Source organism: Alexandromys fortis, unplaced genomic scaffold (genome assembly GCF_014885135.2).
Source record: "Alexandromys fortis isolate MF-2015 unplaced genomic scaffold, M_Fortis_MF-2015_v1.1 scaffold_53, whole genome shotgun sequence".
NCBI classification, from domain to species: domain Eukaryota; kingdom Metazoa; phylum Chordata; class Mammalia; order Rodentia; family Cricetidae; genus Alexandromys; species Alexandromys fortis.
The window spans coordinates 3,280,005-3,352,093 of record NW_026067939.1 but is presented as its reverse complement, the minus strand read 5'-3'; the positions used below and the strand labels follow the sequence as shown (position 1 = coordinate 3,352,093).

The following is a 72,089-nucleotide window of genomic DNA, read 5'->3' as shown; positions in this document are numbered from 1 at the left end:
CACACACACACACACACACACACACACACATACACACATCTTAAATTTTATTATTTAGAAAAATAAAAAAACATAGTTTTCTGTCACACTTTGCTCTGACAGCCTTCAAGACTCTGACCCAAACGTATGTTGAGTTTTCCTCCGTTTTTATTAACATAGCAAATAATTTTATGGGGGTCATTTGACTTCTGCCTGAAGAACCTAGAAAAAGGTCCACAGTCTCTGCCTACTTATAACACCTCAGAAAATAAATGCCCGCCACAGGTAACGTTGTGTACCTTGTGTATAACTGAAACCCAGCAGCCCCGAATATGATCTACATTTGCTCGGGGATTCTAATCTTGTCAAAGATTAAAATAAGGAGCCAGAGAAAAGGGCTGTTCTCCCAAGCCCCAGGATGTTTCTCTGGCTCCTCTTAGCCCTTGTCTCAGTACAGCCAGTATTGACCCGGCATCAGGTTAATTACACAGCCCTGTGTTTACACATGCGTCCCCCGAAAGGCCAGCCCTGAGGTAGCAGCACCGGGGCGGCCACACAGCTCAGCGCATTTATTTGCCCTTCCGACTGAACAAGACTCTCCAAACACTGGTTCACACACATCCCTGGGAGACAGGCACACAGCGTCAAATTCCTGCTTTGTCAAAGATGAATTGGACACAGAGGGGCAAGGGGTGGGCCAGGGCCACACAGCGAGTGTCTTAGTTGCAGAGTCCGAAAGTACCCGTGGGGCTAGCCTCGGGTTCCTCTGCTCCAAGCCCAGCAGTTTGCTGTACTCTGGTTAGCTTACCCAGTGGACTGTCTTGCAAGCTACATTGGCGCTCACTTATGGTGTGTAGCACTGGCCAAGTGTAGCCCCTTAGCTGGCCAGGGGCTTTGGTTCTGTCTCGGAACTGCTGAGGGAGAACAATGGAATCTTCATGAGGGCAAGGAGTAAGATGTTACCTACAGCCAGCTGGCTGCCCACTGGACCTAGACAGAAAAATTACACGGAGGAATGGAGGAAGCCAGGACCTCATCTGTGCATCTATGGTTCGAGCTGGGCCGAAGCACAGACTCCCGTGAGCCATTCGTCTGAAGGACTGGCATTGTTAATCGTCTAGGTAGGGTTTAGCGAACCCAGCCTTTGGAAGGGCCAGCTCTCGTAGAGAGCATTTGGTCACGGAAATCGCCTTGGTGGATCCCCAGGAACTACTAACAGCGCTCCATCCCACTAGGCAGGCTGTGTTACCATCTGTCTTCCTCCTGACCCTGATTATGTTATTTAGGGGGAAGCTTCTTACTTCCAAGCAGAAGACTGAAAGCAAACAGATACATTATAAAATCTTTTGAACAGCAGTTTTGCTGGGTGGTGGTGGTGTACACCTTTAATCCCAGCACTCAGGGAAGCAGAAGTTGGCGGTTCTCTGTGAGTTCAAGGCCAGCCTGGTCTACAGAGGAAGTTCCAGGACAGCCAGAGGCCAACAGAGAAACCGTGTCTCAAAAAATAAATAAAGGAAACAAACAAAAACCCAGCAGTTTTTTTTTATTTATTTATTATGTATACAATACTCCGTCTGTGTGTATGCCTGCAGACCAGAAGAGGGCACCAGACCTCATTACAGATGGTTGTGAGCCACCATGTGGTTGCTGGGAATTGAACTCAGGACCTTTGGAAAAGCAGTCAATGCTCTTAACCTCTGAGCCATCTCTCCAGCCCCAAACCCAGCAGTTTTATTTTGTTTCGTTTGGGGGATGAGAGTCTCTTACCATAGACCAGCTTGGCCTGAAATTCACATCAAGCCTCCTGTCTCAGCTTCTCAAGCATGCAATGATAGTCAGGGAACACACCCAGCCACATGTTTGAAATTCTATAAGGAGATGTGTCGGGAAATCTCAGGTGGGACAGATTTCCAGCATGACCTCTTTTCAAAATCTAGTACATTTTATAACCACAAAGCACATACGCCATGCTTCTTTGAAATGTATTTCATAAAAGGCCTGAAAACTGTGTTATGAAAGAAAGAAGGATCTAGAACTCTCCCGATCAATATTGGGTCTCAATAATGGGCATCACACACTGCCTTTAGACTGCACTGGTCCGCCACGTCGCCACGTTGTCTTTTCTTTCTAGGTTTGGAGAAGATGCTGCCCAAGTGCCCAGATCTGGAGGATCCAGAACCTTGCATCATTCTTCTGGAGAAGGCCCGATCGTTTCTCACTGTTAATATTGGGAAGTTTCTAGCCAGAGAGCCTGGGCGCAAAGGAATCACTGACAGACCCAGAGACATCCTTTGGAGTTGGGGACCTCAGCTGTCTCCCACAGCATCACCCAGCCCCACCACATTCTCTCACAGAGGCCCAAGTTCACACAGTCCCTGGGCTACTGAGGTTAAAGCTCAGGTCACTAAGAAGTTCCCAGGATCCTATATGCTCCCGAGTGCATGCCCAACCAGGAAGGAGCAGAGCTGAAAGGTGAGGTTATCCTTAGGCAGATAGTCTTTTGTGGGCTGCTCTCTCTCTCCTTGATTTTCAAATCTAGGTGGCCACGCCCAAGAATGACTTAAGCATTTCTCAGTGGGGGTGCAGGGGAACAGTCACCTAGCTGGCAAGGCTGTTATTCAACCTCCAAAGCTTCTCTTTCACGGCGAGTTATGTAAGCTTGAGAAAACGCTATTATCTCTATTAAAGAACCAGGGAAGGTGGCCCTGATGGGGATAAAGTGTGTTTGAGGTGTGGCACTCGTGCGTGAAAGCCTACACGTAACTCCTACATAAGAAATGAATAAAAACAAACAAACAAAGATACAAAAAAGAGAGAAATGAACAGCAGACTTCAGAGGAACACCCATTTTCTGGCAATAAAGGGGAACTTCCTTCATATAGTTAATTGATTAAGACTGAGGAACATTTTCCAGTGAGAAAATGTAGCTGCTGTCCCGGGTATCTCCCAGGGTAGGTATGTACTGCCCATGGTATCTCCCAGGGTATCTACTGCCTGGAAAGCTCAGATGACACTGTCTTCCTGGTGCCAGGCCAGGGATTGGGTGGTACAAAACAAATACCAAGTCATTACTTAAGTTTCCCACTGGCTGAATCCAATTAATTAGGCCTAGCCAAACCTGCCAGCCACACCCAGCACCCAGCTGAATAACCCTTAGGATTCAGGAACAACCCTTCAACAGCAAGTCACTGCTGATTCTTCCTGACAGAGCTTCCTCAACACGGCACGCCAGAGGCCAAGTCCAAAGCCTCCGCTTTAGAGATCATTTAAAAAAAAAAATGTTCTTTAAACCATTTTACAGACGGTCATTTGTATGTTCCTCTGACCCATGGTACACTCACAGCCAAGGATAACGTAACTTACTTTTTAGGCCTAAATCAAAGGACTGGATAGATTCTTCCAGCCCTATCTGTTTTCCTGAAGTTGATGTCAATCTTTTCTCTCCAAACAAAGCCTGGGGACTGGTAGGGGAAAGTGCCAGAAACTCCTCTGGGCCCTGAGCTTTGAACATGAGTTAGAGAGTTCTGGGGTATCCCGGAGTAAACTCATGTCCTTGCCTACCAAAGGTACCAAAAGTACTCTGGACCCACTGTTTCCACCAAGCCACGTTTATTGAATGCCAATTACTGCCAGGTACTGGATGGAAAATATAGAGTTACCCTTTCTCCCATCCAAGTACTAACCAGGCCCGACCCTGCTTAGCTTCTGAGATCGGATGAGTCGGGCACGTTCAGGGTGGTATGGCCGTAGATGAGGAATCTGCTCTCCTAGGATTCCCTTCTAGCTGGTGGGCAGGTAGGGAAAGAAAATGAACAAAGAAACAAAGGCACTTCTGAGAGCAAGTGATGCTTAAATAACTCAGAGGACGGGGCTGGAGAGATGATGGCTCAGCCGTTGGGAGAACTAGCTGCTCTCCTAGAGGACTGGAGTTCAATTCCCAGCACCCACATGGCAGCTCACAACTGTTTGTAACTCCAAGATCTGACACCCCTCACATAGACATACATCCACACGAATACACATAAAATAAAATTAAATAAATAATTTTAAAGAACTCAGAGGACCCCTGGGGTGGAGCTCAATGGTAGGGCACGTGCTTAGCATAGGCGAGACCCTGGGTTGGATCCCCAGTAGCTCTCCCAAAAGAAGAGAGGGCTAGCATTTGAGTGAGCTGATGATATGCTGTACTCTCTCATTCTGTTATACTTCTCTATTTGATTTATTTTGTCATATATTTTATATATAGCTCTGGCTGGCCTAGTACTCACTCTGTCGACTAGGCTAGGTGCAAACTCCCGGAGATCTGCCTGTCTCTGCCTCCTGTGTGCTGAGATTAATAAGGGGTTTGCCACCATGCCCAGCTTACACATCCCTGTTTTAAAAGCAACTCCGCAAAGGCATTGTCCTCTGGTGCCTTGATTTTGCTGAAGGGGAGGTATTTGGGGAAATGCAGACACATGTTGATTCGATCTCCAAGGTAAGTGACATTATAGTATGTACCCAAACTTAAAATGCTTGAATAGAAATCCTTTGATTTATCAAACTCACTTCTATGAGCTTAGTCCGTCAAAATGGAACATGCTCAAGAGGATAGACGGAACAGTTTGCAGTAACAGTCTGAAAGTTCATCAGCAAGAGGGAAGAAAATCGGTAAATCGCCGGATGGTGGGGGTGCACGCCCTTGATCCCAGCAATTGGAAGGCAGAGGCAGGTGGATCTCTGTAAGTTCAAGGCCAGCCTGGTCTATGGGGCAAGTTCCAGAACAGCCAGAGGTACACAGAGAGCCTTGTCTCAAAACAAAACAAAACAAAACAAAACAAAAAAAAAAACAAAGAAACAAAAGCCAAAAAAAAAAAAAAGTAAATCATGGAACATTCATACAACAGAAGACTTCAGAGCCATTAAGAAGAGCGAAGCTGCATTCCAAGACTGTGAAATGAAAAAAAAAAAAAGGGCAAGGAACACAAACCATGTGTTTAATATTCCATCATCTCTAAAAATAATATGTATTCACCAGGATGGTCCTCGGAAGGATCATGTGGGCTAGAGATGGAGAGTCTGTTACCCACAATAGCTCAAATAGTCTGCTTGCCAACTGATGGCCTTTTCGGGATGCTAAGTGGATCTTGAAGACTTGGACCTAATCATTGTATTAATCCATTGGTGAATTCGTGAGAAGACGTGGTAGAAGGCGGGGCCTGACCTGAGGAAGCAGGCTGCTGGGGACTCATCTCAGAGGAGTATAATTGTCCTGGCCTCTTCCTCTGTCCCCATCTCTGTTGCCCGATCACGAGGCCAGTGAGTCTGGTTTTCTCACGCCTTCCTTCACAATGACTACAGTCCTCTAGCCACAAATCAAGCTGATTGTGAGCTGAAGTCTCTGAAACTGTGATCCCAAACACCCCTTTATTCCTTCCGAGTTGTCTACGTCAGGTTGCTGTTTGCCTGTTTATTTGGGGCACAGTGAGAAAATGCCACCCATCCCAAATACAGAAGAAATTGGTAACCACTTTTGCTTCCTCTGGAAGACTACATGCTTGTTTCTGTTTGCATTTTTGTGCACACATCTGGCTATTCAGAAAAGTTTTGAAAAGGCGTTGCGGTATTGGGAATTACACATATAACTTCCACAGTTTGTTTTGTGTGTGTTTCTACTTGATGTCTCTGTCTGTCTTGAATGTAATCTTATCGGTAGGCAAACACCCCTAATCAGTCAGCGCAGAGGATGGGGAAGATCAAATATAAGGAATGTTTCGGAGAAATGTTTTCACTCGGGGAGAGCTCTCCTCTTTGGAAGAGGGTGCGCTTATCTCAAGCCATTCAAAGATTTGAACAGCTACCCCTGACCGTGGAATGCTCAGATAGAGAACTGAGTCTGGGAGGCAGCGGGGAGGGGGAGTCTTAAAAGATATTTGCAGTGTGCCTTTGCGGTCTAAAATCAAACTTCTTCCAGCAAAAATGCCACCCCAGTTCCCGCTACTACTGAGTTGCGGGGACACTGTGGTGACAGACTGGTAAGAGCGGAATGCTAAGGACTGGGATGCAAAGCGAGGGTTTTTCTCAGATGCCTGTATTTGGAGCTAACTCTGGTTTCCTGCAATGTTGTGCTAGGGAAGGTCAGCCAAGAATCCTCATAATCTGCTCATTATGAGAATAAAATCTGTCTCGCGTTAAATGAAGCCGGTCTGCATATGTAAAAGTCTTATTTGAAAGAAAATTTGCCACCGAGAACCTGAACTAGCGATGGGAACGACTTCCAGTCTCTAATTTTAAGAGGCATTAAATATGTATCTTAGCGGAGACGTGAGGAATTGACTTGCTTTGGGGCAAAATTTCCATTACCTCTGAGGCGGCTGTGGGACTGCGTGCAGGGGCCGAGAGCTTGGGGAGTTGGCAGGGCGAGTGAGGCTGCTGGGGAACAGAACTGCTCATCAGAAAAGGCCACGGGAACACCCCGAGAGCTGCGCGTGTGAGGCTGAGTCAGAGAGCACAACCTGATCACGGAGTGCAGGAACAGAAACTGCTAGTCATGAGCCCAGCGTTACAGGCTCCATTGGAAATCAGTCCTCTTTAGTCTGCCTGCTCGGAAGCTGGGTGGGGGTGAAGCTCAGGGGTTCAACCCTAGCCTCCCCTGCAGCTGGAACCCCAGGGAGAAATCCAGGAGGACCCTCCAGGTGGCAGGTCTGTCCTCTGTGTTGACAGAGCCTGGTCACAGAGGAAGAAGTTATTCAATATGGGTCACTACTGAAGGCTGAGCTAACCTCTCAATCAGAATCCTGGCCCTCATGATGAGGCTTCAGGGAAAGCCTTCATTCTTCCGGTCCTTGATGACAAACCCTCTAATATTCTGGGGGAGAGGGACTGGATGGCATGTGGGTGGGCACTAGGCAGTGGGGGGGGGGGAGGGAGGGAGGGAGGGAGGGAGGGAGGGAGGGAGGGAGGAGGGAGAGAAAGAGAGACTCCAGAACTCAACTCGCATCACCGAAAAGACTCTCGTGGGGAATTCTGAATTTCAATTTTATTTCTCTTCTCTTTTCTGAAGCTCTTTGGGGTCCCTCAGATGACCTTCTTTGTGACAAAGGCCAAGGTTTTAGTACTAACAATGGACTAGTTTTTAAATTGCCATAGGATCATAGAAATGGCCGAGGTCTGAACCAGTCATTTTTCAGGTAAGGAAACTGAAACCTGGAGTGGTTAAGAGACTTGGTCAAAGCTCACAAACTAGCAGGGACTAGAATTATGCTCTCATTCTCCCAGGAGTCCAAAGGACACTAACTTCTCCCCTTGGCGTTTTACACACAGTTCTACGCACTGTTTAGAGCTCTGTGTTCCATTCCCCGGTCTCCAGAAGAACACGTGCTGTTCTCAGGAACGACACAGCAGACAGGAGAGACCAGCAAAGCTTATATATATATATATGGGTCTGTAAAACAGAATTGTATTAAAGAAAACTGGTTGCTGTTCTGAGATGGGGCCTTTTCCTGCAGTACAGACTGGTTGAATTTGAACTCACGGCAACCCTCCTGCTTTAACCTCCTCGGTGTTGGAATGACAAGAACGGAGTGACCATTCTTGGCTTGCAGGAATTTAAGGGCTGAGGCGGAAAACCTGATCCCAGCTCTAGCCAACACAATGAAGGTCAGCTGTCTGGCCTCAGAGACGTCTCGCCTGCCTGCTAAGCTCAATCTAATTATCAGCCAGGACGTGGACTCATCCCTGAGTCACTGCAGGTGATACTCACGCGGCACCTAGCGAAAAGAACCCGGTGTTTCCAAGTTTAGTAAGTCTGAACAAATGGCATAATTTGACAGTAAGTACATTGCATTTTCCCAGAATTTCCTGGCTTGGCAGTTTATCTTGATCGAATCAACTAAATTATTGCCATCCTGGCTGTCTAGGTAAACAGAGAATGAAAAATCTGGTGTTTTTTTCAATCACTTCCTGGAGCACATTTCCCAGCTAGGGCGAGACAGCTGATTTTTGCTGAAAGCGGGGGAGGGTCATATCATACCTCCTTCATTTGGGGGCAGGGCTGCGACACTTGGCAGATAGTTATCACCCTAACTGTTGTAGGTGTCTTATCTTAATCTTCATTAACACTAAATCAACCCTATTCTTTAAGAATGAGCTTCAAGGATCTTTTCAACAATGCTTTTCACGCAAGCCTGAGGGTCTGAGTTCAATTCTTGGAATTCAGGGTAGAAGGAGAGAACTCATCCTTCTCCTTTGACTACCACATGGATGCCATAGTATACTAGGAAAAATAACAAAATAAAATAAAACTAAAAAAGAATATTTTTCAAATATCCTGCACTTGGCTGTGCCCACTTAAGGAACATTATATTGAGTGCTTGTTTGAAGCACCTGGCTTCTAAAAAATGCAAGCAGATGTGGATGTATAGTCCTAGACCTCTACATGCTGAAGTAGGCATATGGCTTTAATAGGGTCTACAGAGGAAGATCCCATTTCTACTATGACCACGCCAAACAGCAACAACCTATCACCAGCGTCAGACCCCATGACTTAGCATTACTAGCTTGACCATGACCACCTCTGACCCCATTGCTACCATCATCAGTCTCCATCAACACAAAGGACCACCACCACAGCCATCACTACTTCCTTACTGGCTTTTCCTGTGGGAACTCTAGAGGCAGAGCTGCCAACACGTAGAACTCTTTATCCAGGATTCTATAGGCATGGCTGTCAGTTCTTTCTTTCCAACATTTTGGCTCACTAGACACTTCTGAAAAGGTCTTACAGTTTGGATATGAAGTGCCCTCCCCGCAAAGGCTCATCTAACACTGTTCTGGGAGGTTCTGGAAACGGTAGGAGGTTGGACCCAGCTGGAGGAAGTAGCTCACAGGGGATGGAATCTTTGGGAGGATCTTGTCCCTGGTCTCCTTTACCCACCTCCCATTTCCTACCACGAGACGTCTCTACTATGTCCCCATTGGCACCCTGTACCTTAGTACAGGTCAAGGGACATGAGACCAAGTGAGCATTGCGACGCCACAGATTCAAACAACCCTTGCATTCTTTGTTGCTTTCATGGCTATTTTGGTGTTAGCTACTCAACAGTAACCAAGACGACTGAATAAAACCCAGGTCCCACACCTACCCGCCTGTCTTGCTTCCAGACAGCCCAATGAAATACAGGCTGATATTGGCTTATTTGGGGCTAATCCTCAGTGTTACTATTTGTGGTCATGGTTCCGGCATTATTCCTTCCCTTTCATCCTGTTTGGCCACTGTTGTTTCTAGAGAAACCTCCTTGGTTTATCTGTTAGATTTGGAAGATTACAGCACTATTTGAATCTTAAAAAGTGGGCTTGGGAATCCTAAGTCTTCTTTTGTTCCCTTTGGCCTTGAGTCATTCTGTGACAGAGAACTTGAAAGCCAGAAATCTTTTACCACTCACCCGGCACCCAGGTACCAACCTGTAGTGACTCCTGGATCCAGTTAGCTGCTCATCCATTCTGTCTCCTGATGGGAGGTGTCTGTTGAGCCAGAACACCAGGAATAGGATTGTCCTCCAACAGGAAGGCGTTCCAGTTCACGGCAGTCTCTTGATCCCCCACTACTGCCCACCCGACGGAAAAATATAAGCACGGTATATCTTCAAAATAAGACCAGCTTTAGAGGTAGCTTTCCTAAGGCCACCACTGTTCATTAGATATGGCCTACTTTAGGATGTACAGGGAAGAAAAGCCACTTTTTTTATTTAAAGAATGTGCTCCTGTATTAGGAACACTACTATCATAAGAGCTAGAGGCGAAAATTGTAAATAGAACTCCCTCGCCTCGTATAAAATAACAAACCAAGCTAGTTGTTCGGCTCAGTTTCCCAGGCAGAATGCAAGTGGTGGGGTAGGGACAACGACAACAGCCAGCAGCGACAGAGTGTGAATTCCACAGCCAGCTGCCACTTGTTACTTAGAATTTCACACAGAATTCTCAGCAGGCATCAGAGAAATTTCAGATTTGGAGAGCGTTTTAATTATCAATTCATATTGGAACGGTTTGCCAATGGAAGACTATCCAAATATTATTAGCTACCCATTCGCTGCTATTCCTAGAACCATCCTACTGACAAAACCCACTCTAACGGGTTATCTTTTGGTTCTGAGGGCTAGTCTTAAAAATCAGGCATTTGTTGACATGGCTGTTTCCTTCAAAGCTCTAAATAGGAATCTATTTCATTTTCTGGCTTCTGGAGGCTGTCTATATTCCTTGACTAACGACTTCAACCTCTATCTTTGAAGCCTATAGCATAGTATCTTCTCAATTTCTTTCTGACCCTTGCCTTTTTAGAAGTATTCTTTTGTGGGGCTGGAGAGATGGCTTAGCAGTTAAGAGCACTTGATGGTCCCGCAGAGGATCCGTGTTCCGTTCCCAGCACTCACATGCTCACGACCTTTTTAAACCAGTTCCAGCAATCTGATAAGTGACTTCTGTAGGTATGACGCATGCGTGTGGTGCAAATACACGCAGACAAAACACTCGTCACAGAAAACATCTTCAAAAGCACTCTTTGAGGACACTGGGCTTAAATGGGTATCATCTGAATGTGGTTTATCTATACTAGAACTTACACAGGCGTTCAGTCCTCGAGGTGATAGGATTAAGAGGTGAGGCTAGAAGGGTGTTTGGGGCCTGGGGCAGGGCCCTCATGAAGGGCTGCTTGAGTCACAAGAATGAAGTTATCAAGGTAGTCTGTGCCTGCTTTCCCTTTACGTGTGACTATTTGCTTTTCTGCTTTGTGACCACACACAAGGCCTTTGCCAGATGAAGCCTCCTGGGTCATGGGCTATGCAAAATTGTTCCTTTAGATATTACCATGTCCCAGGTATTGTTATAATAATAGAGCAAGCCATTACCCCATCTTAAGATCCTTAGTCACCTCTACCACGATACTGACAAGTGATATATTGACAAGTTCCTGGAGTAGGATTTGAACACCTCTAGCTCTGTTCACCACACCACTGCTCCTGCTGTCCCTCTTACTCTACTAACAATGGTTAAAGTTTTATTGCACGCCATAAGCTAGACACTGTTCTGCTTTGCATTCTTCATTTCCCCATGGTTACTAACATTGTGACTTTCTGGAGCAGGCAGGCCTGTGACTAAGCTGCTGCTGACGAATGGCGGCCGTTTATCATAAAATTGGGTAACAGTGATTCATAAAAACCTGCATTCCCACTCATCTAGCGTGATGGGTATACACTAACAAATTAATTATAAGACTACAGAAGCTGTAGCTCTAGAAAAACGCAGGTATGGATCTAGAGCCATGTGGAGAAACTCGCACTTAGAATGAATCCAGCTACATTACACGTACCAGGCTCAGTCCGCTTAAAAACCCGAGAACAATGCTAGTTAAATTTATGATGGCTGTCCTTAAATGCACAGCCACGATGCCAGTTTAGAAAGTACAATTTAAGCCCTTGAACGAAATACTATTGCAATGTGGGGGGTTTGGGGCTATGGCTCAGTAGTACAGCATTTGTCTAGCGTGCACATGGCTCTGGGTTTGTTTGTTCCACAGCACCATAAAAACAAACTCTACAACCTTCAAGTGGGGCTGACTTTTGTCAAAAATCCATCAGTAATGCTCAAAAAATGTGCAAACTAATGATTATACAGAAGTGCGAATTTCACTGTGCGATGTTAGCATGCCATCGAGCATCACCTGCTTGGAGTACGGTACGCCTACCACTCAGCGGTTAAATGCAGTACCCAATGACCTGGGGGGCTGTTCCAAGTGCAGTTCTGCTGTACCTAACCCCAGACCCACCAAACAATTTGGCACCCAAGACATGGAAAGCATTCGAGGGGTTTAGAGGCTTTTGAACACCTTACTTAGTTGAGTCAGTAAGGTAACTAATTCAAGGGATTTTTCAGATTGCACAGAGTTAAGGAACCCCAGAAATCTATAAATAAGTTATTTAAACACGAAGTAGAAGGTCTAGCCCAGTGATTCCCAGCCTAATTTTAACTCTAGTATCTTACAGGAACCCACTAATCCGAGTGAAGTTGAGATGTAACACTGCTCGCTTTTACCCTTTTTAGCTTGCTCTTAGTTAGCCCTCGAGACCCATCACTGACAGGTTTTGTCTGCACTGTTTGTCTGTCTTACTTTATGGCTTAGTCCATTCCTGGAGTATCTTTTGGAAGACTTACTCCTACCCAGAACTGTCAGGTGACAATTCTGAAGTGTTTGTCAGCAATATTTCCCAAATATGTGCTAAACCCAACCATTTTAAATATGACAGAATTTCAGACTTTCCTGACGTCACTTAATTGCACTTATAAACCTAGTAATTAATATGAAGTACAGAAAGGCTAAAAGCTATTGGAACTTCATTCTGCTTCATTAATTTGCCTGCGAGAGAACAGAAATCAGTAAGCAGGCTGGACAAGGCTGTTTTCAAAGACTCAATACTATTCCTAAGAAAAACTTAACTATCCAGTTTTTAAGTTGATAAGGAAATAGTATCAGTTATTTACACAGAAGTTTACAAAAATTCTAAGGCTATTTCTATTATTTAATCTTTTGAAAACGCCTTCCAGACAAAATTTATGGTTCAGGCTTATAGTCCTAGCCACTAGGGAAGCTAAGGCCAGAGAATCCAAAATTCAAGGTCAAACTGGACAACTAGTGAGACTCAGTCTCAAAAGGTAAAAAAGAAGCTTGGAGTTTTAGGATAGCCAGGGCTACAGAGACCTTGTCTCAAAAATAGAAAAAAGAAACATCTTACCTAGTATAGGACTATACAACACTGAAATATCTCAAGGAGGCTGTGGACTCACTTCTTAGATGTTTCAACCATATTTTAAATGAAATGGCATATAAATTATAGTTGTGCTGGTAGGAAGAAAGCCACTAAATGCCTTTTAGTATGTTTCAAACCCATAGAGCCATTACAAAATTTAGCCATTACAAAAACAATATTTACTATAGGAATCTAAAAGACTGTAGTCAGACTTTCTTGTCTGTCGCCAGTCCCAAATAACAGCAATGGCGATTCATTATTATCAATTATGAAACCTGGGCCTTAGCTTAGGCCTCTAGTTCTTACAATCTACCCCACTTATGTTCTTCTCTGCTCTGCCTCGTGGCATTTCAGCTTTCTTTCATTCCGTAGGTCTGACTTCCTCTGTATCTCGTGTCTTGTTGGCATCTCTCTCGCACACCTAGCTTCATCTCCAGTTTTTTTTTTTTCCATTCAATTATTGACACTTCCTTCCCTCCTCCCAATTCCCTCTCGCTCCCCAACACCCCCTCTGCCCTCTCCTGCCCTGCTTGAGAGAGGGCCTGGAACCCTGCCCTGTGGGAAGTCCAAGGCCCTCCCCCCTACATGCAGGCCTAGGGAGCTGTGCATCCATATAGACTAGGGTCCCAAAAAGCCAGAACATGCCGTAAAAACAAGTCCCAGTGCCATTATCAATGGCTTCTCAGTCAGCCCCCATTGTCAGCCACAATCAGAGAGTCCGGTTTGATCACATGCTCATTTAGACCCGGTCCAGCTGGATTTGGTGAGCTCCCATTAGAACAGGCACACTGCCTCAGTTGGTGCACCAACCCCTCGCAGTCCTGACTTCCTTGCTCTCATGTCCAGTTTTCTGTCCCTGCCTGGAAGTCCTGCCTAGCTGTTGGCCATTCAGCTCTTTATTAAACCAATCAGAAGGAGTCTTAGGCAGAGACATCTTTACAGTATAAACAAATATTCTGCAACGAAAGTCATTATCGCCGGGGCATTTAATTAGACTGAAATCTTGAGTTTACGATTCCTTTTTATAGTTTCTTCATACAGTTAAAAGTGGCACGTTCAAACTAGCTCCTGTTTTCCTTGTAGATATTGCTGACATAAAACTTGCCCCTTGCCCCAAATACACATCTGCAAATGAAAAAACTCATTCTTTTCTTGTGACCTACAGTTGACAACTAGGCAATATGCTTTCTTCAGTTCCCAAGCACAAGAGTTGATAAGCAGCATGTTCTCAACAGGTCTCTTCAGATTCCACCATAGTCTAACACCACAGCAACCCACTCACCCAGCCAATCAAGCAACTGCTCAACATTTACAGATGGTTAACTATTTAGTGACTCGTTATTTTATATGGAAACAGAACAAAGCAGAAGTTTTAAAGAATTAACTTTTATTTTTGCTTAGTTTTATTAAAAAAATAAATATGTCATAAAGCTTTTGTTTCCTTTAAAGAGAAAAAAAGGAACAAGTTCCATAAAATCAAACAAGCAATGGTAACATGTCTTAACTTGAAAACGACGGGGGATCACTGGTTCACAAGTTATAATCGAATGAATGACTGCCACGGTTGCCCTTTTCTTCCTGCCAATGGCAGCAAACAACAGGATCAACTAGGGCAAATAAATAGTTGTGTGGAAGCCCTGGCAAGTGCTTAAACAGACTGCTTCACTGAGACGTGTACAGCTTTATCTCGCTTTAAATAACAGAGAAGCTCCCGTAAAGTTTGGGTAAATGAGACAGCCACAGACATACAAGGAGAGCTTGGTATCGGAAGGACTCCTGTGGCAAATGATTTCATGAACAAGCACTTTCACTTCAGTCATTCAGGTTTTGCTTTGCTTACAAGTACTACCTCTGGGAATCGAGGCAGCAGCACATTCACCCAACAACGCTCTTGCTGGGCCAGTGGCACAATTTCCAAGTTTGTGTTTCTATTAAAATAAGTAGTGTAAGGTACAGAGTCAGCCAAGAAATCCAGTGCATCTGGCAAAGCAGGTACATGGGTGGGCTTGCTGTCTCTAACAATTCAACTCAGCAGATAAGGCTAAGAATCTGCTTTGTGCAAAGCACAGTAAGCAACCTTTTCGCTTTGGATGTGGATGTCTTCTATCTAATGCCTGCCCAGGGGTAGGCTTGGAATCCAAAAAGAAGTACTTTTAACCCTCAAGACTGGCTTTCACCAACATAGCTGTCCAACTTTGAAACTAAAGTGGGCAACAATGGAAGAGACTGAGTTTTCCATGGCTGAATTTTAACACATGTATCACAATCCACAACTAATTAATGGAAATTTTGCTGGTGACAATTTTTTCAAATGGTGCTTTTATTGTTATTATTTTACTTCCTCTGAACAGACCCTGAATTCTCAGGAAAATTCTGGAGGTTTCTGAGTGGGTGACGTATTTCAGCCCTGGCCACCTAATGAAAACCTGTTCCTGCCTACCAGGAGTACGTGAGTTTATTCTCCCCGAGGTATAACACACGATGCTTTGGGAGGTAATAAGCACGGTAGTGTCAGTTCCCATTGGTTTTATCTGTTACGTACACAGAATCTTCACTTTGCTCACAGCCTCTAATTGTTTTGACCAAACTTCTGCCAGCCCCAAGCAACATTTCAAAGGCTAGTCAGTTGTCTTTGCTTTTGTCTCTGAACACTGCTAACACTGCTACCTACATGTACAAGTGTGAATGCACTCTTTACTCTTCTGCACACAGTACACTAGCAATTAGTAAATAATTAAATAGTGAGCAGTCATTTAAAAACCCACTGTTTCTTTTAAAAATTACTTTCTAGCACTTAAGAAATTGGGCCTGAAAAGAATGCTGCTTCTGTTCAATGCTGTTTCCCACCCAGCCCCACCCAAGCCTGCTACAAACGCTGAACTTGAGTTCATATCCAATAACTTAGTAGTACCAAGGCTTTCAGATGGAAACAGTGAGTTCATATCCAATAACTTAGTAGTACCAAGGTCTTCAGATGGAAACAGTGTTACTGACTTCTTCATATTGGATAACAAAATAAGGGTAACTCTGATCATCATTAAAAATGACAAAAATCTGAGGCTCAAAGAAATTATCCACACAAGAGTCATACAAGTCACTGGTGACACTGCCAGGATTGACTGGAGGGGGCCTTCTCATGCCATGACTGCCCATCGTATACCTGCCAGTCAACACTTTGGCCAAAAACATGAAGTGGACTCCTTTGGAGGATTTCTTAGAAAAGTTATGAGAGTAGCTTGCCTTCTTTGCAAAATAACTGCCTTGTCCAAACATTGTAGCATGCTTTCCACAGACGCGAGGGTCAAAGTTGTGCTTGCAGATCCCATCCACCACATCTTGGGATGTTCCGTGAAATAAGTGTCTCTCATTTATTATTCGGTCACGGCCAAACATTTTTCTGTTCATATATTCTTTTTTCCTAATGCAAAAAGTAAACAGGCATTTAGAAAGGGGCATGTAGATTATAATAATAAACAATTCAAATTTTGAATAATTTATAGTTTTAAGGATAAGGATACAGTAAACCAGCTATGAAAACAAAATGCCAAAAAAATACTATAGTTTATTATAGGTGTATTATGAATGTGTGCCTACATGGGAAAATATGAATATTATTTTATATAAAAATATTGCACTACACAAAGGTTTATTGTGTTCTATACTTAACAACTGCTATATTAAGAAATGCTCTCTTAAATTTTTCCCATCTCTGACTCACCTTTTATATTTCTCCCAAAGAAACTGGTTTTGGACTCTCAATATTTGTAAAATTCTGTATTTAAATTCAGGTACAGTCTTATGAAAAAGGTTGTAAATGATTCGGTAACTTTTATCCTCTGCAGAAACAGGCACTTGGATGAAGTCCTGAGATGGATGCATATAAACCCATGTTTCAGGGTAAAAGTTTGCTGACGTTATTCCATCTGGGCAGATGATTTGTGACGAAGTTGCTTCAAGAGGCAGAGAAGCCTGAGTGGGAACCCCACCAAGTGTCCTAAAATGGAGAAGACACTCTAAGTAAAGCAGTCAGGAATCAGTACAGCTATCTCATGGTATACAATGCTTTGCATTAGTGTCCAGTTTTATAACTCAACAGCTTAAGTGCTTATGTATTAATATGTTATTTGTTTACTGAAGAAAAAACATAAACCTGAGTGTGGTGGTGTCTGCTGTGACACCAGCTCTCAGAGGCAAACAAATATAACCTCAGGTCAGCCTGGAAAACTGTCTCAAAACAACTTAAAAACCCAAACAAACTAGAGCGCTAATAAAGAGAGGTAGGCTCAAGTAATGAAATGATTACCTGCAATGCCCCCTTCTTCCTGCCTTCCACCCCTAAACAGAGCCAGCAGATGCCAGAATGTGCGCTGTTCCTTCAATCTCTAAGTTCACCTCTGTCACTTTCAAAGAAAAGTTTAAATAAACAGTGGGTTTGCTTTTTCCTGCCTGGTTCATTTATTTAAATCATACTTTTCAGCTATTTCAAAACAAGGAAAAGGGAAGAGGCAAAGAATAGGAACTCCTGACCCTGAGACCTAGTTTCAGCAACAGGGTACTGTAACACTTACTCCTCAATACATGGTGGTCACAAGGAAGGAGCAATTTCTGCCAAGTGGGTTAGGAAACTGTCATTTTCTAAAGTTTTGTGACACAAAGGTTATAGTTGTATATGCTGGTACTGATTCTACTACATTGCCATTACACTCTTAAAATACGGCCTATTAAGAAGCTAAAGCTATGGAAACACAATTGCCTTCTCTAATCCTTGTCTACTTCAAGTAAGTAGTAGCTGTGCCTTTAATTCAATGTGCCCTGAAGCCCTTTTGTAAGTCATAGTTCTAAGTGAGTGGATTCAGGACTTAGCAAATCCTCCCACCACTGTCCCCCATCTGAGATTCAGGGGCAAATTTCATTAGCTCCTCCAACCTTTACAACAAAAGATACACATTTCTTATCTTTTGGACCATGAGCGCTCTGACAAATTCCTTTGAAGACTTGGTACAGGTATATTTTCCTGTGACAATGGTTGCATTTTTCACTGGTATGTTTTTCAAAAGAGAAGTTCCACTGCTTTAATCAGAGTCTCAAAAAGTCTGGCTCTCCTTAAAATGCCATCACGGTTCTGAACAAATTATAATGAAGTATTTAACTTTTAGCCCCTCCTTTTAGCCTGCTTTGAAAGGTAGGTAGTAGCCCACCTGATTTCAGTAATGGGTTTGATATTTCCAACAAAGGTAAGATTATTCCCAAACACTCTACTCGAAACATATTTGCTATTTACAGTCGGTACAAAATAATGGGCTTCATACTGATGTTTCATAGATGCTGTGATGGTTAATCTTACATATTCAGAATAACACAGGAAACAAACCTAATGGCATTCTGAAAAGACATTCCCGACAGTTGGTCTGGGTATCAGACTAAGTAAAAAGGAAGACAGTATTCTTTCTTTCTGTTAAGAGACACAGCACAGCCAGCCATCTCGCACACCTACCTTAACTTCCCTGTCACCACCGACTGTATCCTCAAATTATGAGCCACAACAAACTGTTCCTTCCTCAAATCTTGTTTTTGTCATGTATTTTGTGAAAGCAATGAGAAAAGTAAATAATACACATGTGTATCTTTGCACTGTTTACTCCACTCCTCGTTACTGCCCCATCCTCCTTCCAGACTCCCTGTTCCACTTTCACACCTGCCCTACATGCACACTGCTAAACCTAGATTCTGAGTGAGCGAAAGCATGAAATGACTGTCAGTGAGTCTGCTCCAGGACAGTGCATTTCTTTTCAAATGACTATTATTTTCCTTGTGGCTGAATAAAACCAGTAAACATATAACACATTTTCTCTATTTATTGCTGATGGGCATGGAAAGATGATTCTTTATTTTGACTATTACGACTAGTGCAAATATGCAGATATTCTAGATTCTACATATGGGTAACATCTATTCTATTCCCACATACACATGCTTTCATCAAGCTAACATTCTAACCTTACTCAAACATCTAAAGACATGTATGATGGACTTTTATGACTAGCTCCCTGTCAAAAAAGTGTGTATGTGTATCTTTATACGTACATGTATGTTTCAAGCAATGTTTCAAATGTACCACTAAGAATGCTGTTTCTGTTCCGCTTGTATTATACCAATAACATACTGAATGCTTCAAAAACCTCCAAAGAATGGCTTTCTGATTCCAATCTTACTCTCCTTACCTCTCTTTACCATTTTGAAACGTTTCCTAAATCAATTTCAGTACTGAAATAAAAGGGATTAATTTTTATCCCTCTAAGGGAAAAGTCAAACTAAGTTTAGCATTCGTGTAATCACATCTAAGAGATGTCAACTGTAAGACAGGCTCCTCAAGCCCCTTATCTTGACCTGCTGCTCCTGCTACTTCTGCTCAAGTACTCTAGGAATATTAAAGAATAGGCTCCTTTTCATCAGCATCAGGAAAATTCTTTAAACAATGGAAGGTGCTGGAAATTTATGACCTTTACATCCATTGTTTCCGTGACTCTTTGAAACTAACAGTTAAAAGTAAAACACAAAACATTCTCTCTAGCTAAGACCACGACCTCTGAAATCTGCTTTTTGGAACCAATGCCCCTTCCTCAACCTCCCCATTAGGAGGGATTGTCCTCCAGCTGTATACCAGAAAGGCAGATAGGATGCTGCATTTAACCCTTCACCCTGGCCAACCCACTCCATGTTTTCTTCTTGAAACATCTGCCTATTCTCATTGACTTCCTGATCTCTCACTTTAATCCTTTTATTATCATTGTTTCAGACAGGAAGACTAAAACAAAATTTTTAAAAAGAAAAAGCAAGTAAATCTTTTCTTTTTTGGAAGTCTGCATTATATAAAAAGCATATATCTGTGCTTATATGATTTTTACATTTTATACTTTTAAAATGAGTAAAAAGGTTTTTTTAAGGCATAATCCCTTAAGTACTTCTTTTCACCATTTAAAACTTTCCCAGCACTGTAGCATCTGAATGAGGATTTTTACCCTAAGAGAGGAGCCACATCTAGCTTCTTTTAGCTCAGCATGCCAAGCTGCTGGTCTTACTAATGAGTTGTACTGTCTCAACAGGAGGACAGTATGTTCCTGACTACTGGAGGTAGACAGTAGCTCCAGCTGGGCTACTAGTAAAATCCCAGCAATAGCATTTTTTATTACTTCTAATTAAAAAAAAAAACAAGCAAAACTTAGAAGGTAGCAATTTTTATTTTCACATTTGGACTTGGAAGAAAACATAAGCCAATATACTTCTAAAATTTACCTTATTACAAGCTGGTTTTGAACTCTAATTATTTGAGGAATTCTTTTTATTTTGGAGTTTTGTGTACTTGTTGTAAGACAGGGTCTCCTTTGGTTGCCTAGGTGAGTCTGTATTTGGTATGTATCCCAGGCTGACTTCAAACTCAAGGATCTCCTACCTTTTCCTCCTAAGTGCCAAGATTACAGATTGAGCCATCATGACCAGTTTGACTTCTCCTCTTTCAATTCCAGAATTAAACTCATTAAGTGCTTACCATGAATGACTTGAAATAAAAATAATAGGAATATGAAAACAGCATTTTCACCTTACAGATCAAAATGGACCAAGTGATATTTCAGTTCATACAGCCTAAGTATACATAGTATCACCTTCCAAATCAAATTCTAATAATGGTGTCTCTGGATAGAAGGCTATGATTATCCTAGACCAACGTTTTCACACTCACATGTCTTTACCTACTGAGTAAAACCAGCCTTCCAAGGCTACTGTACTAATGGTGGGATGATCGTCTTTCAGTATCTACAGAGACATACCAGGGGACTGTTTGGAGGCCAGGAAAGAGGCAACTAGGAAAATGAAAGCACTCACCTGCAATTCAGAAGGCTCAAGTACACCTAACTCCTTTTATTAAGAAACTATATTTTTAGGAACTAGGACAGATAATTTCATTATCACAAGAAGCTATGCCTTACTTAAGAAAGAAAGAACATAAATTATTAAAATTTGCTCAAGGAAGAAAGAATGGAGGACACTGCCTTATAGAACTCCACTCAAGTCCCCTGGCCATTTATCTGGGTGGGAAGTAGTCTTGTAGTTTGGATTTCCTGAGAAGAAGCAAACTCTGCTTTACTCCAAACATGTTACTTTAGTTGTAGGAAAATCTTAGCTGTACCCTACTTTTCAGTTCAAAACTCCAATAAAAAAAAAAAAAAAACTCATGCTTTTAGGGTTGGGTGAACTATAGTTACATGGATAGTTATATATTTGAACTTGGATGTACTGAAGAATTCAATCTAAGGTATGAACAATTTCATGGTAATAGTAACCAAGATAATTCTCTTAAATTTGCAGTCCAGTAGTGCGTTTACACAAACAGAAACTAAGAATGAATAGTAAAAAACAACTGGATACTTACTTTAAATATGGGATCAGGATGAAACAGGAGCGGAAAAGGGGTCTCCGCTTTATTTCTCTCCGGAAGAATGAGTTGTGAAGGATGTAGTGGTTGTTCCACATCATAAATCTAACTTCTTTCAGACCCTGAGAGTTGGCGTCTTCAATTAATCGAACAACAGACTATAGAAGAGAAAATAAAAGGTAAATGAAAACCAAGTTTATAATCTCTATAAGAAATGAGAAAAGTAACTGAAAGCAAAGAACAGTTCCCTTCACTGCTAACATCAAAGGAATTTCAATAAATACAACAAACCAAATTAATTTCTATATTTAGGACTTCTGTCCCTCAAATATGTAAAGTAGAAAGATCTTCCTGTTCACCAAGCATGGATATTGGCTTATGGCACATTGAGGCTCAGGGGTCTGTCCTATTTTCAGTCTTAATGATGTCTTAGAGACTTTCTTGATTGACATTTGTTAAGGAAGTTTTCAGAAAGGGAATTGAAGGAGCAACGCCCAAATTACAAAAAAGAATTACACACACACAAAACCCAAACAAGTGTTAAGCAGCCTAAGAACCCTGAGAGTAAAAGCACAAGGCCTGTCCAGATATTCCACTGAGACAGCCCCTGCCCATCTGGAAATGAGATAACGACAACATCAAATGTGGTTCGATAGTGTGTTAAATTGGGGCAAAGGTACTTCTCATGTTTTTAAAAAAACACACACATACCAGAATCTCTTTTTGTAATTATAGAAACGAAATTAACAAACTAACAGATCGCTGGAATAAGAACTGGTCTCTAACATTCAGTTACAAGCAAGGCTCTGTGACTGATGAGTTCTACCTCATCCTATGGATGCCTGTGTACATGATAAAATTCTAAAGAGATGATTTGTCAAACCATAGCTTAAGAGACATATTCAAGCACTTCTTCCATGGACTCAAGAGTGACTCTTGATCCATTTGGCTTCTAACCATAGCTTAATAAACATAGTCAAGCACTTCTCCCATGGACTCAGACTGACTTTTGGTCCATTTAGCTTCTAAAAATGTTAAATTTAACACGATTCAATTTCTATAAGCACAGAAGGCAGCTATATCCAAAAGTTATACCAGTTCTCCTCTCATTAAAACTATCATGAAAATGGCACCAAGTATTTCATCTCTATACTGAAAGATTCTGGAAAAGTCCTTTAGTGGCATTCTATGTGTGGGTTTCAGATTAATGCAAAGAAAAATACTTTTAGAAATATGAAGAGAGAAGTTTTACCTGTACCAGCAAGACTTTTACATTTACATCCTTAAGTTTATGAGAATGAGATATTCAGTTCTACTTAGTCACTGTTGGGAAGGAAAAAGACATAGGAAAAAACGTAAAGTATTTAAAAGGAAAAAGAACATGTAAATACCTCAGGATACTCTCTCCATCCAAAGTGGTCTCTACAGAAGAATTTCCAAAATGTGTTGTAAAGAGAGCTTGTACTCCTACAGGGTGGTGTGCATAGCCTCCGTAGTTGGTCAAATTCAGTTGTTTCAAATATAGTCATAGCATTTAAATCTGCCCAAAAGTCTTGTCCTCTAGAAAGACCCAAGAAAAAAAGACCTGCTAAATAAAAGTACCTAATCATCTTATTGGGTATTAAGAATATCTAATATATATAGTCTGCTGTAGGATTGTCAAAATTTGTTTTACTTAGTATAAAAGAACATTATTGGTTGTTTCCCTAACATTCATTCTCTACATGCTTGTTCCTAACTAGACCAACATTACAGGCAGGTCATATCCTATGGTATGATTAAAACAGTTGACAATAGTAATAAACCATGGTCATCACTGGCTCAAGCTATCAATCAATAAAACCCTTGCTGCTTTTGCCTGGTTAAGATGAGCCAAAGCCCGCCATCAACCAATTATGAAGTCAGTTGGAACAATGAAACTGACAAAAAACCAAACAAACAGGCAGGGAAACAAACAAAAAATTCTCTTAAAACATGGCCCCCCTTTTCAGAAGCATCAGGTTATCTGTGCCAATTTAAGTACACATTATTGTCTTAGGAGATATGGGAAAAGATAACAGAAAGCTAAAATGACACCAGATGAAGCCAGTTCTGTTGATTCAACAAGCATCAATGTTATATTTTATCCTATAAGTGGGAAGACATTAAAAAGTAGGTTTTTTTGGTCATTTTGTTATTTAGCCCGTTACTGCTAATTAAACCTTTACAAACATCTCCATATTTACTTTTCTTTTGAGACAGGGTCCAAGCTGGCCTTGAATTGTTATGTAGCTAAGGGCTAACCTTGAACTCCTGATTTCCTACCTCTACCCCCAAATGCTGAGTTTACAACAGGTGTGCCACCATACCTGGTTTACATCTTAAACTATTGGGAGACAAGTCCACTATAAGAATTAAATCCACTTAAGTCATTAATTGACAAAGAATGGCCTAAATAAAACATGTTTCCTTAGTGAATCATTGAAACATCTGAACCATTAACTTTAAGACACTGGTAAAATGTTCACTGTACTGTGTTCTGTATAAATGCACGTTTGCAAATTACCCAAGAAAATATCTTTTAAAACAGAATAACATTACAGATATTTGTTACTAAGTTCCACTCTCAATGCAGACCTCTAAGTGTGTATCTATAAAACAGGATACTCCAGATCAAGCGGACCTTTATATGTGAAATCAAGTACTGGAATAGATTTTCCTGGTTACAAAATGAGATTTTGAGAAGGGTATTCATTATTACCTATTTGTTAGTCAACCCTGCTTTTGGTACAGTTGTCTCAAGGACTGTAAATGAGTAGCAAAATACCCTCTGTAGTCAAATGTTTGAAAATCAAACTGGTTACAAGTTAAACCACCTCCTGTGGCCTTGCTCCCTGTGATGTGCTCAGGCTGACACTGGGGCTATGGTGAGGATGACAAAGCACACTCCCACACCAATGAACCCTCTCCCTTTCTCACTCGAGTATCTACTAACATTTCTCAGTGCACACACACTCCTGGGAACACTCAAGGAAAATCTATGACTCCTTCGTCCGTCCCATCATAAAATATGATCAGGTCCTACTCTTTGGGAAACAAAACAAAGCAAAACTAAACTAAAGCCACCTATATAACTGAAGATACCCAAAATAAACTAACCTGTAAACAGTATTATGTTCCTTTAAAAATTCCTAAAGATTCTCCTGCCCCAAAACAAATTTCTTGCTTAGAAAGAGTACTAACTAGGATTTGGTCTTAAAAACAACATTCAACTTAAATTAAGCATAAAATGGAAATAAAATAAAATGTAGTTGAAAATAACATTCCTGGGAAAAAATAACATGAATATAGAAGAGAGACTATTAGACAGAAGTAGCAGGGAGGCATAAGGAATAAGGGTAAGGAGACAAATTTCCTCCAAGTTCATTACAAAATAACGAAACACATTTATCCGGTATAATTAGGAATTTTCAAAGAATAAGGGGCATATCACATTTGGACACTATTTCATTTAAAATTATTTATAACTAGTAATATTTAATTTAAAAGGAACAAGTTCATAGGAAATTCTAGAAAAAGGAAAAATTAACCCTGAAAATAAAAATTCCTATGCTTAAGTCCAACTTCATATTACTCTGCCTGGAGCAATTTTCATGTCACTTTATAAAGGAGAATTTGATGTTACAACTGAGGAAAGATAGAAATCTTTCTCTCTCTGAAGGACATTTCAAGTCTCTAAACATATTTCCGGTTAACTTCATTTCCCAGTGACTTCTTCTCAAAAAGTTAACGAACTGTTGTTCCTACTTTCTGTTGTTTAGGTTTTATTGTGGACATCACTTTAGGAGTTTCTGTATAAGCCTTTATCACTTAAACTTCGTAGATAATGATTTGCATGAGAAAACACCTATAAACATGGCTTTTGCTACATCTTCTACACATTCTAGTCCTTTGGGCATTATGAAACTTCTATGACAAGCCCTAATTTTCTTTCTTTGAATTGATTTATTAAAATACTGTTATAGCTATATTTCATTTCCAATGTTTTTCCAGACTCGACAGAGATAAAATAACAAAAGTGATAAACACCGTCTGGTGCAGAGAATTGTCTGTATTCTGTCAATCATGTTTTAAATAACCTCTGATTGGCCAGGCAGGAAGTATAGGTGGGAAAACCAGACAGGAAGTAGAAATGATGCAAAGCGAACAGGAGAATTCTGGGAAGAAGAAGTTGATTCCCCCCCCCCCCACTCCTGCCCAGACCACCAAAGCAGCAGGATCTGCCCACTGAAAAAGGTACTGAGCCACATGGCTAATATAGATCAGAAAAATGGGTTAATCAAGATGTGAGAGTTAGCCAGTGAGAGGCTAGAGCTAATGGGCCAATCCCCACTTATAATTTATGGAGACCTATGTGTGATTTTCTTTGGGGCTAAACAGTTGTGGGGTACCGGGAGAGACAACCCTCCCCCTCCTCCCCGTTCATGTTACAACTGTCTTTTTATCAGATTAATTTGCTTTCCCTTAAGCAGGGCATGCTTTCAAAATTCAAAGCCAAGAATTTTTTTCTCCTATAATTTGTATCACTATACATGTGCATAATATAATTACCAAGTGCTCAACATCTTCTTTATCAAGCCATTATTTCCTAGTACCAGAAATCAGTTATGAGTCATCCATGCATGGTCATAAATGGTGGGCTGAATTAGACAATGCACAAAGAATTAAACAGAAGTGATCTCAGTTTTCCAGAGTTCCAAAGAAATGGTATAATCTGTCCATATAAATTCATTAGTGGTGAATAATATATTCAAACAGTTTGAGTAAATGATAAACATGCAGAATTACAGGAGAAAAATTGGCTATTTGTATCCAGGAATGGACAAAGGTCAGGAAAAATAAGACCTTATTAACACAAGTACAGAAGAGAAGAACTTTTGAGAGTTTAAATATTATGAAATATCAGCTAGCAAAGGGGCTATGTAGGAGAACAAGAAAAACAAGCTCTCTCAAGTGCTTTACTGCTTAGAGCATGAAAGCAATTTAAGTTGTTGGAGAAGACCTTCTAAACAGTGCCTAAGACATGAAGGAAGTGCATACCATGTCCAGGCAATGGGAGAGCAGAAGTTAATCGAGGATCTTGGAGTACAGAAGATCAAGAGGGAGAAAGCAGACAGAGATGCAGTAAATACAGGACATGTGATGCAGAAGAGAAACAAAGCTATCAAAGAAGGGGGAGGTGTTACCACAAAAGAAGAGCGCACTGATCCTGCAGATGAGAACCCTACTCTTATAGGAGAGAATTCCTACTAAGAGGTAGCCAGAATGCAAGAGAGACGGGTGCTGTACTGTAGAACCTAGTTATAACCCCATCATCAATCACAGGGACAAAAACACATCCTGTGAACAAGCTTTACTAAAGAATGAAATTAGAAACTATTACATGTTTGCTAATGAACATACACCACACATGTTAAAAATAACTTGATGCCGGGCGGTGGTGATGCACGCCTTTAATCCCAGCACTCGGGAGGCAGAGGCAGGCGGATCTCTGGGAGTTCGAGGCCAGCCTGGTCTACAAGAGCTAGTTCCGGGACAGGCACCAAAGCTACAGAGAAACCGTGTCTTTTTTTTTTTTTGGTTTTTCGAGACAGGGTTTCTCTGTGCTGGGATTAAAGGCATGCGCCACCACTGCCCGGCGAGAAACCGTGTCTTAAAAAAATTAAAAAAAAAAAAAAAGAAAGAGAAGAAAGAAAGAGAAAATTAATGTGAAATTCTGGAAAGGACCCCATTCTCATAATTTAGATTCTTTCTTTTTTTTTTTTTCACCCAAGATGGGGTTTCTCTGTAGCTTTGGAGCCTGTCCTGGAACTAGCTCTAGTAGACCAGGCTGGCCTTGAACTACAGAGATCCACCTGCCTCTGCCACCCACGGTGCTGGGATTGAAGGCGTGTGCCAATTTAGATTCTTAACAAAGGTTAGTTTATCTCACAAACACATTCATTCACATACTAATTAAGCTAACATTTCCAGACGCATCTTACAATGTTGTACATTGTGTGCACCAGTACCCACCCATACATTGTATGTATGCCATTTCTCATTCATAATATGTGTATGTATATGTGTGTATGTATGTGTATATACATATATACACACACACACGAATATATATCTATATGTTCCAGATACTAAGAAAGAAAGCGAAAAGATACCACAATGTGAAAGATAAAATGGAGGTGAAGAACAATCAAAACCAATACAGAAATAGGTGCTGACTGAAACAGAAATTACGACGTTTCTTGCTCAGATTGTTTTCTATTTGTGCATTATGCATTTGGGAACTCAGCACACAATCTAACAGTCTTGAACAATTTTTGTACTTCTAAAGTAATTAAGGGACTGGTGAGTTGGCTCTGGGGTAAATGCATTTGCTGCCAAGCCTGATATCCCCAGGATCCACATGGTGGAAGAACTGACTCCAACAAATGGTCCTCTGACCCGCCATAACTGTGCTATGGTATGTCTTGTCCCCCGCCTCCTCCACACACACACAAGCAAATTTAATGTAATAAAGTATTTGAAACCATGAAAGAAATAATGACAGTTAAGAAATAATTTTAAGAAGATCCACTGACTATGTACTAGATTATGTACAGAAGATTAAAGAAAGTCAAAATGCCACAGAACATTAGCTGAGAGAAGAGCAACCCACTACTTGAGTGTGAAATGCACATAAATATGGCCTGAAGATAACTCAGAAGTAAATGGCTTGGGCAAAGTGTAGTGGTGCACACCTTTACATCCTGCACTCATGAGACACAATACACAGTAAATTCCAGGCCAATCACATAGTGAAATCTTGTCTTTTAAAACAAAAAACTACCAATCAATGGCCTGCCAAAGGTATCAAATCAAGAGAGGTAAGAAGGGCTGTCTCAGAATGTGTGACATGTGAACTTGAGTCACTGAACAGACCACAGGTGACTTTACATGTGTAGAAGTAACTAAGCAGGGCATGAGGGTAGAGTGCAGGAAGCACACGCAGTTCATGTGGGAGGTCAGAGTGTCTGTGTGTGGGGGAGGTGATTAGAGATAAGACTGGACAGGAGAGATTGGCTGGAACCAGATAAGAAACAGCTTTGTGTGCTGGGTTAAGAGGTTAGGGCTTGATCCTATGGGCAGGATGGTTTTCAACAAAGCCCACGGTTCCCTTTTTTAAAGCTTACTCCAGTGAGATGATTTTTTTTTTTTTACAGGATGATGGGAAGAGGAGGGAAGAGTAGAGACCAATACTCTTTTGCAAGATATTAGCATATAGCATATTTATTAATACTCATTACTAAGTTTAACAGTTATATGAGACAAATGTTGACAGATCAAGAAGGCAATAAAAGGGAGCTGTTTAAGGGGTTAGGATCAAACTACATAAAGAACAATTACATGTGGGCAACAAAGTCCAGTCCATGATGGCCTGGTGGTAGCACACACGTGTAGTATCAGCACTCAGAAACAGGCAGAACTGTCAAGTTTGAGGCCAGTCTGAGCTACACTGAAGACTTTCTCAGAGTCCAGAATGTGTCCATGTTTCTAATCTGTGTTCTCACATGATGATGTCAATAAAAATTGTAGGCGACAGAACACGTGTAAGCGGGAAGATGATGCAAATACAAATTAGAACTCAGACTTCAGCAAAAAAGCAAACTAAGAATAAACTTTTCGGAATATTACCCTGGTCAGGTTTAACGAGATCAACTAGACTTCAGAACCTCGGCTTTCTGCCTGTTAAAGAGTTAACCAATTTCTACAAGGATAAATCTATGACCTCAAACATTAGCACTTATCCGAATCAGCTGAGCTAACCAGTCACAATTAGCAAGCCCTCTTATTTTATTGCTACCATGTAAAATGAAAACGTCTCCTTAAGTTGAGGGCCTTAACAGTAGAGGAAAAGATCAAATGCTGCCTGAAGAGTATGTAGGCTCTCCTGGCTTAAGACAAGCTTGACAGATGGGAATGTTTGCTGTTGCTGCTCAAGAAATTTCACAGGGACACAAAATATAGCTGGCTTTTGATACCATGGCTTTGATGTTTCCAGAACTCAATTATGCTGGAGTATCTACCAGCTTACACACACCTTCAAGATGTTCTTACAAGGAGAGGAGAAGTAAAGACATGGTGTATAACCTATCAATGTATTTTGTGAAAGTACTGTACTTGTTAGACTTCAGAGAACTATGCACTTTATTCCTTACACCATGCAGTTAAACTTTTATAAAAATGAGTACTTTGCTAAAAGTAAGATTTTTTTTCAATACCTCAAAGTAGACAATAAAAATGCTTACTATCTACATATGCTGAAGGCACAAATACTGGTTAATTTTAATTTGAGAGGAGAGTATTTAATCCAGGGCCTTATTATGCTACGCAAGAACCTACCCACTCAGTTATCTCTGGTCCTTTTTTTTTTTTTTTTTAAATTCTTTGTGACAGAGACTAAACCTTGAACGTGCAGTCCCCCTGCCAGATCACCAGGCCTGGGTAACAATTCTTCACATACAGAGTATTTAAAGAGGGCCCACAGTTTTCTATATCAGAAGCACTATCACTGTCAATTATCAAACCCTGTTACTGATTATTATTTTTGCTAACATTGCCTTAAACAAATAGTAGAGAGCTCCCAGGGGAGAAAATAAAACATTTATAAATGCTGACAACCCATGCAACATCTTTCACGATTCACTAGAGGCATAAAATTATAAGCAATTTATATACTTGGATTCCTTTTGTATTTCAAAGTAGCTATAGTCACAAATATATTCATACGACAAATTACAGAGTTTACATTATCCATAGGGATCTCAGTAGTTATGGGGAGATTAAAAAGCAGATGTTGGAGCTCGAGATATGGCTCAGCGGTTAACAGCACTTGCTGTTCTTGCAGAAGACCTGGGTTTGATCTGAGCGTCCACATGATGGTTCACAACCATCTGAAATGTTCCAGGGGATCTCTTCTGATCCCTTTGGCACCAGGCATACACATGGTGCATATACAGACATTCAGGAAAAATAACAAATCTTTCATGTTGATTATGAATTAAATATGTCTACTTTTAAAGAGGCTAATCTAGCAGAGGCAGGATTACCGAGGCTTTAGATCACTCAGTAAAACTACTAACATAAAATCAGAATCACAGACTTATCTAATGTTTCGGGTTTGGGGTAGGAAGTAAGGGTATCCCCATTTTAAGATACAACACATTTTTTAAAAGTGATCATTATTTAAAATGATGCCAAGTGCGCTGCCCCCATGGACTATCCTGGACATGAGAGACACGTCTGAGAATTTCTGAGAAGCAGGACATCACACTTGTCTGCATGTCAAACCTCATGCCTGGTTTACAGGTCAGACATTTAGTGTGTGGTCCTGAGTCATTCTAGAAGAGAACATAGTAGAATAGGGGTGGGGGAATGGAGATGAAGTGAGGTGAAGAGATAGGACAAAGGGGAGGTTAATTAAGTTTCCTAAGTGAAAGGATACTGAAAAGAATATGGGGAACAGAACAAAATGCAGTTAGTATCTATGGCTTATGCTAAAACAAATAAAACAGAAAAAACTATGATACGAAGACAAAGCCACTTGAATTCATTTACACGTTTGTTAAAATTCTACTGATCCTATATTTGAAGTTCCTGAACTCCATCCACACTAGCACCCATTTCCACCAATGCAAGCACTAAAAGCAAATTATGATATCCATACTCAAGGAACAAAATATGAGAGGCCTTTTGTAAATTTAAAACTGCAGATTAAAGCAAAGAACACAGGCAAACAAAATTTCTAATGTGATGAGAATAAGTCTAAAATCTTTTGTAAATAAAAAGTATAGTTGTAATATTTTACTGCTATCTATTTAGAGCACTAGGAAGATGCCAGAAATATCACACAGCTTTAGCTCTGATCCAAGTTCAATCACATGTACTGAGTCTAGAAGAAGGTAACTATTTAATTGTGGCCTAATAAGGAAGAAAATTTTAATTTCTATGAGAATAGCTGGGATCGGAAGCACAGATTGGTTTTTAAAAACCATGCGAAAAGTTATATTTATACCTTATGTTGCTTTAAACTATGCAGTTAAAAATTACTGAAATAGGTAAATATCCTCTTCGTTGAATAAAATAGTTTAAAACAGGAGTTTCAAAGTGATCAATCAAAACTGTGTGCCATATATTCAAGGCACGTTAATTAAATTTTTAAAAATTTGAAAAAAGACTAAAATAAATTTATTTATAAAATGCTTCTACACAAATATTTAATAGTATATATATAAAATGCATATAAATGATAAAATCTTTAAATCACTTTAAAATAATCTCAAATTAGAACTCATTTATACATAAACAAGACACTAATTATAAACATAGAACATATTCTAATATTATCTAGAAAGATACAATGTAGTAGTCCAATTTATTTCTAGTTAATATTTCAATTACAAATGATGCTTTAAAAGAAAAAAGCTATTCCAAATTTTATTTAGCCTTGTCTTTTTTCCCCAGTTACGACAAATAAATTTAACTGGTAAATAGGAGAAATGGAAAGAGACTCACTGATGGCTGGTTATGTATTTGGTGCAAACAATCTAAAGAGAAGTTAACAAGTTTCTGCAGACTAAAGTTTAGTGGACACAAACTAATGCACAGAGAACCCATCACTGACAGCTCCTCAAGCAAAGGCTTGTGGGAGGGATGAGAAAGTGTTTACAGAAAAGGTATTGAGAGACTTTAAAAAAAGAAAGAAAGAAAACTATGGGTTTTTACAAATAGTGATCAGAAAAATCTTATCCACGATCTTAAATGGTAATTTTTGGGAGGAAAGAAGGTGTCTATAAAGTCAGGTTTTTCTGATGAGTTCAATTTTAGGGAATAGTCTAAAATTTTCTTAATTAACAAATTAATTGTAGAATATTTTATGCAACAATTCTGATATATGATGGTGTTGGGATAATCCAAATATCAGAAAGTAAACAAGAAGAGTTTTTTCGGGCTGGAGAGATGGCTCAGTGGTTAAGAGCACTGCTTGTTCTTCCGAAGGTCCTGAGTTCAATTCCCAGCAACCACATGATGACTCACAGCTATCTGTAGTGATATCTAGTGCTCTCTTCTGGCCTGCAGGTATACATGCAGACAGAATACTGAGAATACTGCATATACAATAAATAAATAAATCTGTTTTTTTTTTAAATAAAAAAGAAGAGTTTTTTCTTTATCTTTATCCAGATTCAAGAACACCATTTATTTTTTTAAATGAAGGTGAGTGAGTATTAGGAAGAAAAACCCAGTATTTCTTCTACGCTTATTTTTTTTTAATGTCTAGAAAGAAAAAGCTAAGCCAGGTGACAGAAACCAAAACCCAACCACTGCAGGAAATTATTTAGGGTATTTTGTACTGTTTGCACTGTCTGCGCCTTCATCAGCTGTGGGAGCTGGGACAATCAGAGTAAACAAGAGCCTCAAAGCTCATCCTTGGTTTCCATCCCTGCCACTCTTTGAGGCCTGACCAATCAGTGCTGGTGAAAACTTGGAGCAAAAAAAAAAAAAAAAAAAACCACCGGTTTTTTTCAAATCTGAAGAAATAGGGTGGAAATCTCTGAAGAGGCAAGGAGGAATCCTCTTTAAAGAGAACAGCACAGCTAACATTAGAGTGCTGTCTCAACCAACACAGTACAGCCTTTATTTAAAGCATAGAACTTGAATTTGTATAAAGAATACAAATTTACTAAACTCCCAGACAACTTAGTCATGGGAGTTTGCAATCTGCTCTGTCCATAACTTCTTGCAGTACAAACAGTGGATGGAGCGCGAGGAAGGCAGCAGTCACCCCACCGTTCTCACTCTTTTAAAGGTTATCCTCTGCAGTAACCACAAAAGGGTTCTTTACTGGTCAAGTGGGTGCTCAAGCTAGTCAGCAGAACAAAGCAGGGGAAGACTGAAAAGACAGGCCTATTTTATCGTGCAGAACAGCAAAGAGGAATGCCTAATTACCTTTCTATGCTTGTCTTAAAAACAATAATTGGCTAGGTTAAAAAAAATAATCGTTTTACATTTGATAGCTAGAAGCTTTTCGATAGCATCAACTTTTAAAATTTGCATCTTCTTGACCATAGAATTGGTTCTATTTAGTTAAGTTTGCAATATTTTTTGTACAGACTGATAAATCTACAAAATACAAACTGAGATAAATTCATTTGCTTTTACACAAAAATATTTACTCTCAAAACCGCATACCACATTTCAAAATCCACTCCTTGAAAATTCAAGCTCTTTTATTTACAATTTGAGCTTTCAGTTATTATTTTTGAGGTTGTAGGAAAAAATCAGTGGGGGGTCTTTATGAAGTAGAATTCTGGTCCCTAGAAAGCCTGCCTTGTCATAAATAAGTATAAAAATACTAACCTCAAACCCAGAATCTAACAGAAAGTGGCTCAAAACCTTTAGCATTCTGCTCTCTCTCAAAAATACAAAACTATTCAATTATAAGAGAAACACTGCTTATTTTAAGAACTGAGTTTCTTTCAAATTCACCAGTGTCCACTTTGAGTCTGCTTTTCACAAAGCTGCGCCACAATCAATCACAATGGAACGCAAAGCAAGATTTTTTTGCCTTTGTAAAGTGATAAACACACTCACTCAGTTTTCCCTCCACAACACAGAGACTGGTAATTACTGAAGGCTGCTGATCTAGGGTAAAAAGGACTTGACAACCTAATCTAAATACATTCCAGAACCAAACCCATCAGACAAAGAATGCACAATCTGGTGGTCTCAAATTGGGGGTGGGGGGTGGGGATAAGAAACAGTTATAATTTACAACGGTTGGATTTTAGTATCATTCTGTCTGTAGTTAAGGTCTATACATAATGTAAACTGCTTCACTCTTTAGAGAAAGCATTCAAATATGGAATAAGGTGACGGTCACTAATCAGAAATAGAACTTACCTTTGCTTTATAACTGAATGTAAGTCTAGAATTCTATCTAGTGCACCAGAAAAAAAATCAAACAGATTTACAGGGGCACAGAAGAGTTAAAGTATCTTGTATGCCTGAGTTCTTTCTTTATACCTTGGTGTTACTAATATTCCTTTTTAAATAATAAAATAAAAATTAAAAGCTTTGGATTCAACCGGATAATAAAATATATTATGTATCATGCAATTATATTCAAGAATTGCCAGATAGTCTTATGAGCTTTGATTTTTACTGTCTGAATTGGAAATCTTTGCTTTTTCCAAGATTCATTTTCATTACATCAGGAAAAGCCTGACCCCAACCTGAAGCCAGGTGACAGCTGCTTCAAAAAGTAACCTACTTATTGATGAAAAGCCAGAAAAGTAAATGAAAGACTGCTATTGATTCTCCTGATAGCTCTACACAGACCCACTAACTTCTCTAGATTAGTACAGATAGATGCCAATTAGCTTTATTTCATATGTAAATAGCAGCATAAAGAGGTAGAAAAAATAAGTCACTGCATGGTTTTATCATAATAGCACAAGGCACCCATTTTGAAAGTCACTTCAAACAAGTTCTTGCTCATGGAGTTCTCTCTTTCTTACACAGGAATTTTAAAAATAAATTCAAATTCATACAGCTGTGTATATTCAAGAAATACCAAGAAGTCACAAGGCACAGTTAGCTTTCAGCTGTTCTTCTCTGTCCAGTGTGTGCAATAACACATAATGAGTTAGTCATACATCATCACAGCTGTGGAGACCATAACTAATTTGGCTAATTTAACTATTCCAGTCAAGTTCAGTCAGGAACTTGCTGTAGTTTAGATAATTCACTGTCATATAAGTCACAACATAAGCTTTCTATGATTACTATGCACTTCTTTTGGTCTTCTTACAAAGTTGCTCAGATGTCATCTACTGCCATTTCCCTTAGACAGATTTTTGAAAAGACTCACGAGAACTATTACCAATAAAAATACACAGCAACCAACATTTTAAGCAAGTAAAATTCTATTATCAATAAATACTAAGCAAACACACATACCAAACTCTGAACTAGTGTGACAACTCAGGCCTATAATCACAGAATTTAAGTTATGGAATGAGGAATGCCATGGATTCATTGCCAGCCTGGGCTACAGAGCAAGACCATGTCTCAAAATAAACAACAACAAAAAAACTTCTCCTTGAGAAAAACTAACCAGGGGTTCACCCCATTCCTCTTTCAACAAACTGAGATTAGGAATACTCATTGGTCACAGTTTCATTAGCAAGTCAGTCCCAGCTTGTGGTTCCCTTCCTTAATGATGAGTAGCAGTTCCTAAAAGACATGTTCTATGTTCTGCCTTACTTGAAAATGAATGTAATGTGAAACTAATGGAGATCTTGGTTGTTAAAGAGATTTGCGCTGCCTCCAGTTTCAATTATCAACAACAGTATTCCAATTAGCAAGGATCCTTCAAACTTCTTAGTTCTGCCACTCAAAAAACCACCATCTTCTTACTATGATGAGTACTACTGTTAGAGATCACTTTCTGAATAAAAAATACACAGTGTTGTTGCTCTCAGATGCATATTTCAAATTTAGAAAGTCTTGAAGGCATGACCATGTACAAAAGAAATCTAAAAACCAAAATTGGAGTTCAGACCCATAACTAATTTTCAGTTGATGTTGGCAATAAACACCTATGATGTACAAGAGCAGAGAATGCAAACAGGAGCATATCACAACTTTGCTACAATGAGTCAAATAGGTATTTTTTCCCAAATCTCATAAATGTGTTTTTAGTATATAAGCATCATCTTAAGAGCTGAAAAGAGCTGTGAACATATCTGGCTCAATTTCCTACCCAATTTCATTCCTGAAAACAAAATAAATATTACACATCCAATTTTGATTAACTTAGGACTTAAATCCTCATAAGTGCAAAGAAAAATAAAGAATTTTATCTGCATAGTTCGAAACTATGACCTGTCTCTGCTAGAGACCCAGAACTATGAAAGTCCCTCAAAGTCTACAAAATGACATATGATATAGTGTATAATTATGATTAAGTCATATAAACTACCCCAAACCAGTAGAACAAACAACTGCCATTCATCCATTATTCCAGAATCCCAAGACTGCGTCCAATATGGTCATATACACAGCTGAACACACATTTCCTGGTTATGTGCAATCTGCACAGATAGACCAGCTTTACAGGCCTGACCACAGAGATTAATAGCTTTAGCCAAATAATGTGGTAACCATGTGAACCTGGGCTGCTCCAGCTTGTTTGTGAATCTCTCAGCAAGGCTCAACATGCCGTTATCTGCATCTTGTTGCCAGGAAACACAACATCGCTTTGGAATACAAGGAAAACCAGGTTGCAATGACCACAGGTCAACTCTCCAAAACCCTAATTTTTTTGACAATTATTTATAATCTTATATTTCTTCTTGTAGTACACTGAGAATTTCATTACTAATTAACAGTTCATATTTCCAGTTATGTTATTACTGCAGGACCACTTACAATGTAGTAGCAGCAGTATCAATTATAATACAACTCCCTCATATTATTCCTCTCCTAAGTGTCATATAAGTATTACTTAACATCATTAATACTAATTTGGATATCAAGCTCCTACTATAATTACTTTATAACTGATCCTACAGTGTATACTAAGGGCTCTAAATCTGTCTACTTTTCAGCAAAATAATCTTACAAAATATAAATGCCCAGCCGGGCGGTGATGGCGCACGCCTTTAATCCCAGCACTCGGGAGGCAGAGGCAGGCGGATCTCTGTGAGTTTGAGACCAGTCTGGTCTACAAGAGCTAGTTCCAGGACAGGCTCCAAAACCACAGAGAAACCCTGTCTCGAAAAACCAAAATATATATATATATACACCCACTATGTTGTTGACCTAAGAATTTTTGGACCTTCTGGGACCAAAATGACTGTCTTGCCTTGCTCATGGTTACAGAATGTAATGTGTTAGATAATGGTCCTGCTAGTTTCTTTCTGACCAAGTCAAACAGAAACTTAATGTACCAACAAACTGTTCAAGTACTCAGTGAACTGGAAATCTGCTTCGTAAGTGAAGTGAGAGGCCACTGCTCTGAAGTGCCTGCAGTCTGGAGACAGAAGGATTACTGTGGCTTTGAGAATCCGTAAACTTAATTACTCTTGACAGAAGAATTATAATTACTAGCTCAGGGGCAATATAGTTTTTGGACAATACCTTATTAAGATGATTTTTAAGAAATGGGGGCTGGGGTGATGGCTCAGTTCTCTTGCAGAGGACTAAGGTTCAATTTCTAGCACCCACATGGAGGCTCATAACAGTTTCTAACTACAGTTCCAGGGTATCCAACAGTCTCGTCAGGCTTCTGCAGGCACCAGGTGGACACACATTCATGAAGGCAAAGCACTCATACAACATCAAAATCATAATAGCATAGATACAAATATATACATATATGTCTTACATATATGTGTATATGGGAAGAACTTATGAGTTACTCATATAAAAATTGTTTAGTCAATCTAATGAGGGCCACAAAAAGCTCCAAATATTTCCCCTATTTAAAAATACTGCTACCTAACAAATAAAAATTTAAAAACTAGATAAATCAACTATTCACTTGAAGATTCCTGTGGATTTTCTTTTAAAGGCAAGATGATTACTAGATTCACAATGCTCAATGTATATACAACTTTCATTCATGCACACACTAAACAGATACATCTAAATTGCTCAATTCATAAAAAGAGACCACTAAAACTCAAAGACCATGAAAAAAATCAGAATAGCATAAAAGAAAAAAAAATAAAACAAAAAACTTGGTACACTACTGAAAGAAACCACCATGCCAAAGTTCCAGTTTTTCTTTCCTTCTTTAGAACATTTAACAATTTTTAATTATAATACATACCCATACTTCATTCTCATTCTATCATTTTCTGGGTTACAATAAAATCTTTCCAAGTGCTCCTGAGAATCATTGGAAACACTCTGCCACTTCTGAGTAGTTGTCCTTCTGATCTGCCAATGATAGGGCAATCTGGTGTGATGTTTCAAACAATCCCTGCCATAATCGCAAATGCCTTGCAGAAAGTCCATACAGATTTCAATTCCATTCTCTTGGTGAGTGTGGTATTGTAGCTGGTTTACTAGCTCAAACACAATGTCAAGGGAAGCTTCCTCACTTTTGTCTTGGAAGAGCTCAGTACTCAAGTTATCACTGGTATCCAAAATGTACTGGATTGTACAACTATCGTCTTGGAAAGCTCCTGGAACAAAATCTATCACTTTATCTATGCAGTCAGGACTAGTGGGAACATCACCTGAAACAGGATGCAAAAGGTCAGTTTGGAAGTGTCCTGGGGTAGAATCTGCCACTGTCCCACTGATGGTTTCTGGTGGAAAACTGTGATCCTGGATCGGAACCACCTGCTCTGGAGCATCAGCAGAAGGATGAGCTTCTGGTAATTGGCCCTCAATATTTGTCCCATCAGGAATCAGGACGGACATACTGTTTTCTGCCGGTGAACATGAAGGGTTAATTTCCAGGGGCTTTTTCACCATCTGTTCATGTAAGGTGCTTTCATCTGCATTTTGGTCTCTAGCTCTGAAAACTCCACCAAGAGAGCCAGATTCTAGCAAGGTATTTAATATTGGCCTCAATGACCTCAGGGTTCCAGTTCCTAATCTCTTTTGATCCTGTTTTTTCTTAAAACAAGTTTTCAATGGAGTGATCTTCTCAGAGATTCTCATTTGGCATGAGAAGTCATCAGGAGGAGAGGGAGGCTGTACTACACAGTCTGGCTCAGGTTCGGTGGTTTCCGTTTCCATGGTGTGGAACAACTCCAAATTTACCTCAGTATCTGCAAAACCTACAGGGGAAGGAAGGAAGATGATCATTTGAAAACTGACAACTGAACCCATTCATTCATTAAAACATTGTGCTGGTCTATGGTTAAGTATCTTCAATCACTGCTTGCATTATATTTAGTTCTTACAGGTCAATTTTCATTTTTATTGAGCAATGAAGACTCCAAAGCTAAGATAAAACCTGTACTAGATGGTAGTAGATGAGAATGTATCTTTTAACAGGCATGTATCACTCACTCATGGGCTGTGATTGTAGTGAGGTATGAATTTTTATTGTGAGGTAGAAGTAACTGTCTTTTCTAGATGATGAAGCAGGGAAACCACATCTCTACTTCACTTTGTGGTTCCCTTCACAGTTGTTATGTATGATCTGTCTCATGATTTTGCAAAAACTTAAGTTTCTTGGGGAGGGAAGTTCATCAAAAGGATAAACTTTAAAAGTTAAGAAGTGAAAAGAGTGGGTGGGGGAGGATGTGTGTGAGACTAGACATAGAGCTTTCAACTGAACTGGGATAGAGAGCCTGCCAGCATTCTAAGATGCTGAAAGTCCAGAACTTAACTCCCAAATGTTAAAGATCTACTTTAAAAATTAACAAAAACATTACCAAAACTGAAGGAATATCAGGACACACTTAACTTCAATAGTCATTGTACTGTGTGTTAGAAACCAATACAACATGGATTATATGAAGGGTCTGCTAGTCCATGTTTTCACAAGTTACACATATCCATTTTTTAAAAATCAAATGAAAGCATATTATAAGCAAAAATATAAGACACACATTCAGAATCTGAATGAATGGAGAGAAACGAAGCTGCAAGAACCAGCCCCTTTAAAATGAGTGCGAGTTCCAGGTATTTACTGAGATTGTGCCAGATGAGAAGGGGCAGTGTTGAACAATTAGTAGTCTTTCTTCCTTGTCCAATAGACTGAAAGAGCTCCTTGATGCTGGAACCTACGATTTAATCAAGCATGCATCTTAGCGGACCCGCACAGTGCCTAGCACGGTGCACTACCAAGGATGTCCAGAAATGTTTTGTGGCTGCACTGGAAGAATGGGCACACGTTAGCTGCTTTGCTCTTGGTTGAAGGTCAAAACCAAAAGTGAAAAAACTGCGTGCTTTAAAATATATATATATATATATATATATATATATATATATATAATTTAAGAGAGATTTATAAGTCTGTGTTTAAAAATGTTTAATAAAACTCAGAAAAATACAAGGCATGAACAAAGTGTTGTTCTAAGTACAAAAGAGATTTTTTTTTAAAAAAAGTTCAGTATGAACTGGCTGGCATTGTTAGAGAAAGCTTCGCGAAGGAGGGAGCTGACATGAGACATAAATAACTGGAAAGCAGCCAAGCCAGGCGTTATTATTCATCATTCGGTGCTCTTGCCTCAAGGCTCAATTGGCACAGACTGTGGTATTCCCTCTCCGTATCGAACCGGTCTGTGCCTTCCCCCCACGCACGCACATTATCCACTCCTATCACAATCCAGGCAAAACACTAAAGCCATCTTATTTATACGTGCACACACACTCGCACGCTCTCGCACACACGCACGCACACAACTTTTCCTCTTACTGCCTCCTTCACCCAACTCGGAAACAGAACCGGGAAACAGAGGAGTAGAGTACGGAAGCATCAGTTCCTCAATTAGTTTGCATAACAGAAAAATAAAGACTGGAAGGACGTTTCCTCCGGTCGCCCGCGGCAGGCAACCCAACCGCGCTACCCTTCACCTCCTGACGCCCGGGGCGTCTGGCACTCCCGGCTGACCAGACCTTCCATGGAAACCGCCCGCTCCAAACAGCCCGCCGGGAGACGCCCGGGCGCCTAGCCCGGGTCCGAGCGACGCCTCCTGCCGGCCGCGACGGTCTGCGCAGCCAGCACCGTCCGCCGCGCCCGTTCCACTCGGCTCCGCACTCGGGGTGTGGGTGAGCATCCCCACCCTCACGTTGTTCTCAGAACCGCTCCCCCCCACACACACACTCACTCACTCACGGTCCATCTCAGGACCCGACCTCCCCACCTCCGCGAAGCCACTCACGCTTCCTCCAGCCCTGCCACCCTCCGAGGACCGTCCTGCGAGTCCCGGGGCTGCGGGACCGAGCCCCAGCCGGCGCTGCCCGGGTGGCGGGCAAGAGGCAGGGGAGCGGTGCGCACTCAAAGTTGCCACCAACACAGCCTGCAAACTTCTGGGCTGCAGCCCGGCACACGCGCTGTCCGGAACTGTCCCGCAGCGCCGAGCCCTCCCGCAGGGGCTGCCCGGGTGGCTCGCCCCCAGGGGGAAGGGAGGAGGGGGACGAGTCGCCCGTGTCCCCGCAACCTTCCGGCGCCGGCCCATCGAGACACCTGCCCCAGTCCCGGTGACCGGAGCCTACCCCAATGCCACCCCGCCACCGCCGGCCGCCGGCGCGACCAGCTCCCACGGGCGGTCAGACGGAGCCGCCTCTGTCCCGGCGGGGACTTGGGGCGGCGAGGCCGGCGCCCGCCATCCCGCTGGGGGGGGGGGGGTCCCTCCGCGGCTCGCAGCCCCTTTACCTCAGGCGGGCTGCCCTGAGAACGGACCAGAGACGCTCGACTTGGCGGACCGGGTCTGCGCCGGCGGGGCTGAGCCGAGGGCGGGTGGTGTCCGGTGTCCTAGGGGTCGTGGGCGGCGGACGCGGCGAGCCGCGGGCGGGTCATTCCGCGGACCAGGGCGCCGAGAGCCGCCACGGCGCTCCGGGCTCAGGCTCGCTCGCCTGTCAGCTTCAGCTCGGTTTTAAGCGGCTTCCGGTCTCCTCCTCCCGCGGCGGTCTCGCCTTGGGGGGCGGAGCTTAGGTGTCGAGGGGGTGGGGTGGGGTGAGGGGGCCGGGCGCTCAGTGGGTGCCGGGAAGCGGGCCCGCCTCCCGTGCGCGTGCGCCGGCCCCCGCGCGCGCCCGCCCGCCCGCCCGCTCGCCCGCGCGCCCGTTGGTGCGTGCGGCGGCTCGGCGCTCCCGGGAGGGGGCGTGTCCCCTGGAGAGCCGCTCGGGGGGTCCCGTGGGGGGGGGTGTGTGTCCGTGCACGCGGGGGGCCTGGGTGGGTGTGGGGCGGGGCGGCGCGCGCCGCGTGGGACGGGCTCCACCTGCCTGCGGACGGATGCAGGGTCACGGTGTTCCCGCGGAGAGCAGGGCACGCGATGCGAGAGAGGACGTGAAACGGAACGACCGGTTTCGGTGCGGTTGCCTTTGTTTGTGGACGCCTCCGGCTGCTTGAGGGGGAAGCGAGTGGCGGCCGCTGCTGCCTCGAGACCCGGGTCGTCGCCGGCCCCGCGGCGGACGGGCGGGAAGACTGCGCTCGCCCCGCCGCCTGTTCTCGGACACCGACTCTGCCTCCGCCAGTTCGGGAAGCCGGCGCTGGGGTTTTCACAATAGAGATGCGTGTGCGCGTGTTTCACAGCCCACGGACCCGGGATGACTAATTCATGGAACAGCTCAGAGCATCCCGGACGCGCCGAGTGTCCTGGGTTTAAAGCTGTAGCCCCTCGTCACCCAGACCCCACGCCTGCCCTCAGAAATGGCGGGGACGGGGGGGGGGGGGGGCGGCTCAAAAAGGGACGGGAAACTCTCATCTGCATTGTAAAGGACCGGCGGGTTGTAACTTCTTGTGTTGAATAGGCTTTCCCGTAGTAGGAAGGAAATTCTATATTAAATTAGTATAGTGGGAATTTCGGGAAAAATGAAAAGGTTGCAGTTGTTCCATTTTTGGAATCCTGGGAAAATAGACACGAAGACGAGGCTGTAGTTCCCAGGTTTTATGACACTGATAAGCCTGATTAATGATCACCCAGCAGTGTTTCAGATTGCATCAAGTCAAGGCCCTCAGATGGGAAGGTTGGGGCAGAATTAAGAGACCAGTACTTAAGCAAAATATAATTCTAGTTTTAAAATATATATAGAATAATATCGTAGTATTTCCAGCTTTTAAAAATTGTAGCAACTTCGCCTACAAGCTTAATGATTACCAATTTTTGCAAAAACAATTTTTTTACGTAATTTTACGTTTTTATGTTGGACTGCATTCAGAGTTAACCCGGGAGCACACATGCAGCCCTCATGTTCAGGTTGGACATACCATATTTGGGTTTAAAGCTATCATCTTACTGTTTATTTTTTGTCTCATCTATTTTGTTGGTTTGCTTTGCTTTTTGTGCTATTTTTAAAATTCCATTCTCGTCCAGCCATTTTTTTGTTATACATTCCTTATACTTTTAGTAACGTTTCAGTTACTGCTGTGTAATCGGACCAAAATGTAGTTATTTAAAACAATAACTGATTTGTTGGTGATTCCAGACTTTTTACTCAGGACTCCTGTCAGGACACACTACCAGGAGCTCGTTTGTACAGCGTGATGGCCCGGGGCCTGGCTAGTCTCACTCAGAGGCCTTAGAGAGTAAGGTTGGAGCTGGAGTCTCATGCAGAAATAAGTCGAGGATGTGGAAAATACAAAGACAGAAACTTTTTCTTCTGTGTGGATTCTCTTCCTGGCTGGTCGGGGCTTCCTCATAAAAGGATAATCTGGGTTACAAGAGAACAAGCCTTAGTATGGAAGCTTTCGCTTGTTTTGTGATTACTAATATTTTATTGACCCAAGCAAGTCACATGACCAAGTTCAGCATCTAAGTGAGAAGGTTCTTTTCTATGAAAGATTGTGGGTCACTTATTAGGGGTAACTTACCTTAATTCAACTAAGGGTTGATACTTAGATGTGCCTTTCTTAGCTAGTTTTATTCTTTAAATACTGGCTTTCAGAACATTGGAACTCTCATACTCTTAAAAAAAAAAAAAGTTGGAGGGGAGAGGACTGGAAAGACGGCTCAGTTAAGAGCGCTTGCTGCTGTGGCAGAGGACCCAGGATCCGTTCTCAGTAGACCCATGGTCGCTCACAACATTTTGTAGCTCCGGTTTCAGAGGATCAGATGCCTCTTCTGACCTTAATGGGTATCAGGCACAGACATAGTACACATACATACGTGTAAGCAAAACATTGTACACATAAAATTAAAGATTTTTTAAGTTTGGAATATGAATGTTTAAAAATTATAGAATGCTTTGTGAATTTTTGTTATTCTCGCAGAGGTCCATGTTAATCTCGTTGCATTTCCAATTTCAATATATTTGCTGTTGAAGTGAGCGTGGATTCATACACTTGACGGGAAGTACCAGGTTCGTCAAGAGGGCTCTTAGAGCCTGCACTCTGCGCTTCCTCTAGTAACTGACTGAAATTTCGGGGTTTTCTAGGGAGGGTGGGAGTATATTTCTTCAATGAGAAGAGGGGAGAATTGAGCCATACAGTTCCATTTGTCCTTTCCTCCTTTACTGGAAAATTCTGAATGCTCCTTTTTTTTTTTTTCTCTTGAGGACGAAGGGTGTCAGGTTGCCTAGCTAAAAAATTAATCTCCCTAGATGTCATGCAGTCATGGGTGCCCATAAGGAGATGACAGTTCTAGACACTGGTCAAATGGCAGAAAAGTAAGTCTTCTAATACTGAGCCTCTCCTTCCCTCCAGTTCCCTCCCTCACGCTCCTCTTCTGACACATAGATGGAAATAGTGTCTCATGACAAAAATAAGAGAGAGCCTAATGTGAAAAACATGAAGAGGGAAGCCATAGGCTGAGGATGCTTGGAAGGAAAGGAGGAACCCGGGTCATTCGTGATATCCTGAAGCCGCACCAGCAGTCCTGAAATGGCTACTACTGTCCCCCAAATAAGCCTGAATTCGACTCCACTGCTTCCTGGAGAATGTAGCTGAACATAGTCTTGGCTCGTACATCAACCGTCATAAGTTACCTTCTTCTGAGTGTTCTTGCTCCAATAGTTTACAACTTAAATAGTAATGACTTTGTGTGTCAGAAATGCAAGCACTATCATAAAAGAATATCAACTATACCAGTATTCTGCTAAGTCCTGATATTTCAAACTATTATTAAAGAAACATTTATTAAAGGAAATAGAAAGTAGAGAGAAGAAGCAATACTTATACTTGAATCTCCTAAAGTCTCATTTTAGCATTTTGATATAATTATGTTCTCTGCCTTATTTTCAAGTACTTTTTTACCTTATGACAGTCGTGTATATTTATATTATTTTACCTAATGTTATACTATAAATAGCTTTCCAAGTTAGCACAAGTTAGCAAGGGTGTGGCTAAGTAAGAAAACAAATACATATACTTTGGTAAGTGACATAATATATGCACACAGAGTGGTCCTAAAAATACCCAGAAGGGAAATTAAGGAAGTAGCTGGCTAACTATAACATGTTTTGGTTAACTAGTTCTCGTCACTGAACATGTCAATTAACTTTTAAAAATTATTATTGTGTTGCAGAGCACTGTGGTGTGTGTGTGTGTGTGTGTGTGTGTGGGTGGGTGCACACATAGCATATTGTAGAAATAAGAACTTTATGGATTCAGCTTTACATGGATTCTGGGGATCAAACTAATGTCACCAGGCTTTCACTGTGACTGCTATATCACTGCCCTCAATTAATTAAAAAAATATTTAATTCAAGTCAATGGATTAAGCATGAGCAAACATAGAGGGAGAATGTATGGCCTATGGCATCTTAGCGGACGTTTTTCAAAACTGGAAGACATACCATGTAGCGTGTGTGTGTATATACACCTTTGATTTGTGACCATATATTTTTATAAGTCATTTAATTCTTTTGAAATATGAATATAGGATGGAAATATTTTCACTTCCAGGCATTCTTTTCAGTGTCAATTTTCATGATTCTTGGTGTCTGGATCTGCCTCAGCATAACGGATCAGTTTCTTAACAGTCCCCCTAATACTCACTATTTCACGTAAGAACTGAGGCTTCCTTCTGAAACTTCAAGTGACTCAAAGCCTCTAGTTCTCATTTCCTTCAACAGTAAATGTTATCAAGTCTATATGTCGGCATCCTGTTGCTTTCGGTTTTTGCAATTATTAGTACTTGTTAACTTCCCAACACGCTTCTCCAGGAAGTAGAATGAGTTTTGGTTGCCACACCAAGTAGGAAACAATGGCCAACATGGCCAGGAGAGCTCAGGAAAGACTTGAGATTTCGAGCAGAGGCGCTGTCCTGTAGAAGTGCTGAGCTGAGACCACATGGAGAACACGACTGCGCAATAGTAAGCCAGGGTCGCCTTATCTGTGAGTGCTAAGTTTAAGTTTTGTTTTCTATGGCTGTGTGAATAGTGGATGGTTTAGGTTGGCTTAAGAGTTTTCCTAAATATGTTTGGTAACTGGATACTTAAAAGTCATATTTTTTAAAAACGACGGAAGACCATTTCATATTTGGAAAAACATTTCTTAGAATCTTTTCTCTCTCTTGAAATTCACTTTTGTCCCTTTGCCTCTAGTGAGGCAGCGAGTACTTGTGCCTGGGAAACTAAAGGTAAAGACCTGGGAGAAAATTAAACATAAAATCTCAGTACAATAAACGCTAAATGTTTCAGCAAGTTCGCATGCTCTTCTGGTTATCTGAGATGTGCAAGTTCACACATTCTTCTGGTTATCTGAGATGTGCAAGTTCACACGTTCTCCTGGTTATCTGAGATGTGCAAGTTCACACGTTCTCCTGGTTATCTGAGATGTACAAGTTAACACACTTCTGGTTATCGCGAGACGTGCAATTCACATGCTCTTCTGGTTATCTGAGACGTGCAATTCACATGCTCTTCCGGTAATCTGAGACGTGCAGTGTATATTGCTCCATCACCTGATGACCTTTTTGTTTTTGTGCGATTCAGAAAATCTGATGAGCTCTTCTCTCCCTCCAGTGTGGACCTGCTAAGTAGTTCTTGCTGCATATACTGAAAGTGCTTTCTAATGTAACTGGTTTGGGGTCTCTGTGAGGTGATTCCCTCCAAGAAGTCCCCAGATATTTACCTGCTCTTGTATTCAGTCTTGTATACCTTTCTAAGTGTGTATCGCTGTGCAGTAGTTATGTGATGTATGTTAAGACAGCCTCTACTCTTATCAGTTTGTCATAGTGAAACTTGGGAGCCTACCATCCAGAGGCGTCAGGAAAGCCTGTTACAAGTTCGGCAGTCCTAGCCCAGATCTCTGGAATTGGAATCTCAGACCAGGCAGGGGAGTGGACACTGGTGCTCCCGAGACACTACTATTCTAAGAGATTTTCATCATTTGGAACACTGGAGAGCCAGGAGGAGATGGATGAAAAGTGTGGCTAAATAAGAAAACAAATACATAAACTGTGGTAAGTAACATGGTAGATATATACAGGAACAATGCTTAAAAATATTCAGAAAGGAGGTTCATTTTATTGTCAGAAGAGAAATATTAGCTTCAGACTTCCTGAACTATGTTTAAGCATTGTTCTTTAAAATGTTTATAAATACAATTGTTTCTACTTGGAGTACATCTAAAATTAATAGAAACATAAAATAGGAAATGTACTTTTTTAAAAAAAATTATGTGTATGTATTTGAGTTTAGCTTGGAAGAGCCTGTACAAGCCAGAAGAAGGAGCTGGATCTCCTGGTCTGGAGTTACAGGTGGTTGTGAGCTGCCATGTGGGTGGTGGGAACCAAACCCCGGTCCTCTGCAAGAGCAGCAAGTGCTCTTAACTGTTGAACTGTCTCTCCATCCACAAGAAACCCTATGCTTTATAAAAGTGAGATCCTCCAGTAAGATCAGGATAAGCGTATACATAAATCATCTGAACTAGCAGCCTTCTGCTTATGGGAATGTATTCTAAGGCTGTAATTAGGGTTGTGTGCACTGCGTGGGTTTGGTTGCAAAGCAAATAAACTGAGTAGGTTTGAGTGGCTCATTTTCCCCAGTCCAAGACCCCATTTCTCATTTCTTATATCGTTAGGAGACATTTTAGACCATAAATACTTTACATTTTAACTGTTTAGCATCCGAAAAAAACCAACATTATTTGTGAGAACCGCCCCCCATTTTCCCCTTTTCTCTTTTGAGACAGGGTCTGACTTCAGACTCACTGTGCAGCAGTGGATGAGTGTGAACTCCTAGGCCTTCTTCCTCCGTCACTCAAGTGCCTCAAGATTTTTGTCATTTTCACCAAGTAACAGAATTTAGGAATTGAGTTCATTAGACCCTGGCCAGCTCTGTTGTCCAAGTTCATTGTAGCTTTAAAGTTTTCATCGCTGTCCACACTCAGATTTGTGCTTTTGGCCGAGTGGAGGAATTACTGTGGTGTCTGCCATCTTCCTTCCTCTGGTTCTCCCTCCAGGCAGTGTTCAGCCCACAGGCTTTCAAGCTGGCTAGCACCTGAGACTTGTTTGAGCCACTTCACATCTGAGTGTATGCATTGTATATCCGTTTGGGATCTGTGCCCAAGGCCCACGAAACCAGAGTTTCTCAGATGAGGCCTGTGTACTGACAGCTGCCATATTTGTCTTTCCCGGAACTTAGCGGAACACGGGATATAAATCAGATAGTCACTAACCCCTTTATTTATTCAACACAGTTTTGAGCATCAGCATTCTAGGCTTATTTACTTATTTTGCATGCCGTGTTCTCGGTGTGTCTAAGTGTTAAATGGTACAGAAGAAAACAAATCGCAGATTCTTAGTAATGCTATACCTGGGGAAAACAGACAGGTCGTTCTCCCCAGTGTATTGGATGATGCTGAAAGCTGTAGAAATAAAACGTGGTAAGGTTAGAACAACCACTTCAGCAAACAAGAGCATGTGAACAGTAATTATTCATAGTTATATCTGAGCAACATAGGTTAAATTAAGACTGTCCTAGATAAAAATAATGTATACTCATCCTACATTCCTACATGAATCTTTAGAGTGCTGTGGGAAAGGGAATGAGGTACTGAAAAAAAAAATCATGAAGGTCTTCTATAAGTAGAAGCTTGAAGAAAGGAAGGAGCAAGCAACAAGAGTTTTAGAGGAGGATTCCCAGGTAACCCATGGACCGCATTCAGGTTCTGAGACAGGTGCAGGCTTGGCATGAGAGAGGGAAATCCCAGGAGCCAGTTAGATCAGAGCAGAATAAACAAGGAGACTGCTTAGACCTTTAAAGCCAAAGGCAATGTCATTTACAGTTAAAAGGAACAACCCTGGCTTCTGTGTGGAGAAGAGCTTGGTAGGCTGGAGAGAATGCAACCAAGATTAGTTAGTCTTAAGCAAGAGGCTAGGGTGGTAACTGAGATCCTGGGGACATGCTGAGTGTTGCTGAGAGGGCTTGCTTGTCCGTCGGGATGTGGATGACATTGAAGACCCAGGCGGGATTCCATCTGTAGCTGAAGCAGCTAGAAGAATGGGAGGAACAGGCTTTGGGAAAGGAGGAGGAGGACTGGAGCTTTGGTTATTACTGTCGAGACATTCTAGGTAACACCTGAAGAGGTGCTAGAAGTCGGTTAGGCAGTGGCGTCTACCAATTAGGGGAGAAGTTGGAGTTCTTTGTCATTGTAACCAAGAATGTCCTCAACTGTATTATTTTTGCTGCATCAATTTGTGTGTGTGTGTGTGTGTGTGTGTGTGTGTGTGAGTGAGAGAGAGAGAGAGAGAGAGAGAGAGAGAGAGAGAGAGAGGATAACTTGTGGAGTTGGCGCTCTTTCCTTATGTGAATGAATCCCAGGGATTGATTCTGGCCATCCAAAGTGTGGCAGCAAGCAACTATCTCCTTGGTCTGAGAGCCCTCATTTCTAAGTCTACATAGCAAACACACTGGTTTTTCCATTTGACATTGCTCTGTGGCAAACCCTTCCCTGGGGACTCACCCCACATAGAGAACATATAACAGACCAAAGTCCAACTTGGTGAACCGATGGGTTTTATTGGGGTTACCTACAGACACATGGGGTGAGGGTTTTTTTTTTTTTACAGAAGCTGAAATGACTCAAAGACAGCTGCATCACCAAGGTCCACCCAGCATGGATGACAGCTCACAAAAGCCAGGAAACCAAAGCACACTTTTAGCCTGCAGGCAGCTCAACGGCCTGGAGAGTATCTTTTCCAAGTGACTCAATTGGTCTAACCCTCTTCCTGGCAGCTCATCTGCTTTCTGCTTCTTCCAGGCAGCCCGTCTTCTTCTTCGGCAGAGAAGGGAGATTTATTCTCACGAGGCCTTTAAATGGGGTGCCCTTACCCTTGGTTTGTCCCCGCGTTTATAAATGGGACGCAGTGGGGTTTGGTTCGTGGTGAGTACGAAGCTGGTGAGCACAACGAGGAAACAGAAACGTTAAGAAAGTGTTCTTGCAGCAAGCAAGGCACACGCTGTGATGTTTCCCAAGTAGATCTCTGAACAAAGACTGGGGTTTTAATAGAGGACACTCATGCATGTCCTTAGAGGGAAGAGTCATCATCATATGCTCGGCTGGAAGTCATGCATTTGTAGATGTCACATGTTCAAACCGTGGCCGCCGGTAATCGTCCTGGGCAGAGAATTTAGTATTATAGTCAGCCACGTTTGCTTTAATTCACCTAAAAGGAGAGGTGTACCATGACTCGGCAATTCTGGCTGGTTCCTGGTTTCTCTGGCGAGTTTTACAGAAAGTGAAGGGTAATTTGAGAAGGACACTTAACAGTCAGTCAGAGGAAAAGATACTCCACCCTCACCCTGAGCATAGGTGATTGTTGTCACTGGTGCCTGCCTCCTGCCTAACAACTTCCTGCTTTTCCAGCACAGGCAGACTGCAGTCCCTAAGAACCGGAGCTGAAGTAAAGCTCCCAGGGCCTGCGGACTGTGACCTGGCAACCCCGTTTAAGGAAGCCGGCTGCACAATGAATGACTCGGGGATGATGAAGTGAAACAGGTGACATCCCCGTGCTCTTCTAGGGCTAACGAAAGAAAACTAGCAAAGCCAAGCATATTAACATTTGAAAACAAAAAACTGGTACAAACTTATGCAGCTTCATAGTAATGGAAGCTGACTCTGTCTCTAAAACAAAAACTTACAGTATCAATTTGAACTCCTATTATTTATTGGCATCTTGCCTATAGACTTTAAAGCTGCAGCTGTCTCTTATTATCAAATGTTAAACAGATGGAAATTTATTGTACCACTGAAATCTATATTAAGCCAAAGAAAATATTTGCAACATTATTTACTGTATGCATTATTTTGACTTCATCATGGTTCTATTTTTCGATTTCTGAAGAGTTAGAGCTAATTAGAAGTCAAGAATCTAAATTATTTTTTTTTCTCCACATTCACTGAATATATTTACACTGAAACTATGGCAATCCTTTGGTTTGAAAGTCTTACTGAAGAATAGTCTTTCTTTGGTTAAAAATAACTTCTCGTTGAAATGAATTTTGTGTGACCATAGAGAGGTGGAAACCAAAACTGTTTTTCTTAAACTTCAAAAGGAAAAGCCAGGAAATTTTAGCTGCCTCAACAGAACACCAGGTACAGACTGGAAATAGATGGGCTAGTTGCATAAAGTGACTGGGGGGGGGGGGGGGAACAACAACAAAAAACCCTCGAAGATTGACGTGCTTTGTATTTATCTCAGTTTTGTTGACTGTCTCTGTAAGAAGTTACTGAGCATGCAGCGTCTGAACAAATGAGACAAAACCTGCTGTGCCTTCATATAGCACACGTGATAATATACATTACTCAGATACATAAATCAAGTTTTTAAAAATGTGTGTGTGTGTGTAAGATGGATGTGTGTTAGCGTGGGCTCACAGTGGAGGTCAAAGAGCAATCTCTAGAAGTCAGTTCTCTCCTTCCACTGTGGGTCCCGGAACTCGAACTCAGACCATCAGGCTGAACTCAGTTAGCTAGGCTTACCCAGCTGTTACTTTTACTCACGGAACCGTTTGTCCGACTCTCCAGTTAAAAGTTTTGAACATTGAGGAAGTTCAGATATTCAGTAACTGAGACCGTATCTAGACTGGGGAAGATATGCCTGGTCAAAAAACATTTGGACATGAATGCTCATGATTAGATAGCAAATAGGTCAAGGGGCAATGTGCTGGAGTAGTTAATAGTGATCAACAGAGAAGCACAGTAAGTGAAAAGTCAGAGTGGTGAAGGTGTGGTACGCACAAGAGAACCAGTGTGCCTGGAAGCAGACTGAAGTGAAGAGGCGGGGGGTGGGGGTGGGAGTAGCGGGGGTGATTGGAGATGGTTTGGTGGATATACACACTTAGGCACAAGTAAGCGTTCTTACTAAAACTGATGTCAGAGTGCTTCAGCTAAAATGATGTGACCTAAGGAGGTGGCTCAGCAGTTAAGAGTTCCTCCAGAGGTCCAGGGTTTCATTCTCGGAACCTACCCGGTCGAAAACAACTGTTTGTATCACCAGTTCCAGAAGATCGAATAGCCCCGCTGGCCTCTGTAGGTGTACAGACAAACATAGAGGTGATACAGCCATACAAGTAGAACAATAAAATAGCAACCAATATTTTATAGAAAGAAAATGCTGTGATCCTAGTTTTTTCTCAAATGTCAGTCTGTGATAGTGGGGTGACAGGCGAGGTGGTATGCCTGTAATTCCAGGACACACGGAGACAGAGGCAGGAAGATTGCTAGAAGTTACAGGGCAGTGTGGCATACATAGCAAGTTCCAGGTCAGTACATCGGGAGGCCCTGTCTCAAAAAAAATGGGGGGTGGTGGTGAAGGAGTCAGGGGAATCTTTCAATGTTAATATAAATAATTTTATATTAAATAATATATTATTTAATTAATATATTATTAATTATTTATTAATAAATAATTAATTCAGTATAACATTCTTACCAATAAAAAGCATTGAACCAAAACTATTTTTTAATTTCATTTATTTTGAGAGAGTACTGGTGTGTAGTTCAAGCTGGTCTTAAATTTACTATATATCCCAAGCTGCCCATGAACTCAATAAAACTTAAGATCCTCCTGCTCAGTCTTCCAAGTGATTGGTTGTGGGGTATAATCAGTCACATATGGCTCAGACTAAAAAGTGTTTCACTTGCTCAGAGGTAACATGACAAAAAAGAATCAAAGAGACAGATCTGGGAGAAGGAAAGTTGGAGAGGTTATTAAAACACTTGGGCCCATGTTGTTCAGAGAGGTGGCTGGGATGCTGCGCAGAACTCTGAACAATTAACAGTCATAGAGATAAAATGGAGATCTGAGGTCAAGGGGAATGGCGTCAGGCTTTGGGTTGGGAACCAAAGAACTAGTCAGCTGGAAATTGACCAACTGTTCCAGAGAGTTGAACCCTTCTCTCTCAAGTTCTCTAATGTCATTAAGTTGGACTGGGTTAAAGATGCTTTAGGACTGCCATTGATTTTAATCTTTTGCTGCAAGATAAGCCCTTTGAGCAAGATAATATTCTTTAAGACCTGGAGCTATTTTTATGATTATTCAAATACAATACATTCACCAAAAATAATGTTCATAAGCTGATGGGACAGCTCAAAGAACATCGAAGCCAAACTGGAGATCTTACTGAGCACAGTAGGTCAATCTGAACGATAGTGAAATAATGGCAGTTCTACACATATTTAACTTAAAAGAAGTTAAAAAATATACAAAAATATTCCAAAAGTGGGGGGAGTATAAGAGAAGAGAGCAAGCTCTTGGGCTGTTTCATTTGTTTGCTTGTCCTTTGAGATAGGGCTAAACAGTATATGTAAAACCCAGGTTGACTTTGGTTTTTTTTTCATTTATATACATATATGAAATCATCAAAGAATAAAACTTTGATAAAAGAACTGGGACTGCAGCCATTTAACACCACACCTAGCTGAGAAAGTTCTGCCCAGAAGAACAATAGCTAGGAAATGTGGACAGACTGATAGAATTAGAAAATCATTTGGCTAGCTAATATAATAATTATTAAGATTACTAAGTTGATATAAATACTGCTAGGTGAAAGGTTAGAAGATATTCAGTCTTAAAGTAATCTGTATTGTCCACGCTTCCCCAGCGAGGCTACACCTCCTCCACAGCAGCACCAACCAAGGAAGACCTAATGTTCAAATACCTAAGTCTATAGCTGACATTTCTCATTCAAACCACCACAGTGAGTTTCAAGCTTACTAGCAAGACCTGTTTCAAAATAAAACCCAAAATATCCATGTCATGAATTCCAAGTTGTGGGATTTCCTATAAAACTGAAAACCTATTCATATCATGAGAAATAAAAACCTATTTTGGATTGAAGGACATTAAAGGCTATGTTTGATTGTTAGTTACATGGTGGATATTTTAAAATATTATAATTATATTCAGGTAAGTTTTTGTTTTAATTTTGTTTTGAGACAAGGTGCTCACTCCCTGTGTAGCCCTGAATGGTGTCAAACTCACAGAGATGCATTCTCTCTCTCTCTCTCTCTCCTCCATTTATTCATTCATTTTTTATTTTAGTGTGTGTGAACCTGTGTATGTGTGTGAGTGTGTGAGAGCGAGTGTGTGTGTGTGAGCACGCACATGCACACACACGCAATAGTGCATGTATAGAAGACAAAGAACCACCTGCGTGAGCTGATGCTCTCCTCTCACCCTGTGGGTCCTGAGGATTTGAACTCAGGCTTTTCAGGTTGGTGGAGAGTGCCTCTACTTGTGAGTCAGCTCTAAAGTCTTTGTTTTTCTTTAATTACATCTATTTATTTATCTATTTATATTTATTTATATGTGTGAGGGCAGAGGACAACTTGCGGTAGTCAATTCTTCCACCATGTAAGTCCTGAGACTAAACCTCAGCCTATTTTCCTTCATAGCAAGTGCTTTTACCCACGAACCACCTACATGGCCCACCGTTTGCTCTTAAAAGAAAGGAGTACATGCAGAAATATTTAGGGGATGAAGAATCATATGTAGAGTAAGATCACACGCTTCGGGTGTATCTAAATGCTTATACATACAGAGCTACAAGCACACGTCCCTCACTTTGAATAACTATAGAAATGGTGCAATGCTTGGTATGGCAGAACACTTGTAATTCCCAGGAGGTGGGGCCAGGGGGATCAGTTTAAAGTCCTTGCCGGCAGCTCCACTGTGAGTTCCAGGTCGACCTGCATTACATGAAATGGCTTGACAGGTGAAGGGAGAGAACCAACTCCCTCTAGTTGTTCTCTGACTTCCACACAAGCACCGTAATATATACCTGTGCACACAAACACATACAGATAAGTGAGAAAAAAGAAAAAGCAGCTGGGATGTCACCATACTACCAGAGGCAAGAACAGGGATGTCACAGGCTGCTACCATACCACCAAAGGATAGGAAAGGGATGTCACAGGCTGCTACCATACCACCAGAGGTTAGGACAGGGATGTCACAGGTTGTCACCATACCACCAGAAGCTAGGACAGGGATGTCAAAGGTTGCCATTATACCACCAGTGGCTAGCACAGGGATGTCAAAGGTTGCTACCATATCACCAGAGGCTAGGACAGGGATGTCACAGGTTGTCACTTCTAATCTCCAGAACTTAGAAAATAGATTTGGGTGGCAGCTTGTTAGAGCTTTTCTAGAAAACACAGCGAGATGGACATATTCCAAAATGTTCTTTCCTACATTCTGTGCATGGCCTGTCCTTGCTCCTTTGTACCAAACTTATAGTCTCTCTCAGGACAGAGAAACCCTGTGTGAATCCGTGGATGTGTTCAGCATAGCAACAAAAAAGAAAGAGAAAAAAAGGAGGGAAAAAAATCTCATTTCTTCTAGCATGCTGGAACTGAACTTAGCACACATTATCTGTTCTTGATGGGATGCCCGGCTTCTGCCTTTGCTGTTGAGAAATGAATTGGTCCATATGAGATAGGAAACTTATTGGAGGAGGTGTATATGTAAGATATACCTACATGTTGCTTAGAAGGCACCTCCCATGAAGAATGTTCAGGCTTCACAAATGCTGAGGAAGCTCCTCCCGTGCATGTAATGGTTCCTGTCCCCCTCGCCCCCCCCCCCCACTGTTTCTACTTTCACAGCGTCTCCTTGCTTCTTACCCAAAGGAAATGCTTGGTTCAAGAGTTGTCGGAAAGACCACACTAGCTCGCTTTAGGAAGGATTAAGTTCCTGATTTATTTAGCAAAATCTACAGAAAACAATCAACAGTGAGGTGTCGCTCAGAGAAGGAACAAAGAAACATACTATGTCACATTCGGCTTTCTGAGGTCTCCAATGGCTCCTTATTCCGATGTGTCAGACCAACACCACTAAAAATATCACTTAGAAAAACTAAGTTTTCAGGAAGTCGCCAAGGGTTCAGGCGAAGGACTAAAGGGGTTTGAAGATTCCCGAGGGAGCATCCAGTAGTTGTTGCCAGCTTAGGAATAGTCTAGGACTTAGGTGTGGAAGAGGGGCCGTGGGCTAAGCTTTCTCTTTTATTGCACAACCTTCAGGATGGACTGGAAGAGGAGTGGGTATGTTAGAAGGACATATGGGCTAGAGATACACGTACATGATTCTAAAGCTTGACCCAGCCCTCCGTAAGGTAGTTTTACTCAGATGCTCTGAAGCTAATGGAATCTCACTGCATTTAAAACTTAGCTCATCCTCCAATTCCATCTCCCTCCTCCAATTTTGTCTCCTTCTCTTCAATTTCCTTTTTCTGTGCTCTCCTACAAAAGAAAAGTCTTTTGTGCTGATGCAAAGTGCTTCCTTTTGCGGGCTCTGCAATCACTCTCCATTCTTCTGTATCCTCCCGAAGCTGCCTGGTCGAGGCCCTCCCTGACCCTGGTGATGTCCACCCCAACCGTCACTGTTCATTTCTCATCAGCATTCAGACTGCACACTCTCCAGCTGATTCTCCTCTGCTTTTAGCCTCCGGTACTTAACATAGTCTGTTTTCCCTTCTCCTTCTTTGTTCCTTCTCTGTTTTTTTTTTTTTTCATAGTCTCCCCTGCAGCAACCTCCAAAATATAAACTTTTCCTGACATTTCTTTAAATACTATTAATAGATATTAATACTATTAATATTGTACTGGTAGTAGTCTCCAAACTCCTAACTCCTAAGCATAAACACTGATTGGTTGTGGTTCTCTTTTGCTTGGTCTCTGTAAAGCATCTGAGAAATGGCATGCCTGACCTTCGTTTTAGATTTTTTGTGTGTTTATTTTGTTTTGTTTAGTATTTATTTTGTTTAGTATTTATTTGCACATATGTGGTTGTGTGTCTGTGTGTGTGTGAGGGGGAGGGTGGGAAGGGAGGGAGGGAAAGAGAGAGAGAGAGAGAGAGAGAGAGAGAGAGAGAGAGAGAGAGAGAGGGGAAAGTCACTGCATGTATTTGGACGTCACACGACAATTCGTGAGTTGTGAGTTTTTGAGAATGTGGGGTCTCTAGCTTCTGTGTTTCTCCCACTCCAGGCTCCCTGGCTCCAGTGCTTTCTGCAGATTCTGTCTTTGCTTCCTGGCTCACCTACAGGCATTACAGATGTATGCTATTGAATTTGGCATGTCCATGGGTTCCAGGGACTGAATTCTCCTGACTTTCATACCCACTGAACTGTCTGCCTGGTACTAATTTGCTTAGTGTGAAACTGGGTCACACTCAGGTGCACTGTTGAATAGCTAGGATGGCAGGGTTATGTCACCATGTATGGCTGGTTCAGCCAAACTTGCCAATCGCTTCAAATCTTCCTTGCCTGACCTGCTCTTCCCTGTATTTCCAGCTTAGTAAATGGTTCTTTAGTTTATTCAAGCTGGAAACCTTACCATTCCTTCATCTTGCACATCGAAATACTTTGTGATATCTATGGTTTTCTTAAAAAAAAAAAAATACCTCAAATCTGGTACTTCTGTTTATTCCCCTCCTATCGCTTTGGTTTAAGTCAACACTTAGATTCCGGCCAGCAGCATCCACACTGATGGCTCAGATGTACTTCTCGGGACTCTGTTCCCAAACTCGGCCCCAATATCTTTGCCAAGAAACAGCCCGAGAGCAGACTGTTAAGAATTGAATGTGCCCTCAAGGGCGTGCACGGATCGCCTTTTACTAGTCTCTCCAATCTCATCGCATTCTCTTCTTTCCACCCACAGAGCTTCAGCTTGTTGGCGTTTCAGTTTCTGGGACCAGCCCAACTCTTTCCCACCTCGAGATTTTGCATAAATGGTTCCCCTTTCCTTGAACACTCTCCTTGAACACTCTCTGTCTACTACTTGGCATGTGTTCTCTTTGATTGCACTTGACATTTGGTACAGTGATTGGCACATAGTAGGCACTTACAAAAAGTGAATCTAACTGGAACGTTTAATGAACACCCTGGTGTTATGTGAAGAGTGCATAAAGAGACTGTATTAGTCATGCTTCTCAAGAGGAACAAAATGTATAGAATGACATAGAGAGAGAGAATGATACATAAACCCCATATGTATGGGATTTTTTTAGAATGGCTTATGGGCTGTGGTCCAGCTAGTCCAACAATAATTATCTGTGAATAGAAGGTCCAACACTCCGTCCGTTGTTTGGTCCATAAGGCTGAATGTCTCCGCAGGTCTTCGGTGTTCACCATAGTCCCAATGACATATGCTCTAATGACAGTAAAAGAATGGACGTACCAGTGAGAGCCAAAGCAAGCAGGCAAGTAGATCAAATTTTCTTTATCCATGTCCTTTATATAAGCTGCCAGTAGAATGTGTGGCCCAGTTGGATCTCCCTGACACAAAAGATCTGGGTTAAAGGTGGATCTTCCTACCTCAAAAGAGTTTATTAAAAGTAAGTCTTCACACTTCAAAGTACTTAATTGAGAAAAACCCCTCACAGGTGTGCCCAGGCCCTTGAGTTTTAGTTAATTCTAGATGTAGCCAAGTTGAAATCAAGAGTGGTCATCACAGGGACCATCCCCACGAGCCAGAAAAATGCTCTGTGGAACAACGGGATGATGTTTATATAGATACCCTTGACTGGTACTTCTTTTGTCTTAAGGGTTCTGCTTTTCTGTTGGTAGATTAAAAATAATTTTTGACAGAGTGGTATTTAGGTAGCATGAGACAATTTAACTGCTTTCAGAAGAAGAAAAATACATAATTTAGATAAATAACAATTTATTAACAGTCAGTGATATTGGAGAGGAGTGCTTGCCAAATGGTTAGTGTAGACTCATGGGTCCTGACATTCTCACCACCAGAGATTCAGCTCGTTATACCTTTCCAACAATATCTCATGTTTTCAGAGTCTGCTAAGCAAACTGCATTTACTATGAAATCATTAAATTTCTATTTTTAGTCAGACTTAACCTCTAATTAGACATCTTAACCCTTGTGTAGAGAATTGAATAATGAAAAATATGATGTGGGATGACCTTCTGTATATGTGTTGCTCTTATTGGTTAATGAATAAAGTTGCTTTGGCTTATGGCAGGGAAGAAGGTAGCCAGGCTGGAAGAGATACATAGAGAGAGAGTAGGCGGAGTCAAGAAGACACCATGTAGCTGCCAAAGGAGAAAGACCCCTGCCAGAACCTTACCCAGCCACGGCCTTGTGGCGATACACAGGCTAATAGAAATGGGTTAATTTAAGATGTGAGAGTTAGTTAATAAGAAGCCTGAGCTAGTAGGTCAAACAATGTTATAATTAATAAAGTTACTGTGTGATTATTTGGGTCTGGGTGGCCGGGAAACGAAAGAGCAATCTCCTACAAAAATGTAAGCCAAAAACTAGGGCCAGGTAGTTCATTTAAGCATCATTAGAATTTTCACTAGGACTCTATATTTAAAACACTTTACCATACCCCATATTCTATTCATAACTTTAACATACATATTATGTAAAGAAAACAATGCACAGCTGGGTGATGGTGGTGCATGACTTTAATCCCAACACTCGGGAGGCAGAACTCACTCTGTGATTTTGAAAGACCAGCCTGGTCTACAGAGCGAGTTCCAGGACAGCCAAGGCTACAAAGAGAAACCCTATCTTGAAAAACCAAAAAAGAAAACAATATGCCGAGTTTATCTTTTATGTGTAAGTCTCACCGTTGCTTTCTGCAAATTAGTAACTGTAAGTGAATTATATTTCATAGGGGAAGGAGGTAAGAAACTTTATTTAACCATGTGATATTTTGAAAATAAGGTAAGTAAGGTTGTTGTTGTTGATGAGACAGTGGCTCATGCAGCCCAGGCCGACCTTAAGCTTGCTGTGTGGCTGAAGATGATCTCAGAATTTCTGATCCTCCTGCCTCTGTCTTCCAGGAACTAGGATTACAGGCATGCATTTAGTTTGTGTAGTGCAGGGATGGAACGCAAGGGTTTTGTGCATGCGAGGAAATGCTCCACTATTTCCACAGGCTGCAACTCACTTTCTTTTTTTGTTTGTTGGTTGGTTTAAACTTGAAATTGAACCCAGGGTCTGGAGCATGGTAGGTATCAAGTTATATCCTCTGTGTGAATAAAACTTGCTTTTCTTTTTTTTTTTTCTTTCTTTTTTTCTGGAACTATTGGATAACCTTTTATCCTGCATTTATTGTAGGATATAACATGATAAAACTAGTCAAATCCACTTTATCCACAAAAGTCTCTGTTCTTATTCTGTATTTTGTAAATAATTGTACTCATTTGCAACAGCATACATTCCCCCAAAGCAATTTCTGTCACGAGAAAGAGAAATATGTAAATATTTTATGTACATAAAATGAACACTCATCCATGTGCTTAAAAATGTCTGAAATGAACTAATGATACATTTTAGGCTGTTGCTTTGGGAATATTTCCTAAAAGCCAATCATTCTGAACCAAACTAGTGCTTCTAAAGAGGTATTCAGAATAATGAAGCCAATACTGTTACATAAGTTCTAAAGAGGAGGTGTGCCAACCATACAGTTTTGGGGCAACTTAGCACTGGAATGCAAGAAATTTCAATTCATAATTTTGCTAACAGGTGCAAAATCTTGTACTTTTATAGCTTCTGTGTGGGAAGCAATTTGTAGTGGAGTTGGTGGCAATTTTATCTTACTAGACAAGTGCTTGATAGATCAAGCATTTTAGGTACATAAAATAATCCCAAAGTGGAACTAAATTTTGCCCTTTTTTCCTGTCAAGATATTCAAAAACAGCCCCATCTTAAACCCATAGAGGAATTTATAGATAAATACTTTCCTTCCCGTTTTTGCCACAGATGAGATGGAACAGTTATCCTGACTTTTCTAACGTTACATCGTCCCTGCAAATCCGTAAAGCAAAGCTGCAGTGTTGTTTCTCTCTGTGGAGTGCAAATGAACATTTTACTGTGCTAAAACTTGCAAATTCACCACCTTTAATTATAATTCCGTGTCACCAGTAACATTCACAACATTGTACAGCCGTCACTACTATTTCCAAAGCGTCTTCCTTCTCTCAAGGACAAACTGCAAACAAACACAAATATTTGAAATGGGCTTTTCCCTTTCACTGCCCACTGGCTTTCTCCCACACTGCTCATGTCTGGTCCTAGCATGGCATTGCATACATGACAGATAACTGGATAAATGTGTCGTTAATGAGTAAACTGTTCAATAAACGCTTACTTAACAAGTTAGAACTGTGCAGTAATGTTGGGAAGAGATGGAGCTCTGGTTGCTCCATGCCCTCACCAATAGTGGTCGTGTCAGCTTTAAGTTTTAACCTTTTAAATGGCTATACTGTGGCTTTAATCGACACTTTTTTTGAAGACGAATGATATTGAGAATTTTTATTACCGTGACAAAATGACTGAAAGAAAAAACTACTTGAAAAATGTATTTTGGCCCATGATGTGAGTTCAGTCCACTGTTAGCTGGGTCCTTCCTTTCTCAGCCACTGGGAAGCAGTTCGTCGTGGCAGGACAGCCTGCAGAGCAAACTGCTTGTCTAATGGTGGCCGGGGAGCAGAGAGACACTGAGATGAGCGTCACGGTCTAACTCTTCACTTCCCCCAGCTAATGTTGCTTCCCAATACATGCCATCATATTGTGGGTCCATCAGTGAATTACTACACTGATTAGGTCACAGCTCGCAGATCTAGTCACTTCCCCAAAGCTCATCAGGTGGCAATCAAGCGAACAACGTATGAGCCTTTCTGAGAACACTGGATTCAGACCACAATGGTATCTTTTCATTGGTGTACTCAACCGTCCCAATATCTTGTTTTACAAAAATCATCTGTTCTGTGTTTTATCAGATTGTTTTATTTTACAATTAAGCTGGCTGATACATACCATAGCTGTTTTTAATATATTATAAATATGGGTCTCTTGTCATGTGTATAATTTGCAAATATTTCCTCCCACTTTGTGGTCTATCTGTTCACTTCCTTGATTTGTCTAAGAGCAGAAGTTCTCCATTTTGATGAAGCTGATGGTTACGATGTCCTTGTTTTTGTTCTAAAGACTCTTAGTCTATCCCAAGTTTGCTAAGTACCTCCCAAGTTTTTTTCAGATAGTCTTCTTGAATCGAATTTGATTATTTATGTCTTCTAAGGAAGTGATCCATTTGTTTACTTTTCCTTACCTTTGAACCACACCGTCAACTATTCAAGACACTTAAATATTTTCTATTTCTTGAGACAGGGTCTCTCTCTGTAGCCCTGGTTGTCCTGGAACTCACTATGTAGCCCAGGGTGACCTTGAACTCCTAGAGATTTGTTAGATCCAAACTGGCACCCCAAAATGGCAGTGCTGGTGACACCGTCCTGACCAGAGGACTTTGCCTAGGTAAACAGAAGGATTATTGTTATGTAAACAGACACCTAAAGGTGGGTTCCTGTTTTCCAGGAACCTCATTTAAACTACCAGGAACCTTCCTTAATATATGACTCCAAAGGTCAACTCTCTTGGGCAATGGCGTCTAGGTCCCAAGGAATCTGAACAGGCTATATCAACTCAAAGACCCCACCCTGTCATCTGTCATATAAAATATGCTTTTATTTATTTTGCCATTTTGTTCTTGTCTCTGTCCCCTAGCCTTGGCGATTGGCAATTTGATGTCCAATAAATCTTTCTTTCTAATCATGGGGCAGTTTAGCTCAATGGTTTCACAGTTCGGCCCTCACTAGCAGGCTCTACCTGCCGTTCCTGTGAGTGCTGAGATTAAGCTATGTAACGCCATGCTGGCTCTAGTTTCTTCTTTGATTCGTAGGTTATTTGGGAATGTGCGGTAGAACTTGGAAAGTGTTAGTTGTTTTCCAGTTACCTTTATTTGATTGATTTCTAATAAAATTTCTTATGATCAAAGAATATACTTGGAATATTTTTCATTTCTGAGGCTAGCTTAAAGGTCCAGAGTGCATTCTTCATCTGGCTTTTACGCATGTGTGAGAATGTATTCTGTTTGTTGAGTGGACCAGTCTATAAATGTTTTAAAAATTCTAGCAGAATGAGGGTGTTGCTCCAACTATTCTATGCCTTTTCTGGTTTACTGTTCACTTGTTTGTCTCCTGTTGAGAAATCATGAGAGTCTGTGCTGTGATTGCTGACTTGCCTACTTTTTCCTTGGGGTTCTCTTCAGCCCCTTTTTACTGCTCTGATAAACTCCACAGCCAAAGGCAAGCTAAGAAAGAAAAGGTTTACCCAGCCTAGAGATGGGGGGGGGGTGTCTATTATTGTGGGGGAGGAAGAAAGGTGACAGGAAATGAAAGATCACCTCTTGATCCACAGCAGCGAGGATGAACTTAACGTGGGGTGAGGCCGTAGATAGAACCCCCCTAAATATCACGTAACCTCTCCAAACAGGATCACCAGCAGGGACCAGATGTTTACATACACGAGCCTATGAGGGACATTTCTCAACCACCATAGTTCTATTAGTTTTCATGTCATGTATTTTGAAGCTCTGATGCGAGGTGTCATGAAGTATATTCTGCTGTGGGTGGTTGAAAGCCAAATGCCTTCAAGGTCTGTCTGAAAACTGGGAATTTATCTGAAAATTCCGTAGTTGTTATCGGATGAAACCTTACTGGAATTCCACCCTATTTCATTTTTACTATTTATTCATCAATAACATCAAAGATAATACCTTTATTTAACAGTACTTTCGGAACTCTGCAGCTGTGACCCACCCAAGAGTCTACCCTGTGACTGGAACTCCGCAGGCCAGCACACGCTACATGACCTTGTCACGCCACCCTGAAAAGCACCTCTTAGAGAAACCAGGCCTGCTGCAGACTCGTCTCATTTACTGCCTGCTCTGAGACAGAGACAACACTATCTGTTGCTCCGTGGCTGGAAACAGTTGCTTACACGTTTTGATTAGAAGAGGAATGTATGTTCTAGACCCAGTTACTCCAACATGCTCAAAAGTAGAAGGGGGGCATCTGTGGGCTTTGGAGGGAGGGGTAATGGTGGACAAATATGACCAAAATACATTGTATAAATGTATGAACATTTCAAAGAATAAGTAAAATGTTATTTAAAAAGAAAAAAAAGCAAAGCAACAACTCTTGAAAGAAGACAATACTGACGAAGGTACTAGGATAATCACAAATTATACCTTACACAAAGGAGAATGTCTTTTAAAAAGAACGTCTTTGAAAAATCCTCGTGACAACTGTAGTGATACATGCCTGTAATCCCCATTAACACCACTTGAACCACCCCCCCCCTTACAGCAGTTACGGACGAAAAGCAAGATCATCAAGAACATTGCCATCCTGTTTCTGCTGAAGATAGCGGCTCAGTAGTTCTGTGCTATGTCACTGGGAACGAAACCACTCAAAGCTTTTGATCTACTTCTCTCAAGGGTTATTTGACCCAGAAGGAAAAGCTGGGATTTATTATAGCAAGATAAAAGAGGAAAAAGGAAAAAAATCACGAATCTCATGAGCATCTCATATTAAGCTTTTATAATATCCCTATCATTCAGTAAGACTTGAGAATGAACAACCCTAAAACCTGAGGGTTTCTGTCTTAAGGCAACATAGGTTTGTTTCTTGCTCATGATACATCTCCATTGCTTTCTGGCTTTAACTCTACTTTGCATTATCTTTTTTTTCCTCTGGGACTTAAAGTGATGGAGCAATTACTGTCTGGAACATTGCTGGTCATTATGTTGTACACAAAGAAAGAACAAGGCAAACCGGGTACTGGTTCTGCTCTTAGACGGTCCTTGTCAAAATGCCACAAATCATTACCACTAGGACTTCTTCGGTTAAATCAAGTCTTAGGCCCCCCATTAACGACAGAGGGACTGAGCAGTCACCCCAGAAGGAGTTTCAAATGTTAACAGTTGAGCCTACCATTTTAAGCAAATATTTTCTCCTTGAATCTTGATAACAACAGCCTTCTAGAAATAATCACCATGATCGTTCCACTTTACAGGTGGATGGAGGTTAGGATGATAGCTGGGAGAGATCAAAGGCTACCAAATGGCAGGGCCTGGACGTGGTGTATCAACCCGGCTGGTGCTGTAATGCCATGGAAAGAGGAAAGAAAGACTGGAGATGTTTGAAAACGACAGCATGAGAGACAAAGGGGGGCATGAAAACAAGAAACTGCTCCCTATGGAAACCAGACCTGGTGATTAAAACTGAGTGGGGAGGCAGAGGGAGGAGGCGCTTCTCCCACTTCTTCCCAGCCCACCTCTCGCCTGCTTCTCCTGTACGACGTGCCCTTATCTAGTGTCACCCAAGAAAACCTGGGTTTTCCTTCCCCGCACTCTAAAGCCCCCACTCAATTTCTTTTGCGGTCTATGCTAACTGACTATTTCTTACTGTGATATGAAACAAGTCATTACACACATCTAGCACTGATAATTTACCTAGCAAAGGCTAGGTATTTTTACCTTGATAATGCCAGGTATGTCATAAAAATCCCAACAAATTGGCCACTTTCTGTTATCCTCTCTTGGGGTATATATTTATTATGTACACACACATACACACACAACATTTGTGTATGCCTTATGAAACAGAGCCGGTATCCAACACTTTCTAAAGAAATTCTGTGAGAACTAGAGGCGAATGTGGCTCATTAATGAAAGTGAAAAAGCAGGGTCTCGCTCTGTACCTGGCTGACCTGGAACTTGCTGTGTAGAGCAGGCTGACCTAGAACTCTGGGCGATTAGTCTGCTTCTGCCTCCTAAGTGCTGGGACTAAAGACCACAACACCCAATTTTTTTTTTTTTTATTTTGTTTCTAGCGACAGCAGTCTACTCTTAAAATGCTGGTGTTTCTCAGTACAAGTAGAGAACCATGTAGTAGCTCTGAACTAGATCATTAAAGTCATGACCCTCCTGCCTGTGCTTTCCTGAGAACGGATCTGAGCTTGTCCCTGCAGTCAAGGAGCACGCTGCAGCTTCCACACAAACCTCTGATGAGAAAGACGGGAGGCTGTAGGTGAAGCCCCGAAGTCCCTCTTCTAATAGGGGACGCAAGAACTTCCCCTCTTTCTGGCTCCTGGTCATGTCCCCCTACTTCTTGATTAATAAATCCACAAGGAGGAACGACCTGCACTAGGCATTGACATGCTCTGTATTATTTGTTTTTACAAAGGATTGCATAATAACTGCTGTACAATAAGCAATTAACTAAAATACAATGTAGTGTAACCGTTAAAAATGTATGAAGGCTGAACTAGGGAGATGGCTCACTCAGAAAAACATCTGCTTTGAAAATCTGTGGTCCTGGGTTTAGCTACCAGCTCTTAGTAAGAAAGGCCAGGTGCGGTCACATGCCTGTAATCGCAGCACTAAGGAAATAGAGCCAGGAGGACCCCTAAAAACAACTTAGGCACCCAGTCTAGATGAATAATAGCAAGCTCCAGGTTCTGAGTGACACTCTGCCTAAAATAAAATTATCATAGCTCCTCCAGCAATGTGGAACATAGAGAGTGGTTTTGGTGACAAAACACAATCCCTGAGGTTCCCCACTGTGGCTAGGAAGGATGCAGTCAGACAGATTTTGACCTGTCAAACAGACATGACAAGATTGTAAGCAAGATCTTTTCCCTCTTATTTAGGCTTATTGTGTCGTACAGATGGAATATTTATGTAATAAAAGTTCTACTTTTAGACTAAAGAAAAATAGGACGCGGTGACTTTTTTTCTGTTCTGTGTCTCATTGGACATTGGATTCCATTTCCAGATCGTTAAAATGCAAAACCCCCAAACCATCTTCAGTTTTGGAGGATTGTAATGAATATATTATTAGACTCACGTAAGTTTCTGTTGCTCTTTCCTAAGGGAGAGTTTATGTGTAGGTAAGTAAGTGGCTCCTATAGCAATCCAATACACTGTGAATTCAGCAAACCAATCATGGTGTCTTAACTTTCAAGGAACAGACATGAGAAGACATAAGAGAAATTCACATTATAAAATTATGGTAGTCATACTTTTAAAAAACCAATCTCTGCATTTTGTTTTCAAGTACATTTCAGAAGAAGAATAGCTGTATTTCAAATGGCTGTTTCTAGTGTGCCTTTAATCCTAGCACTTGGGAGGTAGAGGCAGGCTGATCTCTGTGAGTTCAAGTCAGCCCGTTCTACATCACAAGATTCAGGCCAGCCAGGACTACACAGTGAGATCCTGTCTCAACCAAGCAACCAATCAATCAAATAAAATAAAATGACGGATTTAGAGGCTAAACTGAAAAAAAGATAAGATGTAATTTGACTTATGTTTCCAGGCTTTTAGATACTCTTGTATTTAACTGTACTTTTTTCAGATTAACAATCAGACTCATCCCACCGTATTTAGAGATCTATTGCTAAAAAGGAGCCAGGAGATTAAAGAAAAAACGTTCAGCATATTATTTGAAAATATGATCTAAATATTGTTTTATTTTATTTATTTATTTATTATGTGTACAATATTCTGTCTGTGTATATGTCAAGCCAGAAGAGGGCACCAGACCTCATTACAGATGGTTGTGAGCCACCATGTGGTTGCCGGGAATTGAACTCAGGACCTTTGGAAGAGCAGGCAATGCTCTTAACCACTGAGCCATCTCTCCAGCCCCCCTAAATATTGTTTTAAAATGAATGTATGCCCTATGTCCTTACAGTATGAACACCTTAGTACTCTGTCTCATCAACGGTAAAAATAGAAAAGATGAATTCATCCTCCCAAAGCTGGGGCGTGGAAGAATGGAGCAAAGGAGGAGGAGGCAGATGGGCCCTGTCTTTAGTGGCTGTTCTGAGTGATGAAAGATAGGTCTTAACGTCAGGCCTCTCATGAGTTATGGGCTCCCTGATAGATGGGGGTGCACTGGCAGCAGAAAGGAATAATATACCCTCCCCTGCCTCCAGGAACAGCTTTCTTAGTTTTTCCATATTGAGGTTGAGACAAACTTTCCAGGTAGATGAAGATGTAACTACTGGTTTCCTTCTAGATGCTTCCTTAGCCTCAGAGGTAACACTGGAAACTGCACCCCCCCCCCTCCCCTCTCTCTCTCTTTCTGTGTGTGTAGGTAGGTAGGTAGGGTGGGTGGAGGTAGTAGCAGAGGCAGGGGAATGAGGAAAGAGAGGAACATATCAAAGAGGATCATGAGCCCAGAGCAGAAAACATTCCAGTGCTTGCACAAGAAGAGACAGCCAACTGGTGTGTGTATGTTTGTGTTTCTCCTTTTAGATCCCTTCATTCAGGAGCCATCTCCCTGGAGACTGGGGAGATGGTGGGAGTCCTGGGGAGTTCTGGCAGCTCTTTGTGCTGAGTTTCTGCAGAAAGAGAAGAACACGAGATAAAGGAAATGCCTGCGGCCAGTTCCCAGGCAGAGGCCAGACTTAGGAGAAGAAATGGAAAGATAAGAGGGACCCCTGACCTGAATAAATTAAAGACATTTCCAGATGTACTTCCCTCGAGGTACCCTCAGCCTCAGGGACCTAGCACTGCTGCAGGGAGAGACACCTGGCCATCTGTCTCCGGCCCCTCCAGCTATGGGTCAGCAGGGAGACGTTCTCCACACAGTGCTCTCACCTTGTTTGTAGCCAAACCTCAAAATCCCCAGCCTTAAAGGGGACTCTTCCCAAACGGCGGCGGAGTCCCAGCATTGGTTGGAGAGCTGATAAATTTCCTAACAAGTACTTCTGAAACCCTATGCCAGGTCCCAAGCCACCTTTCCGCTTCTATCCATGTTGAAGGCAGAGGAGCCCATGGAGCGGGGAGGACACATTTACAGTTGTGTCCTGAGCAGCTCTGTCATGGCAAATGTGAAGTAGTCCATCCGCCTTCTAGCTTCCATGGTCTCATTTATACCACTGTTTCTGAAGAGAGTGCGTTCTGTTCTGGCTGGCTAACAACAAACTCCTGATAAATAAACCCCGGGGCAGCATAGACCTTACTGGGCTATTGACTTGTAGCCGTGAGGAATGTCACCTGTTGAGCGAGGAGACATTTCCTGTGCGACCCGTGCTGCGTGTGGGAGAACTGTAGGTGTGCTCTCAGAAGCTGGGCCACCACATCTGGTTCTGTGATTTGACACCACAAACTGACAGAGCAGAGAATGCTGTGGATTCACAACGTGAGACAGTGACTCCAGTTCTCTTTGTGTGTGTGTGTGTGGGGGGGAGAACACACAGGAGATCGAAGTTTGGAGTGAATAGAGATCTTCAGCGGCCTTTGTAATGCTACTATTATTCTTAAGTCACTGTCTTAATAAGTCACTGCCCTGGAGTATTTGACTGGTTTCTGGTTAGACTTTAATTTCTTTGCTTTGCTTTTGTTGCATTTATTTTTAATCTGATTCCTGTTTCTGCCTATTGATGCGGTTTTCCTTTTCTGTTATAATCATGTATTAGAAAAGAAAGGCCAGTAAAAACGGAAAGGTCTCTTTTAAGAAAGAAATAGTTATTTTTACCAGGAATTTGGGGGTTCCCTTGGTGGGTGCTTAGTCTTGTTCATAAAAGAATTTAAAAGCAGACTCGAAGGAAGTTCAAGGACCCTTTACTAGAGTTTGAGAGAAAAATAACAGGGCAGGCAAGCCATAAATCTCTGCAGCCATCAAGAGAAGAAAGATGGACACAAAGAGGAGAGAAAGCCATGGCTATTATGTTAGGATCCAAGAAACAGGCTTCAGTGTGCTGGCTAGTCTTCTATCAACTTGACACAAGCTCCAATTATCTGAAAGAAGGGAACCTCAATTGAGAAAAGGCCTCCGTGAGATCTAGCAGTAAGGCATTTTCTTATTTAGTGATTGATGGGGAGGGCCCAGCCCACTGATGGTCCTCGTTTCTATAAAAAGCAGGCTGAGCAAGACAAGGGGAGCAAGCCAGTAAGCAGCTCCCATCCGTGCACTCTGCATCAGCTCCTGCCTCCAGATTCCTGTCCAGCTTGACTTCCTCCAGTGATACGTGGAAGTGTAAGTCAAATAGACCCTTTCCCCCTACAACGTCTCAGCAACTGAAAGTCTCACTAAGCTATTCGGCAATGGAGACAGGCAGGTAGCTGCACAGTGGACAAGTCGGGTGGGCTTCAGAAAATGTGAAAATGTCTAGAAGGTCGTGGAAAGGGAGGATTTATTAAGAATAGCCCTCCTGAGTCTAGGAGTAGGCAGTAGAGGGCTGAGCGGAAATGTCCCCTCAGCGGCAGATATGGGACTGGCTATGGGAATTGTGTGTCCAAAGCACTGCCATGCCGCCGGGTCTGAACAGCGCGGCCTCTCCTCGGTGTGTTCCGTTTATTAGGTGGAGCCCCAGCAGGAGGGGCTTCTTTCCTACGTTAGTCTGACGCTGCAGTCTCCCGGCCCCGCCCTTCCATCACAGTTGTGACTTTTCACAAACGCACAAAAGCCTGAGAGTTTGAGGAGCTCGGCTTGTGCGTCCATGGAGAACAAACGGCTCGGGTCACTTTCAACTTCCAATACTTTCCAATTTGTCATTAAGTTTTATAAGATCTAGTCGCTAGATTATTACAAAATTATCATCTGCTTTGGGCGTGGAGGGGCGACCACGTTGCTGTGAATGTTCTCGAACAGTTATTCATTGACTATAGGCTTCCGTGGGGCAGCGTTCCTATCTATAACACTTGGAAATAGCTCGCTACTAGGAAATGAAAACAGAAACAGAACCTAAGCAAAGTCAGGTGAATCCAGGGATCGTTTCAGACTGAAAGCAAATTGGCTTGTAACTGAATGAAGCCCGGCAGTTCACGGGGCTTTTTATGTATTTGATTGACTGATTGATTGATTGATTGATTGTGTAACTGGAGGTTGAACCATGTGGCGGCTTAGATTAATGAAGACAAATTGTAATAGATATTTGCACAACTTTAATGGAAAAACCAGACTCACGAAACCAAGGTTCCCGCGGAGCACAGGAAACAGGAGCAGGAACGGAAGCGCAGGCTTCTGCTCGCGCAATTTATCAGTAAACATTCGCCAGAGGCGAATCCGCCCCCTTAGGGGCGGGCCTAACCCTACAGAACCAGGAGCCTCACAGTAGCCTTGTGTCAAAGCAAAGCCACAGCTTTCACCTCAAGGGGAGTTCTGAAGGCAGATATATGTCACAATGGTCTTGGAATACAGACGCAGGTCCAATAAATACTATGCTTCACCGTGCTAGCGGTTTCCCCGTTTTTATAGTCAGAGGACAGAAGAGAGCCATACGTTAAGGTATTTTTCACAACACTGCTGAGAACTTCAGGTAGACAGACTGTAGCAAATGGGGGAAATAATCGCTATGGCTTTAGACATTATCTGGTGATATTCTTGGGGACAGGGTTGACAGAAGCTGGTGGTCTATGAATACAACCCAAAAGGTCTCTCATGATCATCCCAGAGAGGTTAATGGTAGGAATTAGGAACGAGACAGCTTCTTCCTTCAACCTAATCAAGGTCACAGGCTCAAGGGAGCCAGGTATCTGCACGCCCTGGTGATGTAGTAGTCAACTCGGAGAACAATCTGGAAATTTTATAATAAACTCTAAGGAGCCAGTGAATAAAGAGTCTGGAAACAGAAATGAGAAGGGCCCTGACTCATCAGGGTGTCAGCCAATCTCTAGTCCTTGTTCTCTGGCCCTAATTCCTTCCGCTGGTTGCTTTTGACAGGGGGCGGGGCAGGGGGCGGGGTGTTATTGGCTTATTCTGAGTCAGCAGCCTTTTGCCAGCTCCCTCCACCAATCAGAATCCTCCATCTGCATGCAAATTAACAACCAGGTTCATCTCGACTCTGTGCCTCATTTACATATGAGCAGGACCAAATTAGCATATTCCCCCAAATATAAAAGAACCTTGGGTCCAGCTTTCTACCTGGCAAC

At 41.7% G+C, this 72,089-nt stretch overlaps 1 protein-coding gene across 1 annotated transcript; it reads right to left on the bottom strand.

The window, feature by feature from the left end:
• Positions 1 to 14,121: 14,121 nt before the first annotated feature.
• Tiparp (TCDD inducible poly(ADP-ribose) polymerase) lies at positions 14,122 to 41,798 on the bottom strand. Its single transcript, XM_050147483.1, has 6 exons — positions 41,612 to 41,798; positions 38,102 to 39,062; positions 22,578 to 22,746; positions 21,184 to 21,344; positions 16,474 to 16,749; positions 14,122 to 16,173 (listed from the first exon to the last, which is right to left on the bottom strand). The coding sequence occupies exons 2-6, from the start codon at positions 39,019 to 39,021 to the stop codon at positions 15,726 to 15,728; spliced, it is 1,974 nt and encodes a 657-aa protein (XP_050003440.1). The 5' UTR covers positions 39,022 to 39,062; positions 41,612 to 41,798; the 3' UTR covers positions 14,122 to 15,725.
• Between the last annotated feature and the right edge of the window lie 30,291 nt (positions 41,799 to 72,089).

Bases quoted from the DNA above. Each gene is read 5' to 3' on its own strand.
- Tiparp (XM_050147483.1), bottom strand. From the start codon at position 39,021: ATGGAAACGGAAACCACCGAACCTGAGCCAGACTGTGTAGTACAGCCT. The intron at 21,345-22,577 runs GTATTTACATGT...TCTCTTCTATAG, and splicing joins GATGGAGAGAGTATCCTGAG to TCTGTTGTTCGATTAATTGA. The intron at 16,750-21,183 runs GTAAGTATCCAG...TCTCCATTTTAG, and splicing joins ATCCTGATCCCATATTTAAA to GACACTTGGTGGGGTTCCCA.